Raw genomic sequence first — 72,089 nt, 5'->3', positions numbered from 1 at the left:
CATGGTGAGAGTGAGTTATCTTGAAATCTGGTTGTTTAAAAGTATGTAACATCTCCCCGCCCTGTCTCTTGCTCCTGCTCTGACCATGTAAGACCTCCCTGCTTCCCCTTTGCCTTCAGAAGTGATTGAAAGTTTCCTGAGGCCACCCCAGCCAAGATTCTCACACAGCCTGTGGGACTGAGAGCCAATTAAACCTCTTTTCTTAATAAATTACCTAATCTCAGGCATATAGCAATGCGAGAACAGACTAATACAGAACCTGAGATTCAGGGAAGTCACTCAATGTCTCTCAATGGTAAGTAGCAGAAATAGGACTAGAACTCAAGTCACTAGGAACTCCATATTAGCAGTCGCCTGAACACTCTCCCTTCCATTCTTTATATACAGGATGTCTGTTATATTTTTTCTGCTTCCTCTACAGTCTCCCCAACTTCTTTACTTTGAAACCATCCCTTCATGGGTCCATGTGCTTCTGTTGGGTCTGCCAATTAAGGATTCTTGCTTAGTTGAAAGCCACAGTGAAGGCACATAGCATGGGCTGGCTAATCAAAATACCCCATCACCCTGGGCATGGCAACTAGACCTTAAATGGGCATATAGCCCAATGGGACTAACCGGTTATTTTAAAGGGATTGATATTCATAATGAAGGAGAGAGTGGACTTTATTGCTATGGTTTGAATGTTTGTCTCCTCCAAAACTCAAGTTGAAAACTGCCATTATAACAGTATTAGAGGTGAGACTTTTAAGAGGTGATTAGGCCATGAAGGCTCCACCCTCATGGGTGGGAGTGGTTACAATTATATAAGAGTAAGTTTAGTCTCCTCTTTCCCTCCCTCTTGTTCTCTTGACTTCCACCATGTGATAACACAGCAAGAGGCCCCCACTAGTTGCTGGCACCTTGATATTGAACTTCCCAGCCTCCAGAACTGTGAACTAATAAATTTGTGTTCGCTATAAATTATCCAGTATCAGGTATTCTATTATAGCAGTACAAAACAGACTAAGATACTTGTCTTCTGAAATTGTTTCCTGTAACTACTATATAACCTAGAACTTCCTGGCACCATTTTTCTACTCTGCAGAGATCTTTCTGAGTATGAAGGCAACACAAAGGAAATTAAACCGAGAGAAGATTTAAGGAATCTGAAGATATCAGTTGAATCTCTGCAACCAGCTACATCTAAATCTGGTAAGTCTTAAACTGCTAGGTTATTGGAGCTAAAAATGTTCCTGCATTGCTCAAACTAGTTTGCTACTTTCTACCAAATTATTTCAATTTTTATATCACCTCTGCATTGAACACCTCTTGTGCCCTGCTTCATATCTTCTGTGCCAAGGCTTTATGCGGCTGTGCCCATCAGTTCCAGGCAGGTAAAAACTGAAAGCATCTGAAGAGCATTGCTTCAATTACACTATGGATCTATCATCTTCTGTCCTGAGATTCTCTAACTCTCACAGAGCATTTGGGAACAACAATGCATGAATCTAGAGAAACATGGAGTTCCATCCCACGGGGCAAATCTTGAGCAATGGAGAACTGGAGCTGGTGGGGAAATACTTCCCATTGCCAACCCTCAAGCAGTCAATTCAGAGGCATATTCTTCAAAATTCCTCAGAAGCCTTAGAGAAGTCTAGCTCCAGCTGCCCACTGAGGGACAGCTAGACAGTATCCCCCATGTTGGTTCTCCTCCTTCCATAGCAGTACTTCCCAAAGTAAACTCCCTTGGTTCAGGCTGTGCTTCAGAATCTTCTTAGAGAAACACAGACCACACGACCCTAGTGGTATTGAATAGGTTTCATCATCCCCTTCATGGGACTCCCTCTTCTTTTCACTTTTGGAATATTATTATTCTCTAGTTTTACTTATACCTGTCTGGCTGCTCCTTTAGCATTTCATTCATAGGCTTCTCTTCCTCCATTTGGCCTTTAAATGCCAGTGTTGCCCAGGACCCTGTACTCAGTCACCTGCACTCTAGAGCTCATCCACACTGATGGCTTTCCCAGCCACTCACAACCATTCCTACATCTCCATCCCCAATGTAGGACCATATGAATGAATAAGTAAATATGTCTCCTAATTCTCAGAAGAAAGAACAGATCAGACTATGATCTGTTTATGTTTTGCATTAATTTGGTGCCCACCACTGAACTAGTAATAGAAATGCTAGCCAGTTAGATGAATATATGTCATTAATCTTGTTTACTTGACACACTATACCTTAAGGTGACCGTATATGACTGTATGCTGCACAATTGCGTACATTTCTGAAGAGATTTGAGAGCCCACTCCCTTCTCTACAAATATCAATTTATTTTTAGAAAGTTAAGAATTTTTATAGTGCCCTCTAGGAACTATAAAAGGACAAAGACTTTTAAGAATCATTCTTAGTGGGAATTGCACTTGTATTTCCTTGGTGAAGGAAGTTGGAAATTTGAGAGAGGGGAAGAACTTGTGTTGAAATTTTTGCTGATGTACTTGTTAGTACCACCTGCTTAACCCCTGCTGTCTCTCTGAGACACTGGACAGGTGTAAGTTTTGGTTCTTGATCAATTTGCAAAGCCCCTGGATGCTGGAGTCTTGGAATTCCTGCAAGTTATATACAACATAATAGAAATTAAGTTCAAAATTCTGAACACCTGAAAGAGAATTATGAGTGTCTAGAAGAGCTTATTTAAGCCCACAGTGTAGTTCTCTTCAATAACCTATAAATATAGAGCCCCGCCCACCAACTGTGTTCTCCCCAGCTCAGCACACCTCCAGACCCCCAGGATCTTTGCCTCAGGGAAGAAAATGAACTGTAGACCAACTGAGCAGCCAGTGCCTCAGACACTGGTAAGGTGTGTGTTTATGCATCCTGCCAACAGGTCTTTTTTTCCTGCTCCCAAAGTGCTAGTTCCTGAACTCGATCACATTATAAGCAATTGCTGTCTGCATAATGCAAATCCATACCATGTTCTCTAATTAATCTATTGTGTTCTATCCAATTTGCATTATAAAATATAGGTGCAATGCCTATAATTGCCTTTCTTCATGGATAGGCTTATTATAAACCTGCTTTAGACAAAAGATGCCCTGAGTAAGAAGAAGCAGTCACAAACTTCCAGTCACATTCTTTGGGCCGCTTCTCCTCTGGCTGTTTAGAAGTTAACAGATTCCTGGGTCCTAAGTTAAACTCTCTCTAGCCAAATGTCTGTCTCCTCAGTACTGAGCAAGTAAGCGCAAAGCAGTGGGGAGTCTATTGGAACTGACTACACTTGGATGCTCCAACTTCCCTTCCTGGTGCCTGTAATTGAATTTGGAGAGAGGATATGATTCGGACTCATAATAAAGCATGCATTTAACTGATGTAGATCTCACAGAAGCATCCGGTGAACAAGAAACAGGTGATCTCAAATGGTTTTACTTTGGGTTTCATTTCACACAGCATGTATCTAAAGACTACTATGTACTCCGTTTTATCACCTAAAAGTGGGATCCATGATAGTTTTGTCTAGGAAAGCTTGGTTCTTTCCTTCTAGAGTCAAAACAACCAGAGTGAATAAAGTGGCCCAGTGAACAGTTCTATAATTTTCATTTCTGTGATCATCAAGGTAATTCTCACCAACTGTCAAGCACAGGCCAGTTACCCAGATGCAGTAGACACTCTCCCTTGCCCCTGTCTTTGCAGTCCTCTAATACAGGACCCAGGCTGCTCTCATCAGCCCAACCAGGGCCACTTTCCCAAGATCCGATGGATGTTGTCTAATGTTGAGGGCTCTTAGATCCACTTGACAGAACTGGCAAGGGAGTTTGCAGATGAACATGCTAGACCATGCCACCTATCTCTGCCTGTTGCCTCCTAGAATCACAGTCCCACTCAGGTCTTCTTAGGGTAAGAGTAATCACCCCCATTTGTTCATTGTGATGTTGTCTCCAGCCATAGCCATTATTTTCTTTCTTTTCTGCATGCAAGCTTCCCAGATCACCTTTGCCAAGTGATCAAGTTTTGTTGCTGTCTTGCTCCAAAGAGTTTTTTTAAGATGGTTTTTACAATTTTTTGAACTGATATTTTTGAAATCCTGGTAGCTCAACTTGATGAGAAATAATTTAGAAAGCAGTGATTACAAGTGTAATTGCAAATATAAGTGGACCTTCCAGGGAGGATTTCAAACAGTGAGCCAAGAACAGAATTGGGAAGAGGACTGAAGCACAAAGCAATTGTCTCTGCTAAAATTCTGCAGGCTGGAAGCCCTTACGCTTGCAACCATTCAACAGTCAATAAAGGAGCAAGTTTTCTTTGTCTATGATTTTTAAAGGATAATCATTGGTACAAGGAATAGAATGAACAAGACACAGCCCCTTCCCTTAAAGACCTTATAGATGAGTCAGACAATCTCTAGAAATAAAGATCAGGCTAATGGGAAACCTGTTGCTTGTAAGAAACCTGAATAGAAAATATTAAGGCAGTGGAGGAACTGATGTGTGGAGGAGGTAAGCAAGAGGCAGAATTTCAGCTGTGCCGCAACCCTCATTGAGTTCTGGTGACACAAATGCCTCTCATTCCAATTACTATGTCACAGACACCTCTGCTTTTCAAACTAGAAATGGAGGAGCCCTCTCAGGGGAACAGACAGCGATGTGCCAAGGGTGTTTGAAGCCAAGGAATATCTTCCTGTAGCATCTGCTTTATACAAAGATTTTAGGTAGAAACGTGTACATTTACAGGCATTACTGAGTAGGAGGGAAAATTCTCTTATATTTTAAAACAAAAGATAAACCCTCAGAGAAATCTTGTGCTTGTTTTCAGAAGATTGTCTGAGACTTTGCCCTGAAGCTACAAGTTACTGCCATCTGCCCTTATAAGTCTAGCAGTTAGAAGGTTTGGGGAGCACTCTGCAGAAAAGCTCCACCGAATGGCTATATAGACAGGTAGCCAGTTTTCTTGCCCACCTCTAGAGAGGTATCTGCTTCTTGGAGAAAGACTTTAAAGCCAGAAATTTCAAGTTCAGACTTATATGGACCATGAGCTTCTCCTCAATGTTTCCAAGTATGGCTGATCATAACTGAACATTTACAACCTTTTCTTTCCACTGTATTTTTTTAATTTCAACTTTTATTCTAGATACAGGGAGTACATGTGCAGCTTTGTTACATGAAGATATTACAAGATGCTGAGATTTGTAGTATGGATCCTGTCACCCTGGCAGTGAGCATAGTACCTGATAGGTAGTTTTTAAATTCAGCCCTCCACCCTCTAGTAGTCCACAATATTTATTGTTCTCGTATTTATGTCTGTGTGTGCTCACAGCTTAGCTCCCACTTATAAGTGAAAACATGCAGTACTTGGCTTTCTGTTCCTGCATTAATTTGCTTAGGATTATGGCCTCCATTTCCATCCATGTTGCTGCAAATGACATGCTTTCATTCTTCTTTTGGTGGCACGATTTCCATGGTATATACACACCACATTTTCTTTATCTAATCTACCACTGATGGGCACCTGGGTTGCTTCCTTGTCTTTACTGTTGTGAATAGCACAGCAGTGAATATAAAATTGCTGTGTCTTTTTGGTAGACTGATTTATTTTCTTTTGGGTATATACCCAGTAATGGGATTTTCTGGGTCGAACGGCAGCCCTTTGAGAAATCTATAGACTAATTTCCACAGTGTCTGGATTCATTTGCATTCCCACCAACATTGTATAAGTGTCTCCTTTTCTCTGCAGCCTCACCAGCATTTGCTTTTTGACATTTTAATAATAGCCATGATGATTGGAGTGACACGGTATCACACTGTGGTTTTAATTTGCACTTCTTTAATAATTAATGATGTTGAGCATTTTTTTCATATGCTACTGGCTGCATGTATGTATGTCTTCTTTTGAGAGGTTTCTGTTCATGTCCTTTGCCCATTTTTTAATAGGGTTATTTGTTTTTCATTTGTTGATTTAAGTTCCCTATAGATTCTAGATATTAGGGCTTTGTCTGATGCATAGTTTGTGACTATCTTCTTCCATTCTCTAGGTTGTCTGTTTGCTTTAAATTATGATAATTTCTTTCCCTTAAACACAAGAGATTCTGGGGAGCCTTTCTCACAGTTTTGGAAGTTGGTGAAAAGTTCTTCTAATACATATTTGTTATATATTGTTTTAGTTTAGAATAGTTTTAGATTTACTGAAAAGTTGTGAAGATAGTACAGAGTTCTCATATATCCGCATTGCTTCCCCAATTGTAAACATTTTACAAAACTATGGTACATTTGTCACAATTAATGAACTGATATTGATACATTAACTAGGATCAATACTTCATTCAGAATTTCTTAGTTTTTCCCTAATGTCCTTTTTCTGTTCCAGTATCCCACTCAGGTTTTCATATTAAATATAGTCATTGTGTCTCCTTAGCCTCCTCTTGGCTGTGACAGTTTCTCAGACTTTGGATGTTTTTAATATCCTAGACAATTTTGAAAAGTATTGGTCAGTATTTTGTAGAATGTCCTGCAATTGCTATTTGTCTGATGTATTTTTATGATTAGCCTGAGGTTATGAGTTTTGGGGAGGAACACCACAGAAGTAAAGTACAATTCTTATCACATTACTGCACAAGAGGAGTACACACTGTCAATATGCCTTATTATAGTTGATGTGAGCCTTGATCACCTAGTTGAGGTTGTGTTCATCTGGTTTCTCCACTATGGAGTTACCCTCTTCTCCCACTTTATATACTCTAATCCTTGGAAGAGAATCACTATGTACATCCCACATTTAAAGAGTGAGAGTTTTACTATGTCTCCTTAAGGATGGAGTATCTACATATATCATTTGAAATTTTTCTGCATAGGGAATTTACCACTTCTTCCACATTTATTTCTTCAATCATTTATTTATATTAATATGGACTTGGATATTTATTTTATACTATGGATTATAATTTTCTACTATTGGTTACAATTAGCTACTATTATATTTCTTTTTTGCTCAAATGTTTTCCAGCATTGGCCACTGTGAGATATTGCAGTTGGTTCCTGTGTGTGTTACTTGTTTAATATATCTCAGTCATTGCAGGATTTTTTTTTATTGTTGTTATTTGGTTTTTTTGTGCACTTTCTGGCTCTACACAATGCTTCAGGCTCCCCTTTGTGTGTGTGTGGTAATGTCTTTCCCCCAGCTTTATTGAGGTGTGATTAACATATAAAATTGTATAAATGTAAGGTGTACAATGTATGATTTAAGTATATTGTGAAATGATTACAACAATCAAGTGAGTTAACACATCTACCACCTCAGTTACTTTTTTAGTTGGTATGGTGAGATCGTTTAAGATCTACTCTTAGCAAATTTTAAGTATACAATCTTGTTAATTATAGTTGCCATGCTGTATGTTAGTCCTAAAGTTGTGAAATGTTATTTCATTGTGGTTTTGATTTTCAATTGCCTGATGATTAGTGATGTTGAGCACCTTTTGATGTACCTGTTGGCCATTTGTATGTATTCTTTTGGAAAATGTTTATTCAGGTCCTTTGCTCATTTTTAAATCAGATTGGATTTTTGCTATTGTATTACATGAATTCTTAAATACAGTTATACACTGCATAAGGATATTTCAGTCAATGACAGACCCAATATAAAATTATGGCTCCATAAGATTATTATACTATCATGTTTTTACTGTACAATTTCTATATTAAGATATGTTTGGATACACAAATGCCTACCATTATGTTACAATCACCTGCAGGATTCAACACATTAACATGCTGTAAATGTTTGTAGCTTGGGAGCAATAGGCCATACCATATAGCCTATGTGTATAGTAGGCTACACCAACTAGGTTTGTGTAAGTACACTTCGTACAATAACAAAATCACCTAAGGATGCACTTCTCAAAACGTATCCTCATCCTTAAGCAACACATGACTGCATTCTTGATATTAACCCCTTATCAGATAGATTGTTTGCAAATACTTTTCCCTTCCATAGGTTACCTTTTCATTTTGTTGATTGTTTTCTTTGCTGTACAGAAGTTTTTAGTTTGATGTAGTTCCACTTATTTTTGCTTTTGTTGCTTGTGCTTTTGGTGACATATCCAAAAAAATTGTTGTCGAAACCAATGTCAAGAAGCTTTTTCCCTACATTTTCTTCTAGGAGTTTTTACCATTTTAGTTCTTACATTCAAATCTTTAATCCATTTCTAGATAATTTTTGTAAATGATGTAAGATAGGTGTCCAATTTCATTATTTTGCATGTGAATATCCATATTTATTGAAGAAACTATACTTTGCCCATTGTTTATTCTTGGCACCCTTGTCAAATATTAGGTGAACATGTATATCTGGGTTTAGTTTGGGGCTCTTGATTCTGTTCCATTGGTTTGTATGTCTGTTTTTATGCTGATATCATATTGTTCTGATTATAGCTGCTTTGTCATATGGTTTGAAATGAGGAAGTGTGATGCATTCAGCTTTGTTCTTTTTTTTCCTCAAGATTGCTTTGGCAATTCAGATTCTTTTATAGTTCCATATGAATTGTGTGAAAAATGCCTTTGGAGTTTTGATAGGAATTACATTAAATCTACAAATTGCTTTGGGTATTATGGACAATTTATCAAGGCTAATTCTTCCAATCCATACCCATAGGATAACTTTATTTGCATCTTCAATTTCTTTCATCAATGTCCTATTGTTTTGCATATACAGATCTTTTACCTACTTGCTTCAATTTATTCCTAAGTATTTTATAGTTTTTGATGTTATTGTAAATAGGATTGTGCTTTTTCTTTTTCAGATAGTTCATTGTTAATGTATAGAAATGCAACTGATTTTACATGTTATCTCTTTTTTTATTTCCAGAGTTTTGGGGGAACAGGTGGTGTTTGGTTTCATGAGTAAGCTCTTCAGCAGTGATTTGTGAGATTTTGATGCACCCATCATCCGAGCAGTATACACTGTACCCAATTTGCAGTCTTTTATCTCTCATCCCTGTCCCACCCTTTCCCCCAAGTCCCCAAAGTCCATTATATCATTCTTATGCTTTTACATCCTCATAGCTTAGCTCCCACTTATGAGTGAGAACATACAATGTTTGATTTTTTAATTCCTGAATTACATCACTTAGAATAATGGTCTCCAATTCCATCCAGGTTGCTGAAAATGCCATTATTTTGCTCCTTTTTATGGCTCAATAGTATTCTATAGTAGATATATACCACAATTTATTTATTCGCTCATTGATTGATGGGCATTTGGGCTGGTTCCATGTTTTTGCAATTGTGAATTGTGCTGCCCTAAACATGAGTGTGCAAGTATCTTTTTTCCTATAATGACTTCTTTTCCTCTGGGTAGATACCAAGTGGTGGGATTGCTGGATCAAATGGTAGTTCTACTTTTAGTTCTTTAAGGAATCTTCACACTGTTTTTCACAGTTGTTGTATTAGTTTACATTCCCACCAGCAGTTTAAACATGTTCCCTTTTTACCACATCCATGCCAACATCTATTAGTTTTTGATTTTTTTATTATGGCCGTTCTTGCAGGAGTAAGGTGGTATTGCATTGTGGTTTTGATTTACATCTCTCTGATTATTCGCATGGTACTGGTATACAAATGGGCACATAGACCAATGGAACAGAATAGAGAATCCAGAAATAAAGCCAAACACTTACAGCCAACTGATCTTTGACAAAGCAAACAAAACCATAAAGTGGGAAAAGGACACCCTATTAAATAAATGGTGCTGGGATAATTGGCAAGCCACATGTAGAGGAATGAAACTGGATTCTCATCTCTCACATTATACAAAAATAAACTCAAGACTTAAATCTAAGACCTGAAACCATAAAAATTCTAGAAGATAACATTGGAAAACCCCTTCTAGTAATTGGTTTAGGCAAAGACTTCATGACCAAGAACCCAGAAGCAAATGCAACAAAAACAATTATATATAGGTAGGACTTAATTAAACTAACAAATTTCTGCACAGCAAAAGAAATGATCAGCAAACAGGCAACCCACAGAGTGGGAGAAAATCTTCACAATCTATACATCCAATAAAGGACTAATATCCAGAATCTACAAAGAACTCAAACAAATTAGCAGAAAATACCAAACAATCCCATTAAAAAATGGGCTAAGGTCATGAATAGACAATTCTTAAAAAAGATATACAAATGGCCAACAAACATGAAAAATGATTTTATGTGTTAATTTTCTATCCTGCAACTTTACTGAATTTATTCAATAGTTCTAGCCGTTTTGCAAGGGAGTCTTTAGGGTTTTCTATATATAAGACCATGTCATCTGCAAACAGATCTGGGCAGTGTGTGCATTGCTACTGGGGTGCAATTACTACTAGGCCCCCTCAGCTGACAGTGGCAAATGTGTAAACTAGTCCTGTATATAAGCATATCCATATATATTTATATATGTAATCATTTGTATCTGTATTAAGCAAAATATGAGTTCATACTGATGTCTTCATCTCTAATCCATTACCACAAATATTATTCTAGCTCTCTCCCATTGCTCATCCATGAGTTTCCACTTCAACAGTGAGAAATCTGTTTCCTACCTCTGTCATCCATATAATTAATTATTCAATTCCAGTATACATGGATAGTGATTTCAAAATTGCTAACCCATGCACCCATGAGAAATAACTATCAATGAGAGAACCAGGTTAAATATGATTCTTTTTGCCTTAAGTCTTACAGTCTCTACTCATTTCCAAAGTTACTTAGATCAGCACTGTTTTCCCAACATACTTAAGTTATTTAGTATATTTGCAATATAGTTATTTTGTCAAAGTCTGAATTCCTTCTTGAGATCACTCAATTTCCTAAATGATAATTAAAATTTCCATAAAATAAGATTCATTTTTTGTTCTGTAAGGTTCTATGGGTTTTGACAAATGCATAATTTTATTTACCCACCATTGCAGCATCACAGAATCATTTCACTACCCTAAACAAAATCCCAAGCTTCCATCTACTCAATCCTCCTCCCTGCTCACACTTCTGACAACCACTGATCTCTTTGCTATCTCCATAGCTTTTTCCAGAATTCCGTATAATCATAATCATACAACATATTGTCTTTTCAGAGTGGTTTATTTTACTTTGCAGTGTACATTTAAGATTCATTCTCTATGGTATTCTTTTGAAGGTATGTAAAAGTTTATTCATCTATTGGAGGACATCTTGGTTGCTTCCAGTTTTTGATGATTACAAATAATTATATGGTACTCTTAAAATTTTTTAAATTTCAAATTCCAAATGACCTATCTTCAGGCCCACTAATTCTAGCTTGGCCTGGTGTACTAATGAGTCCATCAAAGGCACTCCTTATTTCTGTTAGTGTTTATTCCTAGAATTTCCTTTTGATTCTTAGAATTTCTACTTAGGTTGGAAATTTTTATTTCTCTGCTCCTATTACCCATCTGTTTCTTCATGTTGTCTACTCTTTCCATTACAGCCCTTAACATTATTATTTTAAATTTCCTGTCATATCATTCCGACATCTGTGTTATACTTAAATTTGATTGATACTTACTTCATCTCTTCAGATTGTGCTTTTTCTTGCCTTTTAGAATAGATTGAATTTTTTTTGTTGAAAGTTGGACGTATTGTATAAGACAGGAAATTAGGTAAATAGGCCTTCAGTGTGAGGATCTATCTTAATCTAGGTAGAAATTGGTCTGTGTTTGTTTGTTGTAATTACACTTACCAGACTTTAAGTTCCAGTGTGTTTGCTTTTGTGTTTCTTAAACTTGGGGCTTTCCCATACCTTTCTCCTTGGAGACAGTCTATATCTTGGAGCTCTTCCAGCTATATTGCATATTATATTGGACCCTTATTGGTGTGGTGGTTAGGGGTGGAAGTTGGGGAAGTCTTTTGGCCAAGAATCGGTCTTTTAATAGGCCTGTTTCAGGGCTGTGACCATATGTGTTAGTATTCCTCCTTCAGTGATATAGCTTTTTCCCTCACCCTTATACCTACTCTTTTCTCTGCCGGCAGTACTGTAGACCTATTGCCTTAAAGCCCAGTCTCACCTAGTCTCTACCCAAGAAGGCTAGAGGGGAGCTGGAGTTGAAAAGAATCCCTTTCTCCAGTTCCTCCTCACGGAAACCTGGCAGGGTTCCTGGAGGAGGACCCAGGACAGTGGGAGGGGGGCTGCAGAAGTTTCTTACTCTTATGTTACTTCACATTCAGCCCCTAGCTATTCATCAAAATTATTTACATGTTCTCACTAGGTTATAGCTCCAATGGCTTTGTCTTCAGATAAACAGATCTCAGCTGGGACTGTCTGGATTCATCTGTATTTCAGGATTTCAGGATGACAGCTTCCCCTGTGATCTCAGTTCTCCAATGGGTCTAAGAGAAGACATTGATTTTTTTTTTTCAGTTTTTGCAGCTTTTTGTTATTGTAAGGATGGGAACAACAACTTCCAAGCTCTTTGCATGTCACTGCTAAAACCAGAAATGTTTATATTTTGGTAATTTTTGTTATGCTCTGTGCTACTGATACCTTAGCCTTCCTTGCCAAGTGATGCAATATTGTATTTGGTTTAGTAAAAGCATATTGTGTTAACACTGCGTCAGTAGGCTTGTGCTCTAGGCTTTTCTTATGATAGTGCTCCTCAGTCTCCATTTTCAAAATGAATTAACAACACAGAAAATATGAAATGTTTCATGAGGATTGGAGGAAGTCAAAAGTTTCATATATTGCTAGTGGGAGATTGAATCATCCCCTTTTGATAACTGTTTGGGGTAGCTTATTCTAAATTCAAACACATGTACATAGTCCATCACGACATAGTGACTTTCCTCCTAGGTATGTACCCCTAAAAAATGTAAAAAAAAAAATTCCTAGCAATACTATTTATAATAACGATAAACTGGAAACAATCCAAATGTCACTAGAATGGATACATAAATATGGTTTATTCACACAATGGAATGCAGCATTGAGGATTAGGGATAAATCTCACAAACATGAAGTGAAAGAAGTCAAACACAGAAAAAGTACATACTGCATGGTTTTATTTGTTTGTAGCTTAAGAACAGTCAAAACTAAGCTATGGCATGAAGAGCCAGGAATGTGACTACCTGGTATGTTGAAGGTTTTAGTGATTAGCTGAGCATAAAGAAGGACACATGGGAAGCTAGTAATGATATGCTCCTTGAGCTGTTGACATGGAATATTCAATATGTGAAAAACCATCGAACTATGCACTTATGTGAATTTTTTTTGTATACATGTTATGCTTCACTAAAAACTTTGAAGAAACATGGGCAATAAAGATTTATTTTGCAATCTTGCTTGATTCTTGTAGATTCTGGTGGCAATGTATGTGAAAATGCTTTGAAAAATCAAAATGCCCAGGAGAACTTCCCCAATCTAGCAAGGCAGGCCAACATTCAAATTCAGGAAATACAGAGAATGCCACAAAGATACTCCTCAAGAAGAGCAACTCCAAGAATCATAATTGTCAGATTCACCAAAGTTGAAATGAAGGAAAAAATGTTAAGGGCAGCCAGAGAGAAAGGTCAGGTTAGCCACAAAGGGAAGCCCATCAGACTAACAGCGGATCTCTCGGCAGAAACTCTACAAGCCAGAAGAGAGTGGGGGCCAATATTCAACATTCTTAAAGAAAAGAATTTTCAACCCAGAATTTCATATCCAGCCAAACTAAACTTCTTAAGTGAAGGAGAAATAAAATCCTTTACAGACAAGCAAATGCTGAGAGATTTTGTCACCACCAGGCCTGCCCTAAAGGAGCTCCTAAAGGAAGCACTAAACATGGAAAGGAAAAACTGGTACCAGCCACTGCAAAAACATGCCAAATTGTAAAGACCACTGAGGCTAGGAAGAAACTGCATCAACTAACGAGCAAAATAACCAGCTAACATCATAATGACAGGATCAAATTCACACATAACAATATTAACCTTAAATGTAAATGGGCTAAATGCTCCAATTAAAAGACACAGACTGGCAAATTGGATAAAGAGTCAAGACCCATCAGTGTGCTGTATTCAGGAAACCCATCTCATGTGCAGAGACACACATAGGCTCAAAATAAAGGGATGGAGGAAGATCTACCAAGCAAATGGAAAACAAAAAAAGGCAGGGGTTGCAATCCTAGTCTCGGATAAAACAGACTTTAAACCAACAAGGATCAAAAGAGACAAAGAAGGCCATTACATAAAGTAAAGGGATCAATTCAACAAGAAGAACTAACTATCCTACATATATATGCACCCAATACAGGAGCACCCAGATTCATAAAGCAAGTCCTTAGAGACCTACAAAGAGACTTAGACTCCCACACAATAATAATGGGAGACTTTAACACCCCACTGTCAACATTAGACACATCAACAAGACAGAAAGTTAACAAGGATATCCAGGAATTGAACTCAGCTCTGCACCAAGCGGACCTAATAGACATCTACAGAACTCTCCACCCCAAATCAACAGAATATACATTCTTCTCAGCACCACACCACACCTATTCCAAAACTGACCACGTAGTTGGAAGTAAAGCACTCCTCAGCAAATGTAAAAGAACAGAAATTATAACAAACTGTCTCTCAGACCACAAGGCGATCAAACTAGAACTCAGGATTAAGAAACTCACTCAAAACTGCTCAACTACATGGAAACTGAACAACTTGCTCCTGAATGACTACTGGGTATATAACGAAATGAAGGCAGAAATAAAGATGTTCTTTGAAACCAACGAGAACAAAGACACAACATACCAGAATCTCTGGGACACATTCAAAGCAGTGTGTAGAGGGAAATTTATAGCACTAAATGCCCACCAGAGAAAGCAGAAAAGATCTAAAATTGACACCCTAACATCACAATTAAAAGAACTAGAGAAGCAAGAGCAAACACATTCAAAAGCTAGCAGAAGGCAAGGAATAGCTAAGATCAGAGCAGAACTGAAGGAAATAGAGAAATAAAAAATCCCTTCAAAAAATCAATGAATCCAGGAGCTGTTTTTTTTTGAAAAGATCAACAAAATTGATAGACCGCTAGCAAGACTAATAAAGAAGAAAAGAGAGAAGTATCAAATACATGCAATAAAAAATGATAAAGGGGATATCACCACTGATCCCACAAAAATACAAACTACCGTCAGAGAATACTATAAACACCTCTATGCAAATAAACTAGAAAATCTAGAAGAAATGGATAAATTCCTCAACACATACACCCTCCCAAGATTAAACCAGGAAGAAGTTGAATCTCTGAATAGACCAATAACAGGCTCTGAAATTGAGGCAATAATTAATAGCTTACCAACGAAAAAACGTCCAGGAACAGATGGATTCACAGCTGAATTCTACCACAGGTACAAGGAAGAGCTGGTACCATTCCTTCTGAAACTATTCCAATCAATAGAAAAAGAGGGAATCCTCCCTAACTCATTTTATGAGGCCAGCATCATCCTGATACCAAAGCCTGGCAGAGACACAGCAAAAAAAGAGAATTTTAGACCAATATCCTTGATGAACATCAATGCAAAAATCCTCAGTAAAATACTGGCAAACTGAATCCAGCAGCACATCAAAAAGCTGATCCACCATGATCAAGTGGGCTTCATCCCTGGGATGGAAGGCTGGTTTAACATACACAAATCAATAAATGTAATCCAGCATATAAACAAATCCAACGACAAAAACCATATGATTATCTCAATAGATGCAGAAAAGGCCTTTGATAAAATTCAACAACCCTTCATGCTAAAAACTCTCAATAAATTAGGTATTGATGGGATGTATCTCAAAATAATAAGAGCTATCTCTGACAAACCCGAGCCAATATCATACTGAATGGGCAGAAACTGGAAGCATTCCCTTTGAAAACTGGCACAAGACAGGGATGCCCTCTCTTACCACTCCTATTCAACATAGTGTTGGAAGTTCTGGCCAGGGCAATCAGGCAGAAGGAAATAAAGGGTATTCAATTAGGAAAAGAGGAAGTCAAATTGTCCCTGTTTGCAGATGACATGATTGTATATCTAGAAAACCCCATCGTCTCAGCCCAAAATCTCCTTAAGCTGATAAGCAACTTCAGCAAAGTCTCAGGATACAAAATCAATGTGCAAAAATCACAAGCATTCTTATACACCAATAACAGACAAACAGAGAGCCAAATCATGAGTGAACTCCCATTCACAATTGCTTCAAAGAGAATAAAATACCTAGGAATCCAACTTACAAGGGATCTGAAGGACCTCTTCAAGGAGAACTACAAACCACTGCTCAACGAAATAAAAGAGGATACAAACAAATGGAAGAACATTCCATGCTCATGGGTAGGAAGAATCAATATCGTGAAAATGGCCATACTGCCCAAGGTAATTTATAGATTCAATACCATCCCCATCAAGCTACCAATGACTTTCTTCACAGAATTGGAAAAAAACTACTTTAAAGTTCATATGGAACCAAAAAAGAGCCCGCATTGCCAATTCAATCTTAAGCCAAAAGAACAAAGCTGGAGGCATCATGCTACCTGACTTCAAACTATACTACAAAGCTACAGTAACCAAAACAGCATGGTACTTGTACCAAAACAGAGATATAGACCAATGGAACAGAACAGAGCCCTCAGAAATAATGCCACATATCTACAACCATCTGACCTTTGACAAACCTGACAAAAACAAGCAATGGTGAAAGGATTCCCTATTTAATAAATGGGGCTGGGAAAACTGGCTAGCCATATGTAGAAAGCTGAAACTGGACCCCTTCCTTACACCTTATACAAAAATTAATTCAAGATGGATTAAAGACTTAAATGTTAGAACTAAAACCATAGAAACCCTAGAAGAAAACCTAGGCAACACCATTCAGGACACAGGCATGGGCAAGGACTTCATGTCTAAAACACCAAAAGCGATGGCAACAAAAGGCAAAATTGACAAATGGGATCTAATTAAACTAAAGAGCTTCTGCACAGCAAAAGAAACTACCATCAGAGTGAACAGGCAACCTACAGAATGGGAGAAAATTTTTGCAATCTACTCATCTGACAAAAGGCTAATATCCAGCATCTACAATGAACTCAAACAAATTTACAAGAAAAAAACAAACAACCCCATTAAAAAGTGGGCAAAGGATATGAACAGACACTTCTCAAAAGAAGACATTTATGCAGCCAACAGACACATGAAAAAATGCTCATCATCACTGGTCATCGGAGAAATGCAAATCAAAACCACAATGAGATACCATCTCACACCAGTTAGAATGGCAATCATTAAAAAGTCAGGAAACAACAGGTGCTGGAGAGGATGTGGAGAAATAGGAACACTTTTACACTGTTGGTGGGACTGTAAACTAGTTCAACCATTGTGGAAGTCAGTGTGGCAATCCCTCAGGGATCTGGAACTAGAAATACCATTTGACCCAGCAATCCCATTAATGGGGATATACCCGAAGGATTATAATTCATGCTGCTATAAAGACACATGCACACATATGTTTATTGTGGCACTATTCACAATAGCAAAGACTTGGAACCAACCCAAATGTGCAACAATGATAGACTGGATTAAGAAAACGTGGCACATATACACCATGGAATACTATGCAGCCATAAAAAATGATGAGTTCATGTCCTTTGTAGGGACATGGATGACGCTGGAAACCATCATTCTCAGCAAACTATCGCAAGGACAAAAAACCAAACGCTGCTTGTTCTCACTCATAGGTGGTAATTGAACAATGAGAACACATGGACACAGGAAGGGGAACATCACACACTGGGGCCTGTTGTGGAGTGAGGGGGGAGGGGGGAGGGATAGCATTAGGAGATATACCTAATGTTAAATGACGAGTTAATGGGTGCAGCACACCAACATGGCACATATATACATATGTAACTAACCTTCACGTTGTGTACATGTACCCTAAAACTTAAAGTATAATAAAAAAAGAAAAATCAAAACGTTATAGAGCGATGCAATTATTATTACTACCATCCTCATCACCGTTATTATCACTATCATCATCATTGCCATCTACCCTACACACTATTTACATGAAGTATTACATCAAGTGGTTGCCACCTTTCCAAATCAGGAAATATTTTAGCCTTTCTAAATTTTTCTTACAGGAAATAGGAAATCTGAATTCAATGTGAACTTTCTCAGTACTCAGAGTCCTGGATTTTCTCTTTTTACTGTAACATTTTATGGAGCCACAGTGTAGCCTAAAGCCAACATAAAAAGATGACCATCCAAATTGCCAGACACAAGTTTCCTCATTAGATGAGACCTCATTGGATAAGAAATACAGTCCTTCCCTTCCCTGCAGGTGGAACCCTGAACATGTGGCCCATTATCATTGTCACTTGTGTTTCCGAGTATTTTTTCTCCATATTTCTGATAGTCTTCCCTTTTGGTTTACTATATAGAAGTTATTTGGGTAGCTTCTGGTTTTCACAGCAATCTTCACAAAACAACTTATTTTTCATCCAGCATTTACCCACCCTTACTTTCACATGTTTTCTAATCCATATTCTTAAATATTCTTAAAATGGTTTATTCTGCAGACAGAAACTCAAAAAAGAAGAGAGAATATATTAAAACAAATCTATAAGCAACAAAAGGCACATGCTCTGCACTGGGAAACAAATTAATTGAATGTAAAAGTAAATGATGGAGTTGGTAATTTTATACGGTTAAAGCTATCATGACAACACCTTACTAAGCCATTTCCATGGGCAAATATTAGTGAGTAGGAGAAAAATGGCCTGGCAAAATGTCATGTTTTAAGACAACCCACAGAATGGGGGAAAATTTTACAAATTATGTATCTGATAAGGATTTGTATCTAGAAAGTAAAGAACAATTACAACTCAATAATAAAAAGACAAATAATCTAAAAGAGTAGGCATATTTTAACATTTTCCCAAAGAAGATATACAAATGGCTAATAAGAATGTGAAAAGATACTCAACATCATTAACCATTAAAGAAATACAAATCAAAATCACAATGAGATACCATTTCACACCCACTAGGAAGGCTATAAGCCAAGAGACAGATAATAGCAAGTGTTAGTGATGGTGTGGAGAAACAGAAACCCTCATATATTGCTAGATATAGAACAGTGTATCCACTTTGGAAAACAATTTGGCAAGTCATCAAAAAGTTAAATAGACTTACCATATGATGTAGTAATTCCACTCCTGGTTATTATATAACCAAGAGAAATTAAAACACATCTTCACAATAACCTGTACACAAATGTTCATAGCAGCATTATTCATAACAGCCAAAAAATGTCTAACAACAGATAAAGGGATAAATATTTTTTGGCGATTTGATAAATGAAATACTGATACATGCTACAACCTGGATGAACCTTGAAAACATTATCACCAGTGAAAGAAGCAGCTGGGCAAGGTGGCTCACACCTGCAATCCCAGCACTTTGGGAGACTGAGGTGGGCGGATCACCAGAGGTCAGGAGTGTGAGACCAGCCTGGCCAACATGGTGAAACCTCGTCTCTACTAAAAATACAAAAGTAGCCAGGCATGGTGGCAGGTGCCTGTAATCCCACCTACCTGGGAGGCTGAGGCAGGAGAACCACTTGAACCGGGGAGGCTGAGGTTGCAGTGAGCCAAGACCATGCCATTGCACTCCAGCCTGGCCAACAAGAGCAAAACTCCATCTCAAAAAAATAAAGAAAGAAGCCAGTCACAAAGGACCACAATTTGTATGATTTATGTGAAACATCCAGAATAGGAAAAAGTATGGGGACAGAAAATAGACTAGTGGTTGCCTTGGACTGAAAGGCTGGGTCTTGGAAATGTGTTTTTTTTTTTTTTTTTTTTTTGAGTAACAAAGATGTTCTAAAATTGATTGTGGTGACAGATGCATAACTTTAAATATACTGAAAGCCATTGAATTGTACACTTTAAATTGGCAAATTGTATGGTTTGTCAATTATATCTGAATAAAGCTATTAAAAATAAATTAAAAGTGTCATGACCGAGACAGGAGAAAAAGCACTTCAAAGAGTAAAAGAAATTGTCTGGGCATGGCGTCTCACGCCTATAATCCCAACACTTTAGGAAGCTGAGGTGGGTGGATCATTTGAGGCCAAGAGTTTGAGAGCAGCCTGGCCAACATGGTGAAAACCAGTCTCTACTAAAAACAAACAAACAAACAGACAAAATCTTCCCAGCTTGCTGAGACACAGCGTGCTGAGTGAGTCAAGACCACTCCACTGCAATCCAACCTGGGTGACAGAGCGAGACCCTGTCACACACACACACACACACACACACACACACACACACACACACAGAAAAAAGAAAAATACAAAACAACAACAACAAAAAAAACAATAAAGAGATGCTACTTTTGGGGTAGGGGGATCAGTTTACAAAAGCAGATGAAAAAATGACAGCAGTAGGCAAGTTCAGATTAAAAATGAAGATGACCTGAATTAAAAATGAAGATGACCTGAATTCAGGTTTAGGTCTGTTTTCCTGAGGAGCTGACCCGACCTGAATGAAGTTCTCCCAAGAAATCTTTTCCCTGAGTGCAAAGGCAGTAGTGAGCCAGGCACAGAGGCAGGTATGAAGAATATGAGTCATGGGCAGATTTGCTTCTCGATTCCTAGAAAGCTGTTTCCCATGAGCCAAATGGGAATGGAAATTGGATTGTGTTGAGAAGGTAGGGAAGGAATGGGGAAGGAGACATGGAAAAATGGCTGGACATTTTTGTGGCATTTTCTTTCATCAAACAGACGATTAAATGATGACCGAGCATAGTGGCTCACAACTGCAATCCCAGCACTTTGGGAGGCCAAGACGAGTGGATTGCTTGAGTCTAGGAGTTCAAGACCAGCCTGAGCAATGTGAAGAGACCCCATCTCCACAAAAAATGAAATAAAATAAAATAAAATAGCCAGGCGTGGTGTTCTGCACCTCAGCGACTTGGGAGGTTGAAATGGGAGAATCATGTGAACCCAGGAGGCAGAGGTTGAAGTGAGCCAAGATCATGCCATGGCACTCCAGTCTGGACGACAGAGCAAGACCCTGTCTCAAAAAAAAAAAAAAAAAAAAAAGAATACAAAAAGTAATAGACAGTAGTAAAACAATGAAAAAACTCAATGTTATCCTAATTTAGCTGTTTTGACTACAGAGGGACTCAAATTAATCTTTGAATCTAGAGGTCAGCCTTAGATTACACCCAAAATTTTAGGCCTCATTTTTTTCAGCATCTGTGCAGTTGTAAATAGGGAAAGAAAATATGGCTAAATCAGGACAGGTAAAAGCAAATCATGTCAACAAACCTCTTTTGTGTAGATTCTAATTTAATCAACATGCAAAATTAGGACCTCTCAGTCAGAGAAAAACATTAACTTCTCAGGGGAAAAAAGTCTCCTGGCAGGCCCATGACAATCACAATATCTCTTTTGCCAGAATGTATTTTCCTTCTCCAGGTAGATCTATCAAATAGCCCTCAAGTGTTCCATTAAGAGCATTTCTCCTTATGCATTCCTTTGTAGTTCAGTCATTGTTGCTGATACAATACTAAACAGAGAACTTTCTTGTAAGCTGGTCTTCCATATATTATTAAAGCATGAGACAAAGAACAACATGTCTACAAGTCTGACAATTTCTAGTCATTTTTGCAGATGTTTCTTCTGTTGTTTTGTTTCTTTCATAAATAAAATGTCTACAGAGCTACCATGAAGCATGTTTCCTGTCTCTTAGTTCAAAGAATATATAACTCCTGGCATTTATTAGAGAACTCCAAAAGCTCATTTGATATTTAGTAAAATATTTAAATCTTTCCACAAAGATCTATGGAACTTTTCTGCTCTTAAAATGAGAACCTGGTGTTATTGTGAAAACCTATGAAATTTAGAGGAAAAGAACAATGATTTTGATTGACATCCAGTAAAAGAGACTGTTTAAGCCTCTTATCTTCTCAGTCTACTCTTCTCTTCTGACAAGGCTTATACAGAAATCTATCCTGACGCTTTCTATTATTGACCCCTACTCCATCCTATGTATAGATACACATAAGCTCTGCATGATAATAAAATAAAGTTGAGAAACTGATGCATAGCGATATTTATTGATACTGTCCAAATAAGACCTGAAGATTGGAAAGCCCCTTAAGCTTCATATAGTACAACTACATCCAATGACATTTGAATACCCTCCGCCAAGCTTATAGTTGAATTCCTCAACCAAAGAGAAGCACCAATTCCATTTCTATATAACTCTCAATGGTTTAAAGTACTTTATAAGTAATTAAAATTATTCTATACCGATTAAGTTCTATATAAAAGCAGCCTATAGGTTGTATTATCTTACATAGTATCACTGAATCTTCTCAACAGCATGATAAGTTAGTTAATATTATCTCCATTTAACAAATGCCAAAACTGAGATTCAAGGAGCTTAGTCAGTTTTATCAGGGCCATACCACAAGGTGTGTCTCAGCCAAGATTCCAAATGTGAGGGTTTACACAGATTTGAATGGAAAAACTCCATGCTTTTCCATTTTGTCTCTTGGGATCCCTGAACCTCTTTTCTTCAAGGCTACTACTCACTTAGAAACAATTCTGCATTCTTTCAAATGTTCTACACCTAAGAATTTTGGAATTATATGCAATGATACCTTCTGAAGGTGTCCCTAATAGTCTGTTTCTCTCTTGATGTGCAACATTCAAAAACTCAACATTTCTGGAGTGGTCTTACCAGGACAGAGTAGGAAAAAATCATCACCTCCCTTTTTCTATAATTATGTCCATGGAGCATAAGAATACACTTGTTGATTTTTATTGGTGATAGGCATTTTGGTTATTTTGTTTTTCCAGTAATATTTTAACCTTCACTTTGGAAGTATTCAAAGACCCTTTCAGTTGCTCATTTCACTCTTGTTCCCTTGATTTACAAATCCACCAAGTAAGATAGGGGTGGGGGGCATTTTTTAACTCTATTTTACAGAGCAGCATACCACAACTGACAGAAGTTGTCATAAAAACACTGAAGAGGTAGAAGTATGACTCAATTCTACATCTACCTCTTGACTTCAGTCTAATGTTGTATTCAGCATGTGCACTGCTAGCAGCAGCTCAGCCAATGATGGGAGCAAACGCGAAGTGACCTGATTTACAAAGCACTGCCTCTTATTCACGTTACTGTAAAGCATATCTCCTCTAATTTCTTTGTGGGAATTTTTTGTTATTGTTTTAATTCAACTATTGGTCTTATGTTTGTCACTGTTTAACTTAATCTTTCTAGGTTCAATTATTACGATATGTGGGGTTGGCTTCTATGCATTCCACAACACTAAATTGGGTAAATGGCAATGAATGCCAAAGCAGGACAAAAATATCAGAGCTTGGTTGACAGTTATGTATTTTCCTTCTTCAGCACTTTAAAGGTGTTTATCCATTGACTCTAGCCTTATCTTTATGAGAATTCTACTAACCTTAATATTGCTCCCCTAAACATATTATTTCTTATTTTTCTAGATCAACAGTTGCCAAACTTTTTACTGTAATTGGGAAGACAGTAAATAATTTCAGCTTTTTAGACTAAGATAAAAAATTGAGACCATTATGTAAATATTTATATAATAATGATATTAAAAAATTCTTAAACTGTGTGTAACCACATGCAAGTTCAGGCGCTTACTGCTCAGAAGCCGAAAACTCAACAAGCAAGGTGTGGTGAAATGAAGCAATTTTATTCAAATGCTAGCAGTTGAGAAATGGCCAGGCTTATTCCCTTAGAAGGCCATTCCAAACTTCAGGCTGGAGAGAGGGGCTCAAAAAGGGGAACTTGGAGTGAGAAGCATGAAGGAGTGGTGCTGGGTACGAGGTCTGCATGTCTTGTTCCAGTGGCTACCTTGAGTCATGGTCCACCTGGGGTACAGGCAGGTGTCATCTCAACAATGGCCAGATTATAAACTAACCACTTTGAGGTAATCTCTGGAATTTTGCAGCTGTGTCTCTATACCTGGTTTTTCTCAAGATTAGTCCCTGAAACTTCCGATTAACCATGAAAGTAGACAAACTAGCAGTACAAGGGAGTGTCTGGTGGGAAGGTAGGGGAACAAAGAGTTTTTAAAGTATGTTTCAATGCTAAAATCAAGAAAGGAAAACAGTTTCAAAATGCATTTTGAAGCTAGGCTACTTGGTTATAAGTCCACACTTTCAAATTCTATTCCATTTCTATGGAAAGTGGGTGACAGAGTCAGTTTGTCTACTTCTTGCTGAAAAGGGGTGTACTTAGGGGGTACTAGAATGAAATCTATTTCATTGGAGTTGGAAATATTCCCAGCTTCACAGACTCATAGCAGAAACTTATTGGAGCATTGTGGTGTGAGGACCTTTTTTGTTTTTGAGAAAGTCTGTTATGTATCCCCATGTAAAGTGTACACCAGCAGCAAAATTCACAGCAGCCAAAGAGGACAAGGAGAAGAGTATCAACCACACTGTATATGAAAGTGTTAGTATTATTTGTCCTAATCGTTTTACATATTGCTCCACTCTAAAGTTATTTAAGAAATCCAAAGGCTGGATTCCTGGTAAGAGGGTCTGGAAGGGTCTCCTGTAAATAATTTCAAAAGGGTTTAATCCAAGGCCACTTCAGGTGCTACTGTGATGCAGAGCAATGCAATGGGCAAAACTTTATCCCAGCTTAAATGTTTCCTGGAAGAGTTTTGCCACCATCTTCTTAATGATATGATTCGTCTTCTCCATCTGTCCCATTGACTGGTCTCATGACAAATGTAACCTCCATTTGATCTGCAATGCTTGACTTACCTTGTGGGTAACTGCTGAAATAAAATAAGGGCCATTGTCACTCTGTATAAAACATGGAAGTTCGAATCTGGGAATTATTTCTTTTCACAAAGCTTTGACTACTTCAGTGACTCCTTCAGACTTAGTGGGGTATGCTTCAACCCATAGTGAGAAGGTGTCTACAAACACCAGAAGGAGCCTGCAATTTCCACTGGCCTTGGGCATTTGAGTAAAATCTAGTTGCTAATCTTTAAACAGGCACAGCCCATTGTACAGTACCCCTTTCTTAGGAGGATTGTGTTCGGTCTGAGGATTATTTTTATCACATCAAATGGGTCCCCATGTGATCTTCTGAACAGTTCTTCAGAGATATAGGCCCCTATCGTGTGGCTGCACAAGGTTGACTGACGCATACCCCCCATAGTGTGTTCTTTCATGCAGATGTTTGTAAACTGGGCACACTAGGGCTTCACAGAGTAGGACCATTCCAGGAGTGTTAGTTTTTCAAGACAAGTTAGAGTTTGCATTAGCAACTCCCCAGTCACAGGCTAATCCTTCATCTTGCTTGGTATAAAGAGGTTTCAAATCCAATAGGTCTAAGTGGATATTAAAGCCCCAAGCATTTGTGCTTCTCAAGCAGCCCATTTTGCAGCCTTGTCCACTGCTTGCTTTTCATTGATCACTTGGAAATCATCTTTTTGGTGTCCAGGGCAGTACATGATGGTGACCTAGGTAGGTGAGGATACTGCTTCTAACAGGGCCAGGATTTCCACTGGATATCTAATGTCCTTATTCTCTGATATTAAAAGGCTTCTCTCATTCCAGATAGCCACATGAGCATGCACCACCAAGAAGGCATATTTAGAGTCAGTGTAAACATTTATCCACCTTCCTTGGCACAGCTCTAAAGCCCCTGTTAAGAGCAATCAGTTCAGCTTTCTGAGCAAAGGACCTGGTCGGGCAGGCATAACCCTCTATTACCTTGACCATAGTCACCAAGGCATACCCAGCTCTATGTTGTTTGTTTTCCATGAAGATCTTCCCATCAGTGTATAGCTCCCAATATGGAACAATTATCATCTGATCTGACAAGTTCAGCCCGCTGGAATAAAACTCATCAAGCATCTCCAGGCAGTCATGCTCAGCCACTGGTTAGGCTCAGCAGCCAGGAGGAGGATTCAGAGCTACGGTGATTTGCAAGGCGATGTTTGAGTCATCTAAAAGGATGGCCTAATGTTTGTTCATTTGCCCCACAGTGAGCCAGTAACCTCCATTTTGCTCAAGCAAAGTTAGCACATCATGAGGCACAAGCATGGTGACTGGCTGTCCCATGGTAAACTTTTCTGCTTTGCAAGATCTTGCAAGTGTCAGCTATTGCCCAGAGACAGGAAGGACATCCCCTAATTGTTTGATCTAGTTGTTTTGAAAAATAGGATATAGGTTGGGAGCATATCCCTCGGTATTTTATAGATAAGCACTCCCAGTCCTGTGCCTTGTTTTTCATTGACATAGAGCTTAAAATGCTTTGGGGGACCTGGTAGACCCAAAGGTAGAGCTGATATTAGTTTTCTTTGATGATGTCAAATGCATGCTGGCATTCAGTTGTCCAGGGAAAGGACTCTGAGTCTAGTCTCTTTAAGGCTTCATAAAGGAGCTTATCCATTACTCCAAAATTAGGAATCCAGATCCAGCAGAAGCTGGCCATGCCCAAGAATCCTCGCAGCTGTCTCCTATTCTCAGGGGCTTTAATGGCAGCTATTACCTGTTTTCTGCCAGACATCAGACTCCTTTTGCCTTCTTTTCACTTGAATCCAAGATAGGTTTCTCTTTATTTACAGATTTGAGCCTTTGTGGGGACACTTTATATCTGCACATTGCCAGGTGGTTTAGAACTAGGAAGGTTTTGGACAGGCATTTATCATAGTTGGGACTGGCTTTCAGCAAGTCATCTATGTATTGCAGCAGAACTCCCTCATCTAATTGTATGCATCTCACATCATTTGCCAGTATATCCCCCAAAATAATGGGTGAACATTTGAATCCTTGAGGCAACACTGGCCAACAGTATTGGAAGGTTGTTTCTGTCTCTGGGCCTCTCCATTCAAAGGGAAATATCATCTGGCCCTTTTCTTCAATTGGAATGCAAAAAAAGGCATCTTTTCAGTATAACACTGAAAACCACTTAAGGCTCCTAAGTATAGCAGTTAATAAAGTGTATGGATTAGGCAAAGTCAGATGAATATCTTGGATGATTTTGTTAATAGCACTTAAGTCTTGAGCAAACCAATATTTGTTTGAGTGAGGTGTTTTTTCTTTCTTAAGATGGAGTTTTTCTTTTTTTTTTTCTTTTGCTCTTGTTGCCCAGGCTGGAGTGCAATGGCGTGATCTTGGCTCATCGCAACCTCTGCCTCCCAGGTTCAAGTGATTCTCCTGCCTCAGTCTCCTGAGCAGCTGGGATTACAGGCATACACCACCATGCCTGGCTAATTTTGTATTTTTAGTAGAGACCAGGTTTCTCCATGTTGGTCATGCTAGTCTTGAACTCCCAACCTCAGGTGATCTGCCCACCTCAGCTTCCCAAATTGCTGGGATTACAGGTTTGAGCCACTGCACCTGGCCAAGTGAGGCTTTCTTATAGGCAGAATGGTAGTGTTATACGGGGAGCTGCAAGGATGAATTCATCCATTTTCCAGAAACTTTTGTGAAACAGGCTGAATTCCTTCAAAGTCTTCCTTTTTCGAAAGATATTGTTTTTCCAAGGTATTTTAGTTCCCTCTTTTATTTCTATATATACCAGTTTTGCATTTTTAGCTCATCTGGGGTCTTGTCAGTCTCTTTTAGACCTCTAGGGGAAAGCTCTCTTTCTCTTTCTTCTCAGGGTAAGTGAGCAGCATCTGCACGTCACAGTGCATTCTCACCTGGGACCTGCAGGCGTAACTGCTATTTTTTCTAGGAAAAAAGTCACTCGAGTATTTCACTTACATAGCAGGTCTTGTCCCAGTTAGAGATATGGGGCATTCTGGCATATAGAGGAACCTGTGTGTCAATTACAGGTTTCCCAATTGACATTCTAAAGGCTGTCAGAAAGTTTTTTATTGTATTCTCCCTGTAACTCCTGTCACAGGTACAGTCACCTCTGTGCTTCTTCTTTCTGGGGTGTTAAGAACTGAATAAGTCACACCCCAGTTGACAAAAAAAAATCAATCCATTTCTTCCCCACTGTCTGTTGTACCCAGAACTACTGTGGGGAAATTTTAATTGGCTCTAGAGATTTAGGGGCGCCTCTGGGTATCCCTATCTACTGCCAGAGCCATAGCTCTGTTCCACCATTTGCCGATGGGCTTTTTCCTAAGTGAGCACCTCCTTTTTCTGGATGTTGAATCCCCTTTTTAGGGGGAGTCAGCCTTCTAATGATCCTCTTCCCTGCAATAGCCACAAAAATTGCAGCCCAGAGTCTCTCCCCAACTTTTGTTCTTCTTCTGACTTGGAGGTTTCCTGATTGTCTCCATATATACTGTGGCTGGTTTTTGCTTTTTCAGCTTCCTGCCATTGTATCTTTTGAAGGCAATTATCCTTTGAAAGCAATACCATCCATCTGAAAAAGGGTCATTCCTAGTGCAATCTCTGACTTTTCTGGCTTTCCCTTTATATCAAGGGTGCTCTGTGGTATGAAAGTCATGTTTGTCATCCTTGAGTTCTCAGGGTTCTTCATGTCTATATGAGTATATCTATGGAAGGCTTGGTAAATATGTTCCAAGAATTCAGAGGGGTCCTCATTTGCTTTTTGGGTGATTGCTTGAACTTCCTTTAGGTCTTCTGCTTTGGCAACCCCCTTCTTAGTCTTACCAGAATGCATGTTTAGTAATGTTCTAGTCAGGCTCTTTCCCCTCCTGCCTCCACCTTTTTTTTTTTTTTTTCCAGACAGAGTTTTGCTCTTGTTGCCTAGGCTGGAGTGCAATGGAACAGTCTCAGCTCACTGCAACCTCCACCTCCTGGGTTCAAGTGATTCTCCTGCCTCAGCCTCCAGAGCAGCTGGGATTACAGGGATGCACCACCATGCCCGGCTAATTTTTATATTTTTAGTAGAGATGGGGTTTCACCATGTTGGTCAGGCTGGTCTCGAACTTCTGACCTCAGGTGATCCACCCACCTCGGCCTCCCAAAGTGCTGGGATTACAATTGTGAGCCACCGCTCCCCCTTTTCATTGGGATCCCAATTAGGGTTCATGGCCAGAACTGCCCTTGGTGGGTTGAGAGTACCATTTGTGTTTGCTTTGTGGAGACACCAAGTCTCCTCATTTGCCTTATCTATGACTAGCTTTCTCTTGTCTGAGGTAGGAGCATAGTTAAAAGAGACCAAGCATCTGCCCAGATAGGCTGACGGGTGGCAAAGATAGATTCGATAAGATCAGTCATTTTCTGAGGGTTCTCTCTATAAGGGTGGGTTGGAGCTTTTCCACTTTAATACTTTGGACGTTGAGAAGGGGATGTAAATCCAGCTATATCCAATGGGTCCAAGATGCCCATGGGCATCCATCTAAGTGGGTATTTGCCTTGTTCTGGTCATGGTTTTACCCTGTTCAAAGTTGGTGCCCTGCCATGTCTCGGAGGGAAAGACCTTTCTAAATCCTTTATCATACTGAGGCGGAGGAGCAGCGCTTGCCCCCAGGTCTGGTGCCTCATAAGGCAATGCTGACGCAGCCGAGACAGCCACCAAAAGAACAGCTGCTGCTGTTGCAACCATGGGAGGGGGTTGCACAGTGGCCATGGGCACGACTGCTTGAGCAGCTCCTGGAGGAACCACTAGAGCCACTACAGCTGGGTCACTGCAAGCAGAGTGGCTGCTGGATCAGCTGCAGCCATAGCATCTGGGTCCATTGGAATGGCCAGATTTAAGGCAGTAAAAAGGCCTATCTCTTCCTCATCTCTTTCCTTTTGGGTCTGGCTGTCTGGTTGGGAAGGGCCCTTTTCCCTCCCTTTACACAGCCAGCAGTTGATGTCCCACCCTGGCCAGAGTCCTGATTATGCAACAGCATGAAAACCTGGAAATAAGGCATTTCCTCCCATTTTCCAGACTTCTGACAAAACAATTCTAACTGTATTTGAGTGCAGGATTGAGTACTTCTGTTTGGAGACCAACAGTACAATTGGACTTTATACAGAGTCCAAACAGTATTGTACTAAAAAAATCATTTTTCTCTTCCTCATGGGTTCATAGCTATAGGCCATCTAGTTACCCAAGATATCTCCCAGGAGACTCCCAGAATGGATTGACACTTTGCCACCCATCTTGGCCCTGTTTTTGTACCTGTACCAATTGTCTCTGTCAACCAAATCTACAATGACAACATCTGTTTTCTCTCTTACTTCTGCACCTGTACCAGTTGTCTTGTGTAACTAGATCACCAGAAGTCAGACGGATTCTCCTGAAATTTCACTTCCAGTTTATATAACATCATGCACAATGCCAATAGGCATGTTTGTGCAAATCTCACCACAGCTGACAGTCAAGGATGTCAAAGAATGAGCTCTCTGAGCAAGTTGGTGAGTGGCAATAACTAGCACAGCTTATTTTGATACCTTGACCTTTCCCCAAACTCAGGTTCTGCTGTATTCACCACCCTGGTAAACAGTAACAGAATGACAGCTAATAAAATGATGAACCAGGAAGACAAAAAGGGTTAAAGGATTGGAGTTGGGACTGTTCAAGGATTTAGCCCAGGTGTTTTCAGTCTTTTCCTCACATAAACAGCATTGAGAAACACAAGCAGAGAGACGGCCCTGCTTAGAAAAATCTGCCAAAGAGTTCTGATGCTTTCCTCCCCGACAAGGTCTGGCATAGTTGTAAGAAGTACTCTGGGGTCCCAGGAAGGACAACTGAACCAAAAGCCAGGGAGATGGAAGTCGTTCTCCTTCAAGGCCAGATTCCTGGATTGAGCAGAGGCTGTGTGAGTCACTTTCAAGTGAAAGAGAGAAATAGAGGATGAGAAAAAGAGAGATAAGGGCCCAAATATAGATGCCACACACATACAGCTATATGTTCAGACAGCCTGATCTCAAACTGATCCCCACCAAGGGGACTAGGTAAAAACTCTAAAGCCTCAGAAAGCCCCATGAGCAACTAAGTCCAAACAGAGGAGAGTCCAAGTGGTGCCACAGATGATGTACACACAGATGGTATCACAAGCAGCTAGGTCCAGAGCAGAGCCCAAGTGACACAACGCAGAGGAGACAGAGGGTTTCTGGATGCACTCTGGTTGACCTACCCAGTTCTGAAGTTCAGTGACTTTTCAGTTGTCACTTTCCTTGCACCAGCGAAGCATGGTAGACAGCTGGTGTCATGATGGGAAATGAAGGGAGATTCCCCAAGAAAAAAGCATCTCATCATCTCCTGGGAAAATCCCTAGAGCCCCAACCACAGGGTCAGCTAGCCACAAGCAGCTGGCATTTACGAGGGGCTTTTGCCCCACCTGGTAGCTTGAACAGTTAATTTCTGGAACACTGCCACAGCTAATTGCCTAGCTCATTGGAAACCAGGAAGACAGGCAAGTGGAATCAAAATGCACAGTCCTCACATGGGGCACCAAATTTGTAACCCCAAGCAAGTCTGCTGGCTCGCTGCTCAGAGGCCAAAAATATGAGAAGCAATGTATGGTGAAAAGAAAACTTTATTCAAAGTTAGCATCTGGGGAATGGCTAGGCTTATGCCCTGAAAAGAACATTCTAAACTTTAGGCTACAGAGAGGGATTTTATTTTATTTTTTATTAATTTTATTTATATTTTTAGTAGAGATGGGGTTTTACCATGTTGAGCAGGCTGGTCTCAAACTCCTGGCCTCAAGCGATTGCCCCACTTTGGCCTCCCAAAGTGTTGGAATTATAGGCATGAGCCACCATGCCCAGCGTGGAGAGAGGGATTTTAAAAGGGGAACTTGGAATGAGAGGCATGCAGGAGTGGTGCTGTGTACAAGGTCTGTGTGTCTTGTTCCAGTGGCTCTCTTAAGTCATGGTCCACCAAGAGTGCAGGCTGTGTCATCTTAACAATGGCCAGATTGTAGACTTATCACCTCAAGGTAATCTCTAGAATTTCACAGCTGGGTCTCCATGCCTAGTTTGTCTCAAGATTAGCCCCTGGAACTTGTAAGTAGGCATATAATCAGATATGCTAGCAGTGCAAGGGAGTGTCTGATGGGAATGAAGGGAAACCAAGAGTTTTAAAGTATGTTTCAAGGCTAAAAGCAAGAAAGAAACCAAAAATGCGTTTTGAAGTTAGGCTACTCAGTTACATGTGGGCTGTTAAAAAATCAGTTTCTGAGCCACATCTAGCCTGCAGACTACAGTTTTCTGACCCCTTCTAAATGCTTTTATGATTTTCCCTTTTATCCTTGATTTTCAGCCTTTTAACTATGAGATATATAAGTGTGTTTTACTTATACTTATTCTGCCTCAGGAGTACTAAACTTCTTGGACCTGAGGGTTGATGTCTTTGGTCAATTTTGGAAAATTCTTGGCTATTATAAGTTTAATTTTTTTCTGCCCCACTCTCTTCTCTCTTTCATTTCCCATATGTTATATTATTTAAAATATCCATGCATGTAGTGAGTTCTCTGCTCGGTAATTTGATTTATTTTATTTCTTTGTATTTCAGTTTGGTTATTTTTTATTAAACTTTGTGTTCACTGATCTTGTCTTTTGCTATGTCCAGTCTGCTGTTAAGTTCATCACATAAACTCTTTATGTCTTATATTTTTCAGCACTTATGTTTCCATTCAGTTCTTTTATCTAGTTTCCACTTCAATGAAATTTTCCATTTGTTTATGCAAATTGTTCACCACTTCCACTAGATATTTATAAACATATTTATTACAGTTATTTTAAAACCTTTGACTGCTAATTCCAACATCAGGGTCTTCTGTGGTTCTGCTTCTGTTGATTGTTTTATATGCTAGGTTATAGGTCTTATTTTTCTGCTTCTTTGTTTCTTGGTTACTTATTTTTATTTTTTTGTAAGCCAGACATTGTATGAAAAAAAAAAGAGCCTGGAAGGAATAATGTTTACCCCAAGATAAGATCATACAACTTTTTCTCTCAGACTGTAAGTATGAGGCTGATTCACTCTAATATCCAATTAAGCTGGGTTTCGTCTTGTTGCAGCTTTAGAATGATTCAGCCTACCACTGACTTCAAATGTTTTATGGTGAGAACAGAACTTTCCCTAAGCCGAGCTTAGGATCTGAACACCACTGGGATGATGTACTTATCTTTATGCTGCATAGTCAGCCACTAACCTTCTGAACTACAAGAGATCTCTCTCAGCTTTATAACTCAGCAATCAGCTTTTTTGGAGTCCCCGGGGAGTTCTCACTCCGAAGCCCTTGCCTGGATTTCAGTGCTTTGGGAAATCTCTCTACTCTGCTGCCCTATCCTTACCTTTCAGTAAAGACTGAATGCACCTTAGTGCAGCGGTTCTCTCTTAACTCTTCTTTTTCCAACCTTCATCTGGGTATTTCTGTTCTGTTAATAAGGCCCATGCAACTTGTGGAGGTGGGATCTCACCTCGCTCTCCTGTCTTATACCCTGCCTTTGAGTGTGGCACTATCTTACAGGCATAAAAGCCCTGTGCTCTTTGGGATAAGGCCAATCTTGCTCAGTTTTCTTCTGCCCTGTTTTGGTTACCTGCTGACTTTCATTTAGGGAAGGCACACTTTGCCTCAGAAATGCTCTGTTTTCCTCCTTTGCCACCAGCCCTCTGTGGGTTATTCTCATGCACTCAATTAAGGCATCATGGGAAATATTTGAAGATTGGATGCATATTTGCTTTATTAATGTGGATCCTTGGGGTTTCTATTCATTGTGCTTGCCCAGATGTGTGAATTTGAAGTGTGTCAAAAGTTAGGCTGGTTTCTCCTTAGCCCTACCTCTGGGGTCCTTAATTATCTTTCTTCCATGTCCCTAGAAATGAAAATAGCCATAAGACCCTTCTTTCCTAGAAAGCATTTATTTCTTCCTGAAACAAAGCTGATTTGTATTTTTTTTTTTTTTTTGAGATGGAGTCTCGCTCTGTTGTCCAGGTTGGAGTGCAGTGGCGCGCTCTCGGCTCACTGCAAGCTCCGCCTCCCAGGTTCATGCCATTCTCCTGCCTCAGCCTCCCGAATAGCTGGGACTACAGGCAGCCACCACCACGCCTGGCTAATTTTTTGTATTTTTAGTAGAGACGGGGTTTCACCATGTTAGTCAGGATGGTCTCGATCTCCTGACCTCGTGATCCCCCTGGCCTCGGCCTCCCAAAGTCCTGGGATTACAGGTGTGAGCCACCATGCCTGGCCAAAAATTATAATTTTTAAATTTTTCTTTAATTTTTTCTTACTATTAGGATATGTGATGGTCTCTTGCTCTTGGAAACTTTCTACATTCTAATCCGGGTAAAAATTCTGCTCAACCGTTCCTTAACCGTATAACCTTGAGCAAGTTATTTAAACACTATTACTTCAGCTTCCTATCCATAAAATGGGGATGATAACACTACCAATCTCATTTTTTATTGCTGACAAGAGCAAATACAAGTAAAACATCATGTGCTTAGTAGGTGGCAAGTACTCAATCATTAAAGATTACAACAAGCATTACACCAGACATTTTACTTAATTTGCATGCTGTTTCTTCAAAACTCACCAAAAAAATTGCAGAAAAGTTTTATCACCACCTTACAGATGAAGAAACTGAATCTCAGTGAGATAAGAACCTCGCTGAGAATATAAGTAGTTGACCTATTTGGGAATTTAACCTAGATTTTTCTTATGCACTTTTTACTACCTCACTCTGTCTTCTCATCAATTAATGAGCCAACTAGGGATCAACTAGGCCAGCTAGGCCATCTAAGACAAGTACCCCAAAGGCACAACGAGCTTAGAAATGTGGGCAATTTTTGGTGTCAAAAATGCTAATCTAGTAATACCATTCAGTCACAACTAACTCACAGTTTAATTTGAGAATAAGCTGGGTATTAGGAGATTTAACCAAAAGTAATAGGATCACAGGTAAGATGTGCTTTACCCAGTCTCCTCCCAAGCCTTAGGTCGTTTAGACTCCTAGCAAGATAAGATCAGACAACGTATCATTTTAAGGACCTCTCCTCTAACCAGCAAACTTTAAGGGTATGGTCTATATTACTTAGCTATTACCACAATAATGCTTCCTAAGCAAAAACCCCAAAACTCAGTGTCTGAAACCAAGCATTCACTCTTCATATACACGAGCCTATAGATTGGCTATGGTAGCTTGGTTTCAGTTTAGGTTTGGTCTGTGTGCCTCCTTCTTAGGCCCGGCTAGAGGAACAGCTACCTGGAGGAACCAACTGAGGAATGTTTTCATGGCTGAGATCAGAGGCCCCCAGAAGGCTGAGCAGAAACTGGAAAGTCTTTTAAAGCTTTGGCTCAAAACTGTCACTTTTGTCTATAGTTCATTGGCCAAAGCAAGTCACATGGCCAAACCCAAAATCAATGGGGTAAATATATGCCTCCCTCCCATAGAGGCCAGGTGAAGGGAGTAAATACTTAATGGGTACTAATGTAATTTGCCACACCCAAAGACTGATACTGTCCTTTAGAGTCAGATTTCAACATCAGAAATTATACAATTCTCCACATCTATCAGTAACTGAGGGAAAGAGAGTTGGGCTAACGTGAAACTGGCTCAATTGAAATCATAAGCCAGAATGGGAAAAACTTCCTTATAATCATCACCACTTAGTTCTTTTGACATTGCAAACCGTAGATATTCCCATGTTGGTAGGAGTTATTCGAGGAGTGTTACTGTCCTGTGTAGACTGATCATAGCTGTCCGTTTTTTGCATTTCACATGAGCTGAAGCCTTTTGAGTCAGAGGCCTTGGCTTGCAAAAATAGTAGGATAGGTATCCAACCTGGAGAATATCACAAATAATAAACTGCTGGATTCCATATTCTTTAACTTACATCTTCAGGAGATCATGTTTAGTAGATACAAAATTTAGTCATTTTCTAGGAGTAGGGCTGGAAGGGTGTATTTAGTGGCCACATAAAATACTCATCTCTTCACACTAAAACAGTACAACTGCAGTGACCCCTAGACCAATTCACCACCTGCCAACTTAAAATTGCTGATTAAAAAATAAAACAGAGTGTGGGAGAGAATTCTATAATTTCAACAGGAGAAAATTGTCATTTCATCGTTGACTGTTTGCTCAGTGAGGAGTAGCACTAAAATTTGATTTTTCCTATGAACTTCCTTTAGAAAACACCATTTCTAAAAATTGTATGCAAAGCCATAGATCATAAGGGCATACATAATGACTCTTTAAAGTTATATAATGTTTTTTCTTCTCTAGCAGATTGCTAAAAAGATAGTTTAGCTCATTAGTGACTGCCAAGATATCTCTGGGGTATTATAGCTGAGTATTATAACACAAACAGTTCCCATAATTTGAAATGAATTATTTGGAATATTTAAAGGTATCTCCTTACTGCAGATGCTTTATGGCACAATAAGACCTTAACTATACCTGACTAAATGCATTAGTAAATCAACATTATTGAAAAGTACTTGGGTGACATGAATTATTTTCCAAATTGCCACAGTGGCAAGAATGTGTATTTGGCTATAGCTGCAGAAAAAAAGGACAAATTGCAGGTCAGCAAGATTTCCAATGAGACTGCATTGTCTTGGGGGTTATTGAGAAATCCATGAGATGACAGGATAAAATTCAATGGAATGGAACAGCATTATGCATAAATGCAGAAAATGGTGACTCCAAATGTTTTCGTTATCTTTGACTTTTAGAGGTAGAAGAAACAGGGCTGAGAGGCAAACAACACAGAAAAATAAAGACCTTCAGCATGGCTTGTACTATATCATCTTCTGTTTTCTCTTAGTTTCTCTGTATGTTTGTCTTGGATGGAGAACTAGATTTTAAGCACATTAAAAGCCATGCCATACTAGTATAACAGTTATGTTAGCACTTACCCTATGTCGGGTGTGGCCCTACATGCTTTACAGAAATCAACTCAGTTAATTTCCACAATAACACCATAGAGTAGGTTTTTTATTTTTTCCATTTTACTGGATGAGAAAAACTAAGAAACAATGTGGTAAGTAAAACTTGCCCAGCATCACATACAGTGAGTAGCATAGCTAGGATTTGGATACAGACATTTTGATTCCATAGCCCATGATCCCAACCACCATGTTAGACAGTTTCCTACCCTCCTATACCCCCACTGCTCTTAGCTATATGCTGGACAAAGAGGATTTCCTGAATGTATTCCTCTTGATGAAATTCTTGCTAATAAAATAAATAAAAATGTATTTTTTGATTCATTTAGAAAATAAGGGTTTTATCTCATTTTCTTATGGTTTCTTCTATCACTACCTCAAAGTCTTCTATTACATGCAGATGCTCAAATATCCCCTATTCATGCTTGTCAGAAATGTTAGTTATGTTATACATATTATGCTTGGAGGATTGTCTTCAGGAGAATTCTGTGGCTGCATCCTGACTCAACAAAAAACAGTGCTTTAATAAATTAGCAATATCTGCCCTGGGTATAGAATCAGGGAATAGTAGAGACACACTAAGGTTATACGGTAAAATACTGTCCAACTCTCCCTCAGAATGTCCTGACCCCAAATGACACCCCCACTGATCTCCCTCCGATCCTTTCTGTTTGTACTTGCTCTATGTGTAACTTTGCATTGTAAGAACTCCAGGTTATTGCAGTGCAGTTTAGTAGAATGAATGAAAGCTTTAGAATTACCAGACTGCGGTTAAATCCTGTCTTTTATACTTGTATTAAAAAAAAATAGAAAGCTCAGCTCCCTATCCTCTATCTGAATAGTGTGTACAATGTCTCCCTCATGGTGTAATTACGATAAGTTAATGACATAAGGCAGAGGGCAGCAAACACTTTCTGTAAAGGGCCAGATAGCAAATATTTTAGGCTTCGTGGGCCATAGTTTGTGATCAGAACTAAGGGAATGTAAAAGCATATCTTTAGCAGTCAGGAGCGTTAATTTTCTTCAATGTTTAGAGATTCTTTTTCTTTTTTCAGTATAAAACATTGAAATAGTCAAATTACTATATTTAAAATACAGACATACCTCAGTGAGCTATAATAAATTATTATGGATAATTAATTCCTTAATATGAATGAGTATGTCAGGTAATAAGAGTAACAAATCTCACTGAAGTGAGAAGGACACATGCTGGTGTCCCCATCTCACAGGTGAAGAAACAAGACTCCAGAGAAAGCCAGGGGCAGAGCCTAGATAGGCTGTGAGGTCTCTGGAATCCTGAGGTGGTACTGGTCCTTCTCTCAAATCCCCATTTCCTAAGAGACAACCCAGTCATAGAGCCACTAACCTGCATTGTCTCTCCACCCCTACAAAAATGCCCGGGCCCCTCTCTTCTCTGACAGCAGAGGGAGAAATTCTAAAACAGTACAAAGACAAACATTCACTTCCCCTCCTGCCCTCTGGCCTATCCCCCCTACCCCACTATCATATCCCACTGTCTGCATAACAGGAGGCTTCAGGGCAGTTGCCTCAGACTTAAATTCCAGCTCTGCCCCTTACACAGGTGTAATCTTAGATAAGTTACTTTTCCTCCTGTTGCTCCATTTTCTCATCTATGAAATGTGGCCAACAATACCTTTGCCAGGAGATTGTGAGAACCGATAAATTAGTTTGTTTTCTGCTGCCATAACAAAGTAGCTGATACTGGGTAATTCATAAAAAGCAGATTTTTAAAATTCCCAGTTCTGGAGGCTGGGAAGTCCAAGATTACGACACAAGCAGGTTAGGTGTCTTCTGAGAGTCAGGTCTCTGCTTCCAAGGCAAAGCCCAAAGTGCTACATCCTCCAGAGGGGAGAAACACTGTGTCCTCACATGGCAGAAGGGCAAAAAGAGAAGAAACTCCCTCCATCAACCCCCCTTATAAGGGCACCTAATCCCATTCACAAAACAGGAGCCCTTGTGGCCTAATTACCTCTTAATGGCCCTAGCTCTTAATACCATCACATTAACAACATTTGAATCTTAGAGGGGACACATTCAAAGGATAGCAGATGAGGAATGTAAACACCTGCCTCTAGGCCTGGCACACAGGAAGTGCTCAATCAATAAATTCTAGTTTTCTTCCATTTCCCCAAATAAACCTCATAGGACTGGATTCACAATCTCTAGCCTTAAAGTCAGAGAAAGCCATTAAAGAGGAGTGTGAACAGGAAACAATTTGCAGCTTAAATTTCCTTTTAAATGATTAGCAAATAAGTGTTTTCTAACTCCATTATTAATATTGCCTTTGAAATAAAACTTGTCGCTTTAATGTGTTACATTGTGCAAAGATAGAACTGCTGCCCTCGAGGAGGAAAAAGGAGAAGTTACAGCAGATGATAAAGAGGAACACTGGGATGATGCTTAGGAGCTTTTCCTCCCCTCTGCCAATAAATAAAAGCTATTTTCTGTGTTTTCTCAATTCTAATCTTATATTTCTTGCCATTTTCACTGAGTTCCCAGAGGGGAGCCATCCTATTGTTGACATTTAATAATGCCAAACAATAATCGAGGGCTCATTAGGCCAGAGGAGGCCAGGAGAAGTGCTCAGCATTGGTGGCTGCCTCTGGGTAGGGTCCCATTCAAATCATTTTAGAGAGTGGGGGCTGATGCTATTTGTAAGGCTGTCATGAGAAAGAAACACCACCACCACCAATCCAACTATAAATAAAAGATGATGAAGACAATGACGGTGCTGCTTTGTGTAGACTAGGGAGGCTAAATGTGGGGGGAATTCAGAAATTGTACTTGACCTTGAAGGAAGGATAAGATTCAGATAAGCTAAAATGAGGTAGAGATGCATTCTGCATTGGCACTGAGTGGGTAAAATGTATGTCTTGCTTGAAGCACAGTGAGTGAACTACACAACTCACACCTCAAGTTTCCTTTTTCTAAGTTAAAAGGCTTTTTTGGTATAAAGAACAAGGGTCAAAATATGATTTTTCCCTACTTGCAGAGGTGAAAGCATATTACCTAAGAAAGTCTTTTGTCTTCCTTCCATTCAAAATCTTCACCAAGTGGTATCAACACACTTTAACCTAAACACTACCCTAATTCCCCTGTTCATCTTGACTGGAGTGGGATGGCTTAGCCACTGCCAGCCACAGAGCTACTATCTGTATATCCTGCATACATAGTAGCAGCAAATCACACTGGACCAAAACACTTAGGGAACTGGGGGCCCATGTTGGTATTTAGGAAGAAGGGCTCCCAGTAAACTGAATTTTCTGCTCAACTCAGAATTAACCAGTTCAATGATTGATACTGAAAATCCTTCAAATAATGACTAAATCCATTATCCTATCTCAATGGACAATCTAGTGAAGGAAAATAAACCCTTCCTTGGTGGTTTGGGAAGCTGTAGGTCCTTGGGTTTATCTTTGAGCACTAAGCCTCCTTGCCTCACACAAGAGAATGAAAAGGAGAAAGTGTGCTGGAAACTAGACAGTTTGAAAGCTGAGTCCACAACAATCTCAAGAAATCAAGGGAGACTTACTTATTCTTCTTTAAGCTAAATGGGTAATACCAATTTCTTTTCACGTGGCATGTCTCTTTCCCCAAAAAGGCAGTAAAAAAGAAAAAAATAGTTAATATCGTATTCATAAACTGAAGTATGGTTAATCACATTTTTACTATATGTTACAATCCTCTCAAATGTTAGCACTTTATTTTCTATGTATTCACCCTCAACATATGGTGTGCACAGTACATAGGAATAAATGTTGCATGTTATAGTAATATTTCACTTTATCTGAATATATGAGAATGAGAATGAGTTTTTTTCAGATAACACTAATCCTTTTTAATTGCAATAATTTAAAAAAAAAAGAAAAGAAAAAACTTGTTTTAGTGGATCCCTTAGTTCCCTGCCTTATAGAACAAACTTCACTTATGCCATAAAATAGTGTTGCCTTCCAGAGGCTTCTTGAGAGGAAGGGCTAGCCTCTCTATCACCTGTTGGCTATTTAAAATTTGCTAATCTATTGCAAAATGAGAAAGAAATCTAGCCAAGATTATTTGAATTAAATACAAGAATAAATAACTCTTAATAAAGGACCAGAAAAGATTGCATATGAATAGGGTAACTATATGTTTACTGCCCAACATATGTGAGTGAATGGAGGTGCCATCAATGAATATATCAAAGCTGTAAACCAGTACTGTTCCAGGCACACGGGGTCATACTATATGTATGGATAGTGCATATATATTGTCCCATAACATTTCTTTGAATTGCAATCTGACTCTTGACAATACTCTAGAGAGTTTATTTGTTCATCTCTCCATCCATTCATTCTAAGGGAAGGGACAATTACCACCTGAGTCCTGTCAATACACAAAGATTTGTACTAGGCACTGAAAGTACACAAAAATGGAAAATGGCAGGAAGGGGGAAAGAAAGCACTCAGGGAAAGAACATAGAAGTTTTCTAAAAGTTCAGACTTCCAGATATGAGTAAGTAAGGTATTTCTGTAGCTGGTTTATTTTCAACTTGTAATCAAATTTCTAGGTTGCTGAACTGATCCTAGGTATATGACTGTTAAAATTTACTAGAGGCCTTTGATTTACTTCCCCAGACACGCCAGTTAGCTAACACTTTGGAACTGATTCCAGGCTACAACAAGAATTCAATGGAGACAGTCTTAGCTGAAGGGAAATACAACAGCAGTGTTAACACTCAGCCACAAAATATTTGGGGGTGGGGGATGATCATCAGAATTCTACCCTTCATTCTTAGGAGGTTCACACTGTCTTGATAGGCACTGAACACCAGGGTCTTTGAGACAGAGGTCACGAAATTGAGTGTTTCAAGCCTCATTAAAGAGTATGACAATTATAGAAAAGAGAAATGTACTGAAAATAGGCCAGGACACTTATTCCCAGACACAAATGACTATGTAGTTACCTCAACCTGTTAAAAAATAATTACCGGCCAGGTGTGGTGGCTCACGCCTGTAATCCCAGCACTTTGGGAGGCCGAGATGGGTGGATCACGAGGTCAGGTGTTCGACACCAGCCTGGCCAACATAGTGAAACCCTGTCTTTACTAAAAATACAAAAAATTAGCTGGGCATGGTGGCAGGAGCCTATAATCCCAGCTACTTGGGAGGCTGAGGCACGAGAATCACTGGAACCTGGGAGGTGGATGCTGCAGTGAGCCGAGATCGCGCCATTTCATTCCAGCCCCAGTGACAGTGTGAGACTCCATCTCAAAAAAATAAAAATAAATAATTACTATCCAGGGAAAAGACTTTGATATGAAGAGCCTTAGTCCTCACACTCAACCCAGCTAATGTTTGCAGAGAGGGCAAGATGTGGAAAGGAGCCTGAGGAGAAGGCTCTGATTCAGAGTCAGTATTCACTCTGCTAAGAGTTCTCTGCCATGGCCCTGAGTGTCTGATTACCGTCTCCCCTGAAAGGGAAATTTGCCAGGCCCTCCTTCAGAAGCTCATTCCTGGAAATGCTGCCTTGGGCAGGTCTGAACTCAGTCACAGTCAGATGCCACAAGAGCCACAAAATTACAAGACAATTGAGGAACCCCTGATGATACCCTGAAGGTGCAATGCAGGCTCACTGCCTGACTGTGGTCACTTTGAATTGATTCCTTAAAATTTTTGCTAGAAAAAGATGCTAGACTAGATGGCTTCCAATATCCCTCCGTCTGCAGCCAAGGAGGTTCCTTGCCTATCTCACATGCTGAGGAGGATAAGAGGGGAGGCACCTGATGGCCAAGCAGGTTCTGACTCTCATCCTCTGTGACTCTCTCTTTCTCAATGCAAATTCTGGAGCTAGGATGGTTGCTTCTGCTACCATCTGTCATAGCCCCACTGACCATCACATAGAGAAATCCCCCTTCTTTTTGTTCAATTAAGATAGACTTGGAGTTTTAAAAGGGTACTTTTTCTGTGCAATGAAGATGAAAACGAACCTAAAAGAATGAAACACCCACAAAAGCAGAGAAACAGGTAGAACACTAGCTCCCAAACCAGACTGCCCATCAGAATAACCTGCAGAACTTATTTAAGTGCATATTTCCAGACCCCAAACCCAACCTATAAATTAAACTTTCCAGGGACAAAGCCCGTGAATTGGTATTTGTATTAAAATCCTCAGATGATGTTTATGCACCAGCCATCACCATCTTTGGACCAAACATGGGAACCACTGCTCTAGCTTTTTGATCCTATGTAACTTAGTTGAGCCAAATCATCAGTGATACAATTTTGTTTTGTGGTAGCAGGGAGTGTTCAAACCACATCACAAAGAGATGCATGAAATTGTAGATAAGTTGTTACAAGCCAAGTGCCCCCTCTCAGTAAATAATAAAACAAGTCATATCTCAAAATACATGTACTGATATTATGACCATTATTAACAGAAAATGATACACTTTTAACACAATTTATTTTATAGACAAAAATTTTACATATTGAAGAATTTGGTTATATAGCATCCCTGATTCTTAGATATCTGGCCTCAGCATGACTATTTTGACTATTCCTAAACTCATCATTCCAAAGATGTCTCTATCCACTGATAAATAGCTCACATTGATAACATTTTCTTTGTTAAATGGGGTCTATATAGCTCTCAAAATTTTTCTGTGTTGCTCTTGTTTCTGCCCTCTAGAGGAACCTAGAATGAGATGACTTCTCTGACAATATTTCTCAAATTTTTGAAGACTACAGACATGATGTAATTTATCTTTTTTAGCCATCCTGCTCCATCATAACTTTTCACATGAACTGCCGTCAGTCAAGTTATTCCTTGACCATCCCGAATTACTTTCAGCCTGATTACTGGGTTTTCCAAGTGCTCTGATCTTTAGGGATTTATTTGCAACATATATTCTTTACCTGTCTGTATTAGTCAGGAAAGTCTAGGCTATGGTAATATATAACCATGAAATCTCAGTGACTTAAAATAACAAAGTTTATTTTTTGCTCACACTGTTTATTCAACAAGGCCAGCAAAGGGCTCTCCTCTACACAGTCACTCAGAGGCCGAGGTTGAGGTTGGCTTCAGTACTTTGTAGCTGTACCTTGTAAAATAGGAGCCCTTCACAATCACCGCAACAGCATAAGAGAACTAGAGCATCTCACACCATTTCATAAGTGTGTTGCCCATAGCCTGTTGGCTGGGAGCAGTTAGACAGCCAGCTATTAGCAAATGGTCTAAGTAATGTGGGGTGAATATTAAGTAATAGGTGAACATGTATGTCATTTATCTTTCCCACCTTTTTGCAGCTGAAGTATAATAAACATACTTTCTATACAGATTTCCAAGACATTGATTAAAGTTTTGCACAAGACAGGGTCATGGACAGGATTTAAGAGCACTACTTCAGAGGCTTCTTAAACTTGACATAATTTCTTTTGGTTGACAATGTCATATGTTGATGGTATAAAAAGCAATATAGGCCGGGCCCAGAAAAAATAATCTAGGACTTCCAGTCTTCCTTTTCTTCATCTTATCCTCCCTAACTTCAAAGTTCACATAGAATGGTATCACACACAGAAGTTCCTCCAGCATCCAGAGAGAGCAACCAGCACGTAGACAACAAAACCCACCAAACATGAAGTTACTACACAGGCTGTGCCAAAACCACTAAGTATGTTCCTTGTAAAATGGAGAGTAAAGGCCACCTAGATACTTATGCACCCAAGATCACACGTACCACTCCTCTCTCTAGGCAGAAACATTAACTATACACAGGAATTGTCATCATAATCACCATCAATTCTATAGGATTCCCAACAGATCTTAGTTCAAGTAACATGGCTCCTAGAAGTGAGAGCTGGAAAAAGCTTGAGATATGGAGTAGTTTAACTCCTTAATTCCAAATCCTTATGTGTATATATAATACACGTACCGTCTTAGTCCATTTGTTTTGCTAAAAAGGAATACATGAGGCTGGTAATTTATGAAGAAAAGAGGTTTTTTTCACTCACAGTTCTTTAGACTATGCAAGATGCATGGCACCAGTGTCTTCTGGTGAGAGCTTCAGACTGCTTCAATTCATGGTAGAAGGAGGAAAAGAAGCCAATGTGTGCATAGATCACATGGTAAGAAAAGCAACAAGGGAGAGAGGAGGTGGTACCAGGCTCTTTTCAACAACCAGTTCTCACGGGAACTAAGAATGAGAACTCACTTACTCCCATAAGAATGAAACCAAGCCATTTATAAGGGATCTATCCCCACAATCCAAACATCTCCCACTAAACCCCACCTCCCACACTGGTGATCAAATTTCAACATGAGGCTTGGCACCAAACAAACCATGTCCAAACCATAGCCACAGCCATACACATACAGTTCACCCACATAGTTAGGCCCAGGGAAGTGGGATGACATAGCACATCGTGCAGCAGAACAAGCATCCACGTCTCCTCGTCTTTGTTGCCATTGTCTTCTTTGTTCTTTCACAGGTAATGGTGATACATTCACCAGGTAATTCTCTACTACCATCCTGCCTCTGCTCATGCTGTTTCTACTGTCTGGAAGGCTTCCCTTACACCTCTAAGATTAGATTCTACTTACTCTTAAAGTTTAACTGCAATCTGGCCAGTATCTTTCTATATTTATCATATTATGACCCCTGTATCCATTAGCACAATAAGGACTTACAACTGTGAAAAATGAAAGAAGGGAAAAAAATTTTGCAAGGGTCTGAGCAGACTCATTACAATTCTCACAAGCTAATACCTCAGGGTTATTTTCACTCCCTATTTTATTGCCATGGTGAGCCCAGGAGAAAGTCTCTGCCGCTATCAAGACTGGATAGCTCAAAAGCATGGTCTCACCAACTGTGTCCACACAAAGAAACAAACAAGAGAAACATATCATGAGTGCACCTGAGATCCAAACAGTGCCTCTCACTTTAAGGAAAGTATCACTTGGTAAGATGGATTTTGGAGTATTATTGCTACAAAACATTCTAGAAAGTGTATTGTATGCATTCTAAATTTTTTCTAATAATTTTGCCTAAAGTATTTATAGGTGACATTTTGACTGTTCTTTTTCACAGACAGAAATTCCTAGAGAGTGAAAACTCCTACAAATATCTCTTGATCAGTGTTCACTTGGAGAACTCAGCTCCAAATATTGACATGGACTACCACTAACCTGCATTAAATTTTTAATTACTCTCAAATATTTCATACTCTTAGAACTATATCAGATACATTTCCTTGTAAATTTATAGTATAAATTTTAAATTTTATAAATTTAAATAAAATAATTTAAAATACCTTCCTATGACTCCAATATGCACTCCCACATTAGTAAGTTATGAGTGCTACAGAGTTATGCCAAGCTGCCCCGCCAGATAAATTTACTTCCAATTTAAGAAGCAGGATTCAGTAAATTAGTTCAACCATTGTGGAAGACAGTGTGGTGATTCCTCCAAGACCTAGAACCACAAATACCATTTGACCCAGCAATCTCATTACTGGGTATATACCCAAAGGAATATAAATAATTATATTGTAAAGATGCATGCACATGTATCTTCATTGCAGCACTATTCACAATAGCAAAGACATGGAGTCAACCCAAATGTCCATCAATGATAGACTGTATAAAGAAAATGTGATACATATAAATCATGGAATACTATGCAACCATAAAAAGGAACAAGATCATGTCCTTTGCAGGGACATGGATGGAGCTGGAAGCCATTATCCTCAGCAAACTAACACAGGAACGGAAAACTAAACACCACATGTTCTCACTTATAAGTGGGAGCTGAACAATGAGAACACATGGACACAGGGAGGGAAACAACACACACTGGGGCCTGTCAGGAAGGTGGAGGGAGGGAAGTATCAGGATAAATAGCTAAAGCATGAGGGACTTAAATCCTAGGTGATGGGTTGATAGGTGCAGCAAACTGCCATGGTGCACATTTACATATGTGACAAACCCCTGCAGGTCCTGCAAATGTATCCCAGCACTTAAAATTTAATTTAATTTAATTTAAAAAAATAAAATAACTTAGAAGTAAAAAAAAAAAAAGCAGAATTAGACTAAATTGATCATCTACATAGTTATTCCTACTCTGTATGTTAATTTTTGAAAGAAGGCAGAAATGTACATGTTCTCCTAGGTTATTTTCCCAAGACTATTTTAAGGGAAGCAGTTTATATGTGTCCATTCTTCTTTTTGCCACCTGAGTTTAAAATATTTATGGTATAAATAGCAATGATTTTTGCTTGTATTTACCTATCTTTTCTTTTTTTGGTTTGCTATGCTACACATTTATTTTCAAGATACAACAGAGATCAATAGCAACATTTCTAAGTCTAAAAACCTATTTTATATCAGAAATTTTAAGGGATAAGTAAAGTGTAATATTCTAATTAATTATCTTTATTTTCTGGCATTGATGTTATAGAAAATGACCATCTAAAACCTGTAATAGGTAGATACTTTAAACTAAATCTATAGCAGTGAAAACATTTAGAAGGTGGCACATGACATTCAGGGATGCAGCCTTCCAAATATAAAGATTCCTTAGCTTACAACCACTAACTAGGTTAGGAATCAAAGCTAAGAAATAAGGAGATGGTGGCAATCAAAATGAAACTGGCAATCAGAGAGGATCTATGTGTTCTAGAGGTCTCAAAAGTCAGAAATTATTAACCAGCCTCCTAGCAATGGCTTTTTCCTTGAGAGGCTTAAAATCTACTAAGTGAAGAAACACACATTCTCAAATTAGCAAAGAGACAAATTAGAGAGGCAAAGAGGACTTGAAACAGTCAGGTGTTTTTAGGAAGCAGTTAGCACTTCAATATGACTGGACCATAGGATGAAAAAGAATGTAGGAAGAGATGAGGCCAGAGAATTCGACAAGGGCTTCATCATGCAGGGTTTGGCGCTATCATATAGAAGTGCCTGGACTTTATCCTAAAATGATAGGATGCTATAGAAGAGTTTTAAGAAATAAAAGAGATAATATTAGATGTTAGTTTTAAAATAATAACTCATCCATAGTTTTCTAAATTGTTAAACTGCATATTGTATAATAACATTTTAAGTAAGTCTACATGTGTTCGTATGTATACATGATTTATACACACAGAAAAATGATCATATCTAAAATAAATTTAGTAGTTACCACCATGGAATGGCTTTGAGGTTAAGAGGGAAGACTTTTAACTTTGTAAATACATTATTTGAATTTCCAATATATACATCTATTTGCTTTTTAAATTAAAAATAAAGCTCACTCTGGCAGCAGCATTGATGTGCAAGACTGGAGTTGAAGAAACCAATTAAGAAGCTATTGCAATTTAATTGTCCAAATGATAGACAGTGGGAATCTAAACAGAAACCGTGGCATCTGGGAAAGAGAAAGGAAGAAGTGGATTTGAACTGTAGTAAGGATGTAAACTAAGGAACTTAGTAGCATTGACTGTGAGAAAATGAAGGAGTAAGAGGTTAGAATAACTTACAGGTTTCTAACTGAAATGACTCAGCTACCAGCCTAGGAAATATAGGGTCAAACATAGACTTTGTGGAAACATATACCTTCAGGTTTGGAAATGTTAAGTTTAAAACATTGATGGGGCATCCAAGTGGGAATGGTCTTGTTGGAGAATCAGGTTTATATGCCTGGGGCTACAGGAAAAAGCTGGCCTGGTTAGTACAGAGCTGCGTGTAAAAGCCAGTTGTTATGTATATCAGGTAGTCTCCTGGCGAGAATCAGAATGAACCCAGATGCTCCAAATGCAGAGGTGATTAATAACAGCAGTGTGAGAAATAGGAACAAACCAGGAGAATGAGGCACCCAGAAGCTAGCAATGGTGGGAAGCTGCTACCACCCCTAGGGCCAAGGGAACAAGAGAAAGAAATAAAGTACTGGAAACAACTGAGAACTGAAACCATGGAAAGAGAATACTTGCTCAAATTTTGAGTAGTAAAGAGAGAGATACCATCATTGCCAAGCATCCCCAAAGCAGAGATGAAGCAGGGAAGAAATACTCTGGCTTCTCTCTCCTCCATTCTCCTGACTCCTGTTGGCCAAATGCAACCAGAAGGAAGACAGAGTTCAAAGGAGTTTGGATGATGCGATTCACAGAGACCAACCACCTGGCGCACAGAGGTAGGCAGAGGTGTGCTGAGAATGAGTCTGCAAGAGAACAAGCACCATCACATGGACTCCTAGTCAATGATCAGCTCACTCCACTAAGTCATTTCTCTGGGGAAACTACAGTGATCTGGGGGAAGGAGAAGAAACTGGTATGAATGAAGTAGTTACAAAGAACCTAATGGCAGCACTATTCCATCCTGGACTCGGGAACCGTTGAGACTTGGGCTCCAATCCCTACTTTGCCACTTGCAGGCCCTATCACTGGAGGCAATTTAAATTTCTCTGTCTTCACGTGTAAAGTGAAGATAAAAATGCTGCTGAATTTACAGAATTATCATGAGGATTAAGTTACCCATTTTGTGTAAACATTTAATCCAATGCTTGTTACAAAGCAAGCACTTGGTGAATGTTAAAAGGAGGAGATGACAATGACTGTGAGTGGGAATGGTCACTAATTCAGATCCTAAAAAGAGTAGGATGAGCCAGAGTACACAGAGCTTTTCAAGGTACAGTCTGAATGATAGGTAAGATTTAAGGAAATGCATAGGGAGATGCATGCATGCATAACTAAGGACATAGAGTTGGGAGTAGCATATTGTGTGCAGAGGACCATAAGGAGAACTGAGTGAGTATGCAGTCTCACTTACTTTCATGTCATTTATTTTTTCTTTTTTTACTTTTGAGATGGCATCTTGCTCTGTCACATGGGCTGGAGTGCAGTGGCATGATTTTGGCTCACCAGCAACCTCCCCCTTCTGGGTTCAAGTGATTCTCCTGCCTCAGCCTCTCAAGTAGTTAGGTACACAGGCACACATCACCATGCCCAGCTAATTTTCCTATTTTTCAGTAGAGATGGGGTTTTACCATATTGGACAGGCAGGTCTTGAACTCCTAACCTCAAGTGATCCTCCCACCTCAACCTCCCAAAGTGCTGGGATTACAGGCGTGAGCCACCATGCCCGGCCTCTCATGCCCTTGCTAAGAGTTAGTATTAGAGACACCCCGCATGCACATTATCCTGTCTTCTGTGCCTTGTAGCCATCAGCCCTCATTTCTATGCTAAGATATTGTTTTTGAATATCTTGATAGGCTTTTCCCTTCAGAAGTGGAGTACAATTTTGCAAGCTGAAGTAACATATTAAAAAGACAAACCTGTGGAATAAAAGCTCTCTAAGATTTTTATCAGAGTAAAAAATGTAATTCAGAGAGGCTAGCCCAAGACCTTATTTTCAGAAAGATTTCCTTGACAAAAAGTGGTTCCTTAGTATTGTCCAAATGCCTTTAACTTCCAACAGCAAAATTCTAACCTACTGTCTCTTCTCATGTTTCCTAATATCTGCCTCACCTTATACCATAGTTTTTGCAAGTATAGTCATGTTAACTTCCCTAATGTAGCGTAAGATCATTAGGAGACAGACATGTCCTCCCACCTCCCTCTTATCCATCACAGCTGTGGTTCTCAAATGCAAACCTGCACCAAAATCAGGTGGGACACTTGCCAAAGTTATAGACTGAAAGACCAGGTGCTTCAATTCTGTCAGTCTGCAATGAGACACAGAGGTCTAATTTTTAAGTTTTCCAAGGAATTAAGAAATGTATACATTTAGAGGAAACTCTGATACCCAACTACCAGGGCATCCTCTCCCATGCCTATACGCAATGGCTAGTACAGAGGGAAGGGGAAAGAAGTGCCTCAATTAGAAGAAAGAGGCAAGAGCAACCAATAAATGTGCATGCCAATATGTTGTCTTCTATTCTGAATACACAAAAATGCTGACAATGCTTAGGCATGGTAGTGACATAGTAAGGTAAATGTCATGCATAAACCATTTTGGCTATCAGAGAGAAGATGCCCTACCAGAAATGGGAGATAACTTCTGAGGCTGAGCAGTAATTTTTGTCAAACTATGAGGTGAGTCTGAATTACAGTGGAGGTTGAGAGGAAGAAAGAGATATGAACATTTTCAGCTAGAATAAGTGACTGGAATTAATAATTAGCTAGATGTATAGAGCAAAGGAAGGAAGAAGTGACAAATAACTGCTGTGTTTCTGACTTGGGGGCACAAGTGGTTAGAATATAGACAGAGGGATTATAGAAAGAGTAACAGATTTGGGGTTGGATAAGTTGTTTATAGGAAGGATGTTGGCCAAATGATTAAGTTGACTTTCGTTACCCAATATCATACCCAGGTAATTCTATATCAATTGATACATGAACCTCAGAAGAAGAATCTGGGCCCTAGGTTTAAATGTGGAGGTTACTGGCATATAGACATGGGTGAAGCCATACTTGTAGCAAGATGCTCCAGGGAGCATATTTCAATAAAATGAAATAGAGTACTAAGGAAGGAAGATACCTGTGGATCAAGTTGAAGATGAACGGTAACCAAAGGAGACTGGGAAAGAGTAACTAGAGAGGATTAGAGAATAAGTCTGCTTAGTTCCCTTTTAAATCTAAATTCTTGGCTAGTGGCTGATGCCTGTAATCCCAACACTTTGGGAGGCCGAGGCAGGCGGGTCACCTGAGGTCAGGAGTTCGAGACCAGCCTGGCCAACATGGCAAACCCCTTCTCTATTAAAAATACAAAAATTAGCAAGGCATGGCAGGGGTGCCTGTAATCCCAGCTACTCGAGAGGCTGAGGCAGGAGAATCACTTGAACCCAGGAGGTAGAGGTTGCAGTGAGCCGAAATTGCGCCACTGAACTCTAGCCTGGGTGACAGAGCAAGACTCTTTCTTTAAAAAAAAAGAATCGAAATTCTTATTAGTACATTCTAGACGTTGGTAGGGAATTGAAATTAAGTTTCTCCCCCAGTAGTTTGTAAAAGACATTCTTTTTCTCCTTTTAAATTTCAGGATATTTGCCCATCTGGTTTCTGGCATCTATCCCATTCTCTATAATTTCTGAAAGATTACCAGCAGGTTGTATGCAAGCCATCGTAATTTTTATAGCAGAAAATCTCTTCTCCTCTTAGGTGAAACAAGAAGCTTTAATTTTCCCTTACCTAAATGCCACCAAAGGAAAGAAGCCACTTAATTATTTGTCTTTTAAAACATGTTTTTCATTGCATTTGCAAAGGTTTACAAGGAATACATCTAGTGCTTAATTGCTTGTGGCTAGGGAATACAATCATTCTTCTGGAGTCTACCAAGTATTTATTGTGATTGCCTCAGCCTAGGTTTCAGCTCATACCAGGAAGACTGAAACTAATTGGACCCAAGCCCCAAAGCTGTTAAAGAATGGCAGAATCATGTTGAAAAACAGGGGTTATGTCAAGCCTTTGACACTGTAGGGGTTTGTTAATGTATTTTTCGGCGTGGCTAGAAAAAAAAAAACTGATTGACAGAACTCATTCTTTGCCACATAATTATCTACTTCTTTGTTGACCCATCTGGTCCCCTTAGCAGTGTGCTCATACCATAATAAAACAATCAGGTTAAATTCATCTTCTGGTGATCAGTGGTTAATATGGTTTCATACAAATTATCCTGAGATTGTGAAGCCTTTTCTATTAAAACTGTAAAGAGAGCACTAGCTATTGACAGGGCTTATCCCAATATTTGGGTGTGCGGATAAGAAATTATAAACTCTTTTGGCATCTTTTAAACTGACAGCATCTTTTACAGAGAACTATTTAAATCCAACAGCTCCTTTGTAACTTCTTGCTTATCTCTAATATTTATTACAAATATAAAATTGTCAATTTTTCCCACCTGATCGCTACTTAAAACCACACAGTAGTTCTTATTATTAGAATAAAAATCTTACTAAAAGAGAGAATATAAGGAATTATTTTTAAGAAGTCAATACCTGTGGCTGTTAAAGAGAAGAAAGGGAAAAAGTATGGCAAAACCTCCCAGAACTCAGCAGGAAAAGGGCCCTAAGCTGCAAAAAGAGAGCACTTGTCTCTGAGACAAGTGCTATCTTCAGCTATTCTACTTCCTAGATGGATATTGATTTCCGTTCTCAATATTCAGATTCAGAATCTCATCCTCTCCTTCCTAAGACCTTACTTAGTAGACACTTCAAACTGACTCCTCTTCCCAAATCACAGATCTGATCATATTGCTTCCCTATGCAAGCTTCTTTAATGATTTCCAATCACTTATAAAATTCTGATTTCCTAGAAAGTCATTAAGGCCTTCCATATTCTTGTGCCTACCTACACTTGATACATCCCTCATAGGCTGGAACCTCCAGCTACCCTAAAAGACTCACAGGTCTTGGAGCCTGCCAGGCTCCATCATGCCTCAGTGTCTTCACCATGAAAATATTTCAGTCTCCAATTGTCTTTTCCACAGTTTGCTTTGTTAAATCCCATTCAACAATCACTTTGGTGAATAGTTTGACATTATCAAATAAAATCATTCAGATGCATTCATGCCTTATGACTCAAAAATATTATTCTCAGATATATGATCAAGAAAAATACATACACGTGGACAACAAAAGATAGGTACCTGAAATGTTCATGTCATCATTATTTGTAGCAGCCAAATGTTGAAAATAATCAAATTTTCATTAACAGTAAAGTGGATAAACTAATATATATATATGAAATGGAATACTACAGAGCAATAAAAATTAATGAAGAGTTGCAATATGCAACAAAACTGACCACTCCTAGAAACAAAATGTAGAACCAAATAACCCAATATGAAAGCATATATACTGTGTGATTTCATTTACATAAAATTCAAGTATAGGTAAAACTAGTCTGCAATGTTAAATATCAAGTGTATTAGTCTGTTCTCATGCTGTTAATAAATACATACCCAAGACAGGGTAATTTATAAAGAAAAGAGGTTTAATTGATGCACAGTTCCACATGGAGCTGAGAAGAACTCACAATCATGGCAGAAGGCAAATGAGGAGCAAAGTCACATCTTACATGGGGGCAGGCAAGAGAGCACGTGCAGGGGAACTCCCCTTTATAGAACCAGATCTTGTGAGACTTATTCACTATCACAAGAATGGCATGGGAAAAATCCACTCCCATGATTCAATTACCACCCACCAGGTCCCTCCCATGACACATGGGGATTATGGGAGCTACTAATTCAAGACGAGATTTGGGTGGGGACACAGTCAAACCATATCATTCTGCCCCGATCCCTTTCAAATCTCATGTCCTCAGATTTCAAAACCAATCATTCCTTCCCAATAGGACTCCAAAGTCTTAACTCATTTCAGCATTAACTCAAAAAGTCCACAGTCCAAAGTCTCATCTGAGACAAGGCAAGTCTCTTCCACCTATGAGCCTATAAAATCAAAAGTAAGTTAGTTACTTCCTAGATACAATGGGGGGTACAGGTATTGGGTAAATGCATCCTTTCCAAGTGGGAGAAATTGGCCAAAATGAAGGGGTTGAAGGCCCCATGCAAGTCTGAAATCCAGCAGGCCAGTCAAATCTTAGAGCTCCAAAATGATCTCCTTTGACTCTGTCTCTTACATCCAGGTCATGCTGATGCAAAAGGTGGGTTCCCACAGCCTTGGGCAGGTCTGCCTCTGTGGCTTAGCAGGATACAGCACCCTCTGCCCCCCACCAGCTGCTTTCACAGGCTGGCATTGAGTGTCTGCAGCTTTTCCAGGCAAATGGTGCAGGCTGTCAGTGGATTTACCATTCTGGGGTCTGGAGGACAGTGTCCCTCTTCTCACAGATCCACTAGGCAGTGCCCCAGTGGGGACTCTGTGTTGGGGCTTGCACCCCACATTTCCCTTCACACTGCCCTAGCTGATGTTCTCTATGAGGGCCCCACCCCTGCAGCAAACTTCTGCCTGGACTTCCAGGCATTTCCATACATCCTCTGAAATCTAGGCAGAGGTTCTCAAATCTCAGTTCTTGACTTCTGTGCACCACAGGCTCAACACCATATGGAAGCCACCAAAGCTTGGGACTTGCACCCTCTGAAGCAACGGACTGAGCTCTATATTGGCCCCTTTTAGCCATGGCTGGGCCACAGGCACCAATCCTGAGACTGCACAAAGCAGGAAGGCCCTGTCCCCAGCCCACTAAACCATTTTTCCCTCTAGGCCTCTGGGCCTGTGATGGGAGGGGCTGCTGTGAAGACCTCTGACATGCCCTGGAGACATTTTCCCTATTGTCTCAGTGATTAACATTTGGCTCCTCATTACTTATGCAAATTTCTGTAGCCGGCTTGAATTTTTCTTCAGAAAATGGGTTTTTATTTTCTATCACATCATCAGGCTGCAAATTTTCCAAACTTTAATGCTCTGCTTCCTCTTGAACACTTTGCTCCTTAGCAATTTCTTCTGCCAGATACCCTAAATCATTTCTCTCAAGTTCAAATTTCCACAGATCTCTAGCACAGGGGCAAGATGCTTCCAGTCTCTTTGCATAGCAAGAGTGACCTTTACTCCAGTTCCCAACAAGTTCCTCATCTCCATCTGAGACCACCTCAGCCTGGACTTCATCGTCCATATCACTATCAGCATTTTGGTCAAAGCCATTCAACAAGTCTCTAGGAAGATTCAAACTTTCCCACATCTTCCTGTCTTCTGAGTCCTCCGAGTCTCTAGGAAGTTCCAAATTTCTCACATTTCCTATCTTCTTCTGAGCCCTCCAAACTGTCCCAATGTCTGCCAGTTACATAATTCCAAAGTTGCTTCCACATTTTGGGATATCTTTACAGCAGCACCTCACTCCCGGTACCAATTTGCTGTATTAGTCTGTTCTCATGCTGCTAATAAAGACATACCTGAGACAGGGTAATTTATAAAAGAAAGAGGTAAAACTGACTCACAGTTCCACATGGCTGGTGAGGCCTCACAATCATGGTGCAAGGCAAATGAGGAGCAAAGTTACATCTTACATGGTGGCAGGCAAGACAGCTTGTGCAGGGGAACTCCCCTTTATAAAACCATCAGATCTCATGAGACTTATTCACTATCATGAGAACAGCATGGGAAAAACCCACTCATTATCTCCCACCAGGTCCCTCCCATGACATGTGGGAATTATGGGAGCCACAATTCAAGATGAGATTTGGGTGGGGACATAGCCAAACATACCATCAGGATGGTGGTTACTTTTAGGGAGGAGGGGTGGATAATAATTAGGACAAGGCAGGAAGGAGCTTCTAGATGCTTGAAATGTTTTGCTTCTATTTCAGAATAATTCATCAACCTGTACACTGAAAGTGTGTGCAAATTTCCATATGTATATTACACATCAGGAAGAAGTTTTTTGTTTAATTTCTGTTTTTAAAAGTCAAGATCAAGCAGTATCTTTTTCCATAAAGCCTCAGCTGATTTCTCCCATTTAGAATCACTTGTCTCTTTCTTTGGGTTCCCTTTGGGCCTGATTTTTTCTCTCTCAAGGTATTTAATTAACATGCCTTGAATTTTAAGCATTATGATAACTCATATGACATAGATTAGGTAATTCAAAAAACCCTTATCAAATGAAGTAAAGAAATAGAGATAACTGGAAAGAAAAATGTGGCAACTCCTTCATATCAGCTTTATTTAAATCTGGGTTTTGGTTGATCACTCAGCTTAGCAATGGTGCATAAAACAATTGTCCTTGCTACGTCCTTCTGCTGAAGGGAGTAGCAACGACAATTCCTTTCTCCACCTTTCTTCTTATCCAGCTGTGCAATGTTGTTGTTTGTTGTTTTGGTGAAACAGGCTGCAACATGGTGTATGTTTCCAAATATTGGGAAACAATGAGCAAAGCCACCTAGCAAATTAAGAATGTTATTGCTTTGTGCCTTCAATTTTTTTAAACAGGGGGATGATTCAGGAAATGGTTCAACTAAGCCATCTCCAGGAGCTGAGCAATTATATTAAGTCCCCAGCCAGAGTTTTTGTGGCATATGGCGTAAAGCTGCCAGGTTAATCTATACTTAACAAACCCAGATCTGCAGGAACTCTTTCTATTACTCATATCCTCAGAATCACCTATAATTCTACTAGAAATACTCATCTCACTGCTTCTTGTAGTCCCGTGTGACCACTATACTAGATTCCCAGGGACATTTGTAAATTGCCTTGATACCATTTAGATATCACCGTCTTTCCCAGAGCAAACAGCCTTCCTGAGGCTGAGGTTTTCATAGTCACAGAGCAGTCCTAGATGGCTGCATTCTTAACATTCTGAGCTCAGGTCTGTCTTCCCTCTTCCTGGCTCCACCACATCAAGACGCATATGATACACTCACTGGGGACAAACTGTGTCATTCCCCACAGTGCTTTGCCCATTGTAGGTAGTTGTTTCTTGACCTATTAGATGAAATATGGAATAAGGCGAAAATCATTTTTATTTCCTTGGCTCAGTTTTTCAAAGTATGTAAAATGAGCAATTACTCTTCTGAGCTAGAAAGATGCTCTCAGCTTTGAAAGGTCCCAATTGAAATTTTTTATTTACTCAATTGCCACTTTTTAAAAATGGAAAGAGAGAAAGAAAGAAAAAGAAAAAAGATTTTCAAAGTTGCTCTCAGCCAGGTTCTCCAAAGCCTGGAAGAATGTGTCCATTTGGTGACATGTGACCACCAGTGTATTTAATTAATCCATTAGAAATTTTCATCCAGGCTTTTAATAATTTTATTTTATCTGCTCCTTGCTCCTTACTACTGCATCACAAAGTCTTCCCTGACTCTTCTTGTCTATTTCCTTTCAACAGATTTAAAGGCAATCTTGAGATTTCTTTTCTGGAATATTTTCCCTCAGAAACAGTAGAATTGAATTCCCACTGTTTATATCAGCCTGCTTTTTTTTCTCCAAGCTACCCTTTGGATGGGGCCTCCTAGTTAAAATGCTACATTTCTAAGCTACTAAATCCTATTTGTCTAGTCACAGGGCACTTTGCTACACCACTCCTCCATTGTTTTTATCGTTTTAAACAGGAGCCCATCTTCCCTTAGGCAGTACAAGCACTGGGCTTTTTGGTCATGCTAGCTGCTATAACAAACAAATCTCCACTGTTCAATGGCTGAACTCAACAAAACTGTATTTGATGCTTATATTGGTGTGTGTTACATAGGAAAGGTGCAGGTCAGCAAGCAGCATTCCTCCAATAAGTGATTCAGAGAACCAGGCCCTCTCTGCTTTGGTGAGGTGTCATCTTCTGGGGCCTTGAAAACCTCTGTATCCAATCAGAGGAAGAGAAAAGAGTGAAGAAGACATATGACTTTATTAAAAAAAACAAAAAAACAAAAAACAGAAGCCTAAAAGTTATAGGCCTCCTCCTGTTCACATGCCCTGGCTGGGTAACTGTCTCCCAATAACACTACCAAATTATGAAAAGGTAAGCATGGAATTTTGTGGAGAGTTAACCAACTCTACCATGGTGCCATGACATTGGTGCCACAAAGGTCTTCTCAATTTCTTAAATGATTTATAACCTTATTCTCTTACAACTTCATCATTAAATGAAATACTTTTTAGAAATTATTATATGACAGTCACAGTACTGGGCCATGGGAATGCAAAGATGTGATCTTTGATTTCAAGGATCTCACATTTCATTCTAAAGAAAATATAGATATTTAATCAGTAAAAGAATGTGACTGAACACCCATGCTGATGCTCATAATTTAGTGAAGAACGGAGATATTAAATAATTACTTACTGTATAAGTGATTAGAGTATAGAAAAAGAGAAATACCAGGGGATATGGAAGGAAAACAGGACTTAATTTGGTGGGAAGGTTGAGGAAGTAAAGCATCATGAACAAAAAGATTTTTATGAGGAAATACTCTTCACAGATGGGCCAATCCTTTAGTTGATTGGTCTTCAACGTTTTGCTCACTTTTCCTCAAAAATAATTTTGAATTAATATAAATTCACATTTTAAGTTGAATCTGAAGTTTCTCCATTATAAATTGACATGAGCAAGCTTAACTTTGTCAGAAATGTTTTCTTCCTCCACAAATTCACATTTTTATTACATTTATTGCTTAGAATTTCAGGTGTTTTTTGCTTGAAAGGTTTTTTTTTTTGGTCGGGGGGGATGTAGTCTCGCTCTGTAGCCCATGCTGGAGTGCAGTGGCACGATCTCGGCTCACTGCAAGCTACTCCTCCCAGGTTCATGCCATTCTCCTGCCTCAGCCTCTCGAGTAGCTGGGACTACAGGCGCCCACCAGCACGCCCAGCTAATTTTTTGTATTTTTAGTAGAGACGGGGTTTCACCGTGTTAGCCAGAATGGTCTTGATTCCCTGACTTCGTGATCTGCCTGCCTGGGCCTCCCAAAGTGCTGGGATTACAGGTGTGAGCCACTGGGCCCGGCCTGTTGTTTTTTTAAAAAATAATTTCTCACCCTATAACACGTCTTTGCAACTACTATACTTTTGTAAGTTCAAATTCAATTTTTAAAATATTTTAAATATTAGACAAAGTGTTGACGGCTGTTTTCTGGATTATTATACTATCAGTATATAATTGATGGAGGTGGAGAACAGAAATCATCATCACTAACTATCAGGTTGTGATGAATGTTTTACTATAAAGGAGAGGCATGAGGAAATTTTAGGGGGATGAAGGATTGTTTCCGTATCTTGACTGTGGGGTAGTTACATGACTCTATAAATGTATCAAAATTTATAGGACTCAATACCAAAAAAGAATAAATTTAAAAAATAAATGTACACAAATTTTAAGAGATAGTGTTAACATCTGGCCATTTCTCCTTGCAGCTATTTTCTTTGTTCCTTCTGAAACTCCACAGCTTGCATCTTAGCAAAAGTGTAATTTATCTCTAAGATCTTCTCTTTGAAAATATTTTTCTCAATATTATATATATTTTTCTCACATTACTGCTAGCAGCTTACATAGATCAGCAAATCTTGAAAAGTATACTATTGGTATTGCCCAGTTGAAAAGTTTACTTTCCTCTTGTTTGATAGATTAACATTTGCTTTGTTTTTTTTGTTACAGTCCAGCATTCTTTTTATTTCCACTTGACTCTACACCATAGGCTTTTTTTTCTTGAAATTAAGAATGACTTGAGAACTTGATTTTTAATGACCACTTAGCATTCCATTATATGAATCTAACAATCTATTTAACAAATCCCTTAGTGTTGGGGAATATAAATAAATAGTCTTCATATTTGGTTGTTCTAATATTTTTTGTTATTATATGCAACACTGCTAGGAACCGCCTTGGAAATAAATCTTTGTGAACATTTCTAGTGATTTCCTTAGGATAAATTGTTATAAATGGAATTGCCTTATCAAAAGGTATAAACATAAACCCTTTGATCCACATAAATAAATGACTTTACTGATGGTTGTGACAATTCACACTCCCTCCATAAAGTTGAAGAGTTTATTTTCCTCAGAACCATTGCCAGCCATAAGTACTATGATTTTTTTAAAGCTTAGTTAAGATGACGAGTAAAATATACGTCTCACTGTTTTAATTTTTTTATTACTAGTGATGTTGAAATTTTTCATATATTTATGGGCTGTTTGTAGTTTCTTTAGTTTTACTAAAAATAATTTCAACTTTTATTTTAGATTTGGGGGGTACATTTGCATGCTTGTTACATGGGTATATTGTATAATACAAAGGTTTGGGATACAAATGGTTTCATCACATAGGTAGAGAGCATAATACCTAACAGTTTTTTAACCCTTGCCCCTTTCCCCTTCCTTTCCCCTCTAGTAGTCCCCAGTATCTATTTTTGTCATCTTTATATTTGTGAATATCTAATGTTTAGCTCTCACTTATAGGTGAGAACATGTGGTATTTGGTTTTTCGTTCCTGTATTAATTTGCTTGTGATAATGGCCTCCAGTTGCATCCATGTTGCTGCAAAGGACATTATCTTCTTCTATCTTATGGCTGCATTATACTCCATTGTGTATATGTATCACATTTTCTTTATCCCATTCACCATGGATGGGTACATTAGGTTAATTCCTTGTCTTTGTTATTGTGACTAGAGCTGAGGTGAACATGCAAGTACTATGTGTTTTTAATAGAATGATTTACATTCTTTAGGATCTGTACTCAGTAATGGGATGCTAGGTCAAATGGTAGTTCTAAGTTCTCTGCGAAATCTGCAAACTACTTTCTACAGCGGCAGAACATTACCACCAACAGTGTAGAAGCATTCCCTCTTCTCTGCAGCCTTACCATTATCTGTTGGTTTTTGACTTTTATTAATAGCCATTTTGACTGCTGTGAGATGGTATCACTTTGTAGTTTTGATTTGCATTTCTCTAATGATTAGTGATGTTGAACATTTTTGTGTGTTTCTTGGTCCCTTGCTGTGCCTTCTTTTGAGAAGTGTTTGTTCATGTCTTTTGTCTACTTTTGAATGAATTTATTAATATTTGTCTTTTGCTTGTTATGTTTCTTACAGTTCTGGTGAGCAGACCTTTGTTGGATGCATACTTGCACTATTGCAAATATTTTCTACTATTCTGTAGGTTATACAGGCTGTCTACCTTTTAAGTGGGGCATTTAGACCATTTACTTTCAAGGTTAATATTGATATGTGAGGTTTTGACCCTATCGAAAAGTTTTTAGCTGGTTGCTTTGCAGTTTCTACTGTGTGATTGCTTTATAAGGTCTGTGGGATATGTACTTAAGTGTGTTTGTGGTAGCAGGTATTATTCTCTTGTTTCCATATTTAGAACTGTCTTAATGATCTTTTATAAGGCTGATCTAGTGGTAAAAGATTCCCTTAGTGCATGCTTGTCTGGAAAAGATTTTTTTTCTCCCTTGCTTATGAATCTTAGTTTGGCAGGATATGAAATTATTGGTTAGAATTTACTTTCTTTAAGAATGCTCAAAATAGGCCCCCAATTTCTCCTGGCTTTTAAGGTTTCTGCTGAAAAGTCTGCTGTTAGCCTGATGTAGTTCCTTTTGTATGCGATATACCCTTTTTCTCTAGGTGCCTTTAAGCTTTTCTTCTTTAGTGTTGACCTAGGAATGTCTGGTGACTATATGCCTTAGTAATGTTAATTTTGTATAGTACCTCCCAGTCATTTTATAGATTTATTGTATCTGGATATCCACCTCTCTAGCAAGATTAGGTGAATTTTCTTGAATTATTCTCTCAAATATGTTTTCCAGGATATTTACTTTTTCTCCTCCAGTCTCAGGAATGCCAATAATTTGTAGGTTTGGTCATTTTGCATAATCCCATATTTCTTGAAAACTTTGCTCATTTTTAAAATTCTTTTTTCTTTATTTTTGTCTAACTGGGTTAGTTCAAAAGATGGGTCTTTAAGCTCTGAAATTCTTTCTTCTGCTTGGTCCAGTCTATTGATAAAGTTTTTGATAGTATTTTGAAATTCCCTAAGTGAATTTTTCAATTCCAGAAGCTCTGATTGACTTTTTTAAACAAGTTTATCTCTTTCTTCATTCCTGGGTTGATGTAGAAGTTTTTATGTTGACTTTCAGTCTTGTCTTGGACCTTGTTGAGCTTCCTTGCAATCCATGTTTGAATTTTCTGTCATTTCTAAATTTCCATTTCAGTTAGGAATCATTACTGGAGAGCTAATGTGCTCTTCTTTGGTGGAGTCTCTATATTCAGATTTTTTTTATGGTGTCAGAATTCTTGTACTGGTTCCTTCTCATCTGGAGATACTGGCACTTCTGATTTTTGTAATTATTTTCATGCAGGTAGGAATTTTTTCTTTCTTTCCATATAATATTATTAGTTATTTTTTCTTTCTCTTTCTATTCATCACCCTCCCTAGGCAGTGTGATTATAGAGGATTTTGGATAGGTTGTTTGGCTTTGCATTTATTGCTCTATGCACTTCTTTTGTCAGGTTTTGAATTGGGTTGCACAATTTGACCTAGAGGCCAGTAGATGACACTTATGGATAAGAGCCAGCTGCAGCCAATGTGGCTGGTTATGTACTTGATGTTTACTGGGAGAAGTTCTCCGTAGCCTCTGACAATGGGCTGATCCATGGAGTGCACAGTGGCCTGAGCTCCCTGTTTAGCCCCGGGGGAAGGCGAAAGATGGTTGGGGCCAGACTAGGCAGGCCAACCTACATGTCCCTGGCAATGGCAGGCTCATACCTGCAACAACAGAGAATTTAGTGGGTAGCTACTAAATGCCTAGGCATGGAAATGAGAACCTCTTTGGCCCCAAGTTCTTTGCATCAGTGGAGGGGACAGCAGCCTAAACTAATCCAGGTGAATGAGTATTACAATTGCCTGGAGATCTGCCTGGGCATGGAGTGGAGAGGGCCCCACTGCATCACGATCTATGCAGAGGAAGGGTGGGGTGGCTCAGGCTGCTGATCTAGGTGAGTGGGTGCTTTGAATGTCTGGAGATCTGCCTGAGAGTGGAACAGAGAGGGCCCCACTGTACTGCAATCTATGCCCTGGAACTCTTAGGGGCTGAGTTTGTATGGGTTCAGATTAAAAATAACAGCCTGCTCTTGGTCCTAGGTCTAGGAAAATGTGGCTTTTCCCAGTGTTTTTACCTTACAGTAACTCCAAGTGTAGCCCCAAGTTGGCTCCCAGGCTTGGGAGAAACAAAGTGCTCTCCCTTGTCTTGGGTTGCTCAGATCCCCCAGTGGAAAGGTGAATCACAGAGGGAGGCTCTCTGCCTCTCTCACATCCTGGGGCTTCGCTCACTTTTAGCAGCTGGATGCTGTCAAGGGGGCTGTTTGCCTGCATTCTCCTCCCTGGTATTTGGGGTGTGTCCTTCATGATTCCAATGAATTTCCTTTTTCCTTTTTGAATTAAAGCTCACATGGTTGAACTTTATGCACTATCTTGCTATTTCCAAGGCTGAAGAACACTAAAAGCCTCTAATCAGCCATCTTGGGGAAAAAAAATGAACTAGCATTTGAAAAGAAGCTAAGTAGTACAAGTGACACAGGAAATATTATACAATAAAAGAAAAAATAAAGTATGGTTACTTTTCAGTGCTTTTTAGCAAATCAGTCTTTGAAACATTATTTAAATTCTAAGCATTACATTAGGACTTCAGATATTTTCCCCCAAGACCTTGATTTAAGCCTGTTTCACCTCAATTGCTCAACTGTTCTTTCCATTACTTTTTATATACTGTAGATCTCAGAATTTTTATAAATAAATAAGGATTCGTCTCTGAGTTGTACAGTGGTGAAAACAAATATTGTGTTTAGATAATATTGTATTACTCAGCCTGATGGGTCAACTGTTTCACCATCATGGAGCTGATGTCAGCAGCCATATTAATAAGCTGTCACTCCATAACTAACTTACTATTCAACTGATTTGTAAAATATAGTATTAACTGCATAATTCTATAATCCCAACATTTTGGATTGACTGTATAATACCAACATGGTGGCCTGGGCTCAGGTCTCGCACACTTTACTTCAGAGTTACACAGATATTGAGAGCTAATTTGCCAGCAACCTCTTTACTGGGGTCCAAGTTCACAGTTCTACAGAGCTTCATAGTAGATATAATTACTTATCAACTATACAAAGTGACTTTATAGGATCAATAGAGCTTCTCTGATTATAAAAAACCCTCCATGTTCTACTGTTTGACACTTGCAAGACAAACATTAGAGCTTAATTCCTTTATCTTAATTCCATGTCTTTCTTGAATTTGTGGCTTTTGTTTGAGTTAGGTGGTATTTTGCAGCAGGGTTCTAGTCAGAGGAGTCATCGTGAAATAGGATGTAGTGCCCAGTTCTCAGATAGCAGAGGAAAGGCAGACAAGAATGCCCAAGTAATATTAGGTTGGTGCAAAAGTAGTTGCAGTTTTTGTCATTAAAATTAATGGCAGAAACCACATTATTTTGCACCAACCTATAGTTGAAGTATTAGCTGAATGAATAAATAAATACATGGGGACAAAGGAAAAACATGTGGACAATGGGATATGAGACGGAAGCAGGAGAAGATGGGGCAGTAGAAGAGTAGGAAGAGGAATGGACATATTCGAAAGTCTAAGGAACAACATGGCTTGAAGATAAACAGCATATTCTATAGTTCATCACTGACATACCTTAAGGCGCTGGATAAACTTGATTCATCAAGGAGAGATGATATATTCTTTAGTTTTGATTTTTTTGCATCTAATCCATTTTTTTTATTTTCAAATTAAAAACTCAGGTATAGAAAATAATGTAATTTTCAATTAAACATAATAGTAGGTTAAACAGATACTTATGACTATTGAGAGCCCACTCTAATGGACTGCTCTATATTAAACACTCACTGAATACTTTCTCTAATAGTGCATTTTATAATGACCAATTATTTCCTCTATTCTCAACAAATTTCTATGTACCATCGTTTTCTACACAACTGACTGTACAAGAAAATTCCCCTAAAAGTTATTTTCCCCTTAGAAGCCTAAAATATCAAACAATGAGCATCTCTTCTCTTCATTCTTGCATGCATACTAAAAGAAGCTAAGTATCCTCTCTTTCAACTTATCTTTTAGGGTTTCATCAATCTTGGCTGCATATCTAATATAAACTTTAGAAGGGAGTATCGTGTAATATTGGTTTGTCAGCTGCTGCCTTGCAGATATATTGTGTTGAACTATAAACTCCCAAATCTTTATTCTATAAGTTTATGTGCCTTGCTGAACATAATATAGACCCAGCAGAAATATTAAATCATGCTGATGTTAAATCTGGTGTCAATAAAGCTAGTTTACACAAGCCAGAAACTTAATATATCAGTTTCATAGTGTGGGTAGCAGAGCATGTGAGCCTTGACATGTGTAAGGCAGGACTGGGAACAGGGAGCTGGGCATGGGCAGAACCCAGGGTCGGAAAGAACACTGGCTGGCTACAGAACTGCCCTTCTCTCAGGAATAAAGGACAATTTGCATCACAGCCCACAGGGGTATTAGTTCCAAGCATTACTGATGTTAATGAGGATCCCATCTGCAGGAAAGGAAAAACACCAGGAGTCACCAAGCAAATGCAATATACAAAGTCAGGTGGGTGGCAGCCTCAGAGTTTGGGGTGGTCCATTTAATTTGGAACAAGACCCTGTCTGTGGCTGGAACTAAAGGAGATGGCATCCAGCTGCCAAATTACAGGGGATGTCAAGTGCTAGGCATGTTGACAAAATCCTAGTCAATTGGGCTAGAGTTCAAAGCAAGGCTCCAAGGCCAGCAGGGGAACTAGAGTGTGAAGCTGAAGTAAAGAGATGAGACCCATCATAGAGACCATCCCACACGATTTCACACAGCAGGCTAAAGGATGGACAGACAGCTGCTCACGGCAGGGAAGCCAGGCTATGGCCACAAGACTAACTCCAGACTTAGGTGAGGTCTCTTCAGCTCTTACATGCAGCTTGATTGAAATTAGCAAAAGAACATTGTAGAACTGAGACTAGGGGCAAAGGCACAGACCTTGCAGATGAATGGAGCTAAAGAAGACAGAAGTGAACCCTTAATTAGTCATATTTTGTCCCAGCTGTTAAATTTAATCCTTATTCTCAGACATAGAGTCACTCGGGATTCCAAATTAACCAGTTTTCTGGTCCATCAAGTTAATTATGAAACCGTCAGAATTACCTTCGGTTTGTCCTCAGTGGACTCAAACTAAATAAAAGGTTCTTCTGTGTTTCCACAAGCACGGAAAGAAAATGAGTGGGAGAGCCTGAGTTATGAGCTCCTTTCTGAGAGGTGATAATGACCAGCTGTTAATATTTGACATTGAAATGGTGATATTTGAAGGAGGAGATCCCATTATTTATTCCAAAATGGTTCTCAACTAAGCTGCCGGTATCTGCACTTTCATTAGGGTTTAGCGCCTTTAGCATTCTTTCTCTGGGATCTTATCTGAAAGGCAATCCCTGAAGGTAGAAATACAGGTTAATTTGCATGTTACACAATTATCATAGCTTTTCGTCCTAAATTAGGGACCTGGCAAAAGGAGAGAATAGGACTTGGGGTTATGAGGAAGCAGTGTTGAAAGAAAGTAAAAGATGTAGAAAAGTAATGTGAAAGGTGCTAGAATTTATATTGAAGACTGAAGCTGCTCCCTAAGTAATGATAAAGAATAAAAGGGAGAAAAGGACAAAGAGAGATACAGGGGGCCCTAAAAACAGGCCGAGGCTGCTCCATGATGTCCCTTGATTTAACCCTGCCCGTGACTTTGAAAGCAGGCAGCATGCCTGGGTGTATGGTGGAAAATATCAAAGGTTGTTACAAACGTCCTGAAGTATGCTTACTCTCTTAGTGATCTGTGCCTAAGGGTACTTCCCTTCAAACATCAACTTCAAAATAACAGAGTGTTCTTCCAATAGGTTTAAATTTTACTTGTTCCCCACTCCAAATATTTTTTCAGAGCCACCCCTATTTCTTCATGCCATTTCTGAGCCCTCTTTTGTTGCCTGAACGATTGTCACAGCCCCCTGACTGGCCTCTCTTCTATTCTCCAATTTTGCTGCATTGGGTTGAAAACTACGAATCTCATTTTGATATTCCTTGACTCCAAAATCCTTCGATGGCTTCCAGTTTCCCTCAGAATAAATTCCGAGCATCTTAGCATGTCCCATAGGTATGTCCTCTTCTGGCTACTACTGACCTCACCAGCCTCTTTTCCCATCATCAGGTGCCTCTTATTTTACCCACATCAACACCAAACTGCCTGTAGTTTTTCATACACATTATATCAGATCTTGAATTCTTGAATTTACCAGAACAACTAAATTCATAGTACCGCAAGACCATGAAGACCAGACAAAGGTACATGTGGAAGCATGGACCAGGTTCTGGGCTCAAGTTTATGTTTTCAATTCCTTTCCTTCTTAGAGGAAATCAGTTTCACAGGAAATAATTAAAACTGCACAGATGATAGGTTCTTTGGGTATTATCAAGAATTATTGAGCATCCACAGAATACCAAGTTAAACATGCAATATGAGTATACTCATAAAATTATGAATACATAATTGTATCCTACATTGCACATATTTGAGTAATTTTAACACTATACACAAAATGAAAATCAAATAATAAACTGTACAAATTATCTCCAGATTAATAGGGGAAGCTTTAGATACTGTAAAAGATTCATTAAGCACAACACTGAGGAAGTTGCAGGGGTCTGCAGGAAAACCTGATAATCTCCAAGGTCAGAGGTCCTATATTGGATGCCCACACCTTCATGTTTTCAGGATGCTTTTTGGTTTTGCTATTTTGAGTTTTGGATTTTTTTAGTGACTGAGTAAACCTATCAGGGTTTCAGGGTTTAACTCATATTTAGCAAGCTTGTGAGACTGATGTATAAAATCAGAGGGAGATTTTTTCATTTAATTATAAAAAAATAACTGCAGAAGGAACTAGTCAATTTTAAATGCCAACCAACACATTCTTACCCAGGATGCAAAATATAACCAAGACACCAGTTTATTAATTTGTAATAAGAATCAAAACTGCTGAGACATCAAACAATCTGCCCTCTGCCTAACACATCCTTTCCTATAGGCATGCAGGGAGCAAATGAAGGAGTTTCTTGGGGAGAATAAAATCAAATCAATGGTAGTTAGCTGCATGATTTGAATCTTTAATAACACTGAACTAAGATAACATAGGGCTAAACCTGCTCAAGACCACAATGCTGACTGGGCCACCTAATATTTGCCACTTAAACTCACATTTTTTGTTCGTTTTCATAGGTAATTTTACAAATACCATGATTTTTTTAAATATGGTAATAAATTCAATAATTCAATCAACTCTTGGCAGCCAGGTAGCAATTCTTTTTCTTAAAGCTACCTTTTCATATTTATACTCTATTCTATTATATGTTAATTTTTAAGTTGCATTCTTAGCGACTAAATTTATGTTCACTATTTCCAAATTCTTAGGAAATAGAACAAAATCTTAATATTTCAAGAGCTCTTACAAACCAGAAAAGAAAATTACAAATATCCTAGAAGCAAAATGATTTTTTAAAATGTAAAGAGACAATGTAAAGATAAAAATAAATGAAAATCTTCACTCTATCTAGAACCAAAAGAAATACAAATTTCAACTATGTGCAAATATCTTTAGTTGCTCTATAAAACCAGTATACACACACAGTCAAAGATTGGTAAGTGTAAAGCAAAATATGCTCTCTGTACTTCCTTCATGATCTGTTATCTCAAGTCTGGTGCATCCAAATAAATATCCCTGAAAGCTTGCTAAAAATGCAGATTTCCGGGCCTTGTCAACACTATACAAAGAGCATCAAAATATCTGGAAATGTATCTGGGATACTATAGTTTTTAAAAGCTCCCCAAGTAAGTCTGAGGTCACCACAGTTTAGAAATCATCCTTCATGCCCCATTATACGTTTTTCCAATTTCTATCCTATTTTCCATCAATAGATTTTTTTTTAACATCCAAAGCTCTTCTAAAGTGATAATGAAGAATTATACTAATAATTATACTCATATGTTTGCAGCTTTATAGCTTTGGGGGCTACACAAGATGACGAGACTGCAGCAAACCAAACAAATCGCCCTGTTTTTTTCCCCTCATTCTTGTCGAGCTCTCTGCCAGTTGTATAAACACAGCATTTGCAGGCAAGAAGAAACCCATGTTGTTACAGGAATGTCTTGAGTGATGTGATCTGCACAGAGATTGTGCCAGCCTCCTTAGCATCCTAATTAACCTGCTACAGTTCTTACGGAGCATTCTTCAAAAGAAATGTGAAGCCAAAGGAATTGCAAGAAATTCACCCCCTCCTCATTTATTGGTTCTATTTGGCATCGCTGTTGAGTGGTACGGTGTACTTTCCCAAAAGACGCAAGGGTCAAACCTAAGTTTATGCATGGAGCATTGGTCTGCCTGCTCCCTCCAGTCCACTCTGATCAGCCCCTCCCTTTATATCACATATTCTCTGTATCTCTCAGTTTGGTCTCTAATAGTATTATTCATTCAACTTTTATAGAAAGCTATTTTGTAATGCTATGTATCAAGAAGTTTAAAATGAGTCATACACTTGAGTGAGCATTTCTATTTTTAAGTTTTATCATTCAAAGAATCAGTACTTTTAATAAGCTTAAGCATTTTTAATTGCTTAAGATAACTTTGGCTACATTTTTAAAAAACCTCTGATTAGATAAAAGGATATGTAATGTTTGTGTAAAAGGATATTTATTGCAACATTATTTATAATACTTTTGAATTTAGAAACACCTTAAATATTCCATCATTGGTTAATGATTAAATAAAATCTCATGAGATATGGAAAACTGCAAACATTGAACTGCATGTTTTTGATTTATAAGATAGGATGGGAAAATATTCACAACAAGATTTTAGGCATAAAAACTAATGCGGTAACATTTTGATTTTATTGTTTTAAAAAGTATGTGTGTATGTTTTATAAATGACTTGAGGGAATATACCAAAAACTGAACAGTCTAGTATGGGTGGTAGAATTAGAATGATTTTATCATTTTCTATTTCTTAGACTTCTTATAATTAGCATGATGCTTTTTCCACTTTTTTCACTTAAAGACTAGATATTAATCTTTATCTCAAAGTAGTAATCATAGCAACAAAAACACTGTAAAAAGCTGTCCTCTGAATTAACCCACCCTTACCCTAATCCTGCTCCCAGAGGCAACCACTATTAACTCAGTTTTTTTCCTTCTCATATTTATCTTTATATTGCTAACTAATAATTGTATATCATGCTACTTATTGTTTACTAATTATTATATTATATTATTTTTTCTGAGACAGAGTTTTGCTCTTGTCGCCCAGGTTGGAGTGCAGTGGCATAATCTCTGCATAATCACTGCAACCTCCACCTCCCAGGTTCAAGTGATTCTCCTGCGTCAGCCTCCTGACTAGCTGCGATTACAGGCACGCACCACTATGCCTGGCTAATTTTTGTATTTTTAGCAGAGACGGGGTTTTGCCATGTTGGCCAGGCTGGTCTTGAATTCCTGATCTCAAGTGATCTGCCCGACTCAGCCTCCCAAAGTGCTGGGATTACAGGCATGAGCCACTGCTCCCGGCTGGTTTACCAATTTTAAACATTCTCTTTGCCTTACTACAAAAAGATGTCACTTTACATCTCTTACACAATACACCTTCTCTGGCTCCATCCTCCTAACGTAGTTTTATCATTTTTGGTTATTATAAAAATGTTTCAGTATGACACATAATTTTTATTGACTGCAGAGCCAATTAAGGTATCATAAATACATAGTATTTTCTCATTTGACTTTTTCTTTTGTAATTCCAAGTTCCTTGCCTTTTAAAAAATCTTCCTTCCAGTGTCTCCCATCTAATGTTTTTAGTTCCCTGACACATATTCTACCAGTGCCCCCCTTGTCTGAGAAGTGTCTCTCAGAGTCATTGTCCTTCTGCTTCAATCTGGGGTGGTTGATCTCCAGGCCTGCTCAGGACTGTCATCATTCAATGCTGTTTCCTGAATATCCTGTGCCATTTTCTTGCTTCTTCACACAAAAACTTCCTAGTTTTATTTGAGCACACTTTTCAAAAAAAGGATTTATAAGAGATAAATGTTCTGAACTCTTATAGTTTAAAATATCTTTATAATACTTTCAAAATTGACAGGTTGGTTGAGTTTTGGCTTTTTGCTTTACATATTTGAGTTACGAGGTGCATACACATTTAGGATTATGCTGTTCTGTTAGGTTGAGAATTTTAATATGAAATGACACACATCTATTATACTTGATATATTCATTATAGCTATTTTAAAGGCTACGTCTGACAAGTCCAGTAGTTAGGTCACTTGTGGGTTTGTTTCTATTGTCTATGTCTTCTTTTGCAGCTGTTTCATATTTTGATGGAATCCTGTTTGTGAAAATTTGTAGAGGCTCTGGTAAGTTTTTCTTCCTCCCAAGTAGGTTCATTCTATCTCTGGCAGCAGCAAGAGTGCATATCATTTGTCTAATCTGGTATTGAACTAACATGAGGCTGATTTGTACCCTGTAATGCTCAGTCTACTTCAGAATTGTTCCTACTCCAAGGGAATATCTATATGAGAATCTGGAAGGCTTCTTAGGGCTCCTCATTCATGGTGGGTTTTGAACTACAATTTTTTTATCTCTCAAGCACCATCACTGCTAAAAACTCCATGTTATTTTGGGTCTTTGCTCCCTGGCTATTTGGCCTTATTCCCTGCTAGAACAAGTGTGTTTTAACTCCCACAAAGCACTTGATATGTATTTAAGTGGAATATTAAAATGTTTACAAGA

At 38.9% G+C, this 72,089-nt stretch overlaps 4 annotated features.

Moving 5' to 3' along the window:
- Nucleotides 31,063-31,332: an enhancer, noted in NCBI's record as "active region_13337". NCBI's record gives its function as "activates an Ori minimal core promoter by ATAC-STARR-seq in GM12878 lymphoblastoid cells {active_cell/tissue: GM12878}" and the evidence as "EXISTENCE:reporter gene assay evidence [ECO:0000049][PMID:35858748]".
- Nucleotides 31,978-32,037: an enhancer, noted in NCBI's record as "active region_13336". NCBI's record gives its function as "activates an Ori minimal core promoter by ATAC-STARR-seq in GM12878 lymphoblastoid cells {active_cell/tissue: GM12878}" and the evidence as "EXISTENCE:reporter gene assay evidence [ECO:0000049][PMID:35858748]".
- Nucleotides 32,068-32,117: an enhancer, noted in NCBI's record as "active region_13335". NCBI's record gives its function as "activates an Ori minimal core promoter by ATAC-STARR-seq in GM12878 lymphoblastoid cells {active_cell/tissue: GM12878}" and the evidence as "EXISTENCE:reporter gene assay evidence [ECO:0000049][PMID:35858748]".
- Nucleotides 38,576-39,090: an enhancer, noted in NCBI's record as "NANOG hESC enhancer chr18:49472122-49472636 (GRCh37/hg19 assembly coordinates)". NCBI's record gives its function as "activates a minimal SCP1, AML or CMV promoter by ChIP-STARR-seq in primed H9 embryonic stem cells {active_cell/tissue: H9 hESC(primed)}" and the evidence as "EXISTENCE:reporter gene assay evidence [ECO:0000049][PMID:30033119]".

This window comes from Homo sapiens, chromosome 18, assembly GCF_000001405.40.
Source record: "Homo sapiens chromosome 18, GRCh38.p14 Primary Assembly".
Classification (NCBI taxonomy): domain Eukaryota; kingdom Metazoa; phylum Chordata; class Mammalia; order Primates; family Hominidae; genus Homo; species Homo sapiens.
This window is presented reverse-complemented; position numbering and strand designations above follow the sequence as displayed.